The following is a 72,089-nucleotide window of genomic DNA, read 5'->3' as shown; positions in this document are numbered from 1 at the left end:
CCGTAGATCGATCTGGTATGTCCTGCTCTACTGTCAGGGTCCTGCCGAAGGTCGTATGTATATCCCCAAGCTGTTTTATCTCCGGCTTTACAGCGAGGTGGGCGGGCTGGTGTTCGGCTTTAGTTGCCGCTTTATCCCGACCGCGTGGTGGTCGGTCATCCACATTGCACGATGATGGTACGGGCTCCGGTGCCACATCATCGAATTGAGGTAGCAATTTGCGCTTCGGGTAACTTTTGGCTGGGCGCTTGAGGCCGTATTCTTCGGCAGCTAGGACATCAGTCCATCTATCGTTGAGCAGATCTTGGTTAGCTTGAAGCTATTGCTGCTTCTTTTTCAGGCTCCTTGCAGTGGCTATTAGTCGGCGCTTAAAGCGCTCCTGCTCGAGAGGCTCCTCAGGTACGATAAAATCCTCGTTCCCGAGGCTCACCTCATCCTTGGAGAGTGGAAGGTAATTACTGTCCTCCGTGTCCTTGTTTATGGCCTGTTCGTCAGGGCTAACTTGCCCGTTTTCCCGTTCCTCCTATTCGGTATCTCAACGGGGTCTTCATTGTCTTCGGCATCATCCGAAGTATTGTTTTCCCCGGTGCCGCTATTGCTATCTTTTGCACGACGTGACTTAGAGCGGCGCTGCTGACGCCGGCGTCTGGGCTGTGTCTCAGGGGGTTTATCCTCGACTGGATATTTTTTTTCATCGTCATTAGTTTCTTTAGGTGTATCTACCATGTACACGTCGTACGAAGAAGTGGCCGTCCAGCGTCCGATAAACGGCGGGTTTTGGCCCTGCTCCTCCTCGGCATCGTCGTCCGTACCGTCGATGTCTTCGGAGCCGTAGTCAAGCATGTCGGTTAAGTCCTCGATAGTGGCTATAAAGTGGGCGGTGGGTGGGAAGCGACATTCCCCGTCATCAGCCTCCAGTTCGAACCGGATACAGTTCGGCTGTGAGTCCCCCGCTAAGGACATATTTTTTAATGAGTTCAGCACGTCGCCTAAGGGCGAGTGCTGGAAGATGTCCGCGACGCTGAATTCGGTGATCGATGACCGATCCTGCTCGACATATGCGGACGCACATGGTTCGGAACTTATAGCCGGAAACGAGTCCGAGGTTCCGGTAACACAGACATCACCCGAGGGTAGGTCTGCGTGCGGCTCCAATGCCGCTGAATCTGCGACTTCCGTGGCGGGGACCCGTCCTCGGATGGCGCGATCTGCTCCGGATCTAAGGCCAGAGCGGTTATAGGTGCAATTTCCTGGGTATTGCCCGATGACAGATTTAAGTCATGTTCATCATGGTGACGGGGAGCGACTGCCGTGGTCTCGAATCCGTCGAAGATCAAGTCTCCGCAGATATCCGCGACATAACTCAAGCTCCCGAATCTGACCTGACGGCCAGGGGCGTAGCTATCGATCTGCTCCAGATGGCCAAGCGAGTTGGCCCGTAGTGCGAAGCCGCCGAACACGAAGATCTGTCCGGGGAGGAAGACTTCCCCTTGGACAACATTGTTTAGATGATTGAAGGAGCCATCAAACCTTTTGAGGACGGCACAGTGGAACTCTCAATGAAAGCACCAATGTCGGTGTCAAAACCGGCGGATCTCGGGTAGGGGGTCCCGAACTGTGCGTCTAAGGTCGATGGTAACAGGAGACAGGGGACACAATTTTTACCCAGGTTCGGGCCCTCTCTATGGAGGTAATACCCTACTTCCTGCTTGATTGATCTTGATGAATATGAGTATTACAAGAGTTGATCTACCATGAGATCGTGATGGCTAAAACCCTAGAAGTCTAGCCTATATGACTATAATTGTATATATCTATCCTCTACGGACTAAGCCCTTCGGTTTATATAGACACCGGAGGGGACTAGGGTTACACAAAGTCGGTTACAAAGAAGGGAGTCTTCATGTTTGATCGCCAAGCTTGGCTTCCACGCCAAGGAGAGTCCCATCCGGACACGGGTAAAGTCTTCGGTCTTTGTATCTTCACAGCCCATTAGTCCGGCCCATGTCCAACAGGCCCGACGCCCGAGGACCCCTTAGTCCAGGACTCCCTTGGCCGCCTTCTGGGCTCCGCCGCCTTCTAGCAGCCGGCCGCTCGGACCAGCCGGCCCAAAGAAGGCGACTCTTTGCCTTTGAGGCTTGAGGGGCGCAACTGGCCCCGATGTCTTGAAATACCATGGGGAGCTGATGAGGCTACCCGTGGTCATTTACTCCGACAGTAGTCCCCGAAGCAGGTGGGGCGCCACGGCTGAAAAGGCGAGAAGCCTCAGCAGCTTCCTACTCCGAGTGGTCTGGTTGATTTGCTTCTTCCGTCTTCTGAAACACCGACTGGTAGGAGTCGGACGTGACTAGGCAGACCGCCTGGTGGTTTTGGAACGTAGCGGCGGGAGCCAGGTGGCAAGCCAGCAGGGCGCCGGGCTTGCCGCCCGCAGCCCGCACGCCACACGGCGCCAGTCAGCTGGGCCGGCCTGCCAGCCCACGCGCGCGACGGGACATCACCGCAGGCCGTGGCCTGCCACTACCGGGCCTTGGCATGCGCGCGGTTCAGCTGTGGCCGAGGTGGACGGTTAAGATTCCGGGGCGCAGTAAATACGCGCCGTTACCGCACTGTAATCGTGGGGTCGTGGGGTCATGGGCGCAGTTAATCCCACGACCCCCACGTTCTCGCCCCCTCGGCATCGCCGCCTGGGGCTATAAGTAGGGGAGGAGGGGGGCGACAGACGCACACGCGCCCTCCTCTCCCTTTGCCATTTCCCTCCTTCTCTCCGCTGCCGCAACGCCCTTGCCTCTTGCCGAAACGCTGCCGCTGCCCATCATCGCCGAGCCCTTCCTCGCCGCGGCTCTCTTGCTCCACTGCAGCCTTGCCCATTCGCCAACGCGCCGCGCCTCCGTCGAGTTCCTTCGTCCATGGCGTGTCCATGGGCCGGCGACTGGGACGACTCCAACGTCCACGACGACCACCTTTCTTTTCTTCGTCAAACGCCGCGGCTGCCCCCGGAGACGCAGGTCAAGGCGCGTGTCCCCCCAAAGCGGAAATCTCGCCGGCGTCGGAGGAGGGAGAATACGTCATCTTCCGGTCTCATTTCCTTCGTGGCTTCGGCCTTCCGGCGAGCAACTTCATGCGTTCTTTTCTTAACTTCTACCGAGTCCAGCCACACCACCTCCCACCAAACACGGTGGTGCTGCTGTCGGCCTTCGTCACCTTCTACAAAGGATATCTTGGTACTCTGCCCACCCTCGAGCTCTGGCAGATGATACGTCTCCAACGTATCTATAATTTTTTATTGTTCCATGCTATTATATATTCTGTTTTGGATGTTTAATGGGCTTATTTATACACTTTTATATTATTTTTGGGACTAACCTATTAACCGGAGGCCCAGCCCAAATTGTTGTTTTTTTTGCCTATTTCAGTGTTTCGCTGAAAAAGAATATCAAACGGAGTCAAAACGGAATGAAACCTTCGGGAACGTGATTTTTGGAACAAACGTGATCCAGATGACGTGGAGTGGACGTCAAGCAACAGACGAGGCGGCCACGAGGTAGGGGGTCGCGCCCACCTCCCCCAGGCGCGCCCTCCACCCTCGTGGGCCCCTCGTGGCTCCACCGACCTACTTCTTCCTCCTATATATACCTACCTACCCCCAAACCATCAGAGGCATCCATGAAAACCTAATTCCACCGCCGCAACCTTCTGTACCCGTGAGATCCCATCTTGGGGCCTTTTCCGGCGTCCTGCCGGAGGGGGCATTGATCACGGAGTGCTTCTACATCAACACCATAGCCTCTCCAATGATGTGTGAGTAGTTTAGCTCAGACCTTCAGGTCCATAGTTATTAGCTAGATGGCTTCTTCTCTCTCTTTGGATCTCAATACAAAGTTCTCCTCGATTCTCTTGGAGATCTATTCGATGTAACTCTTCTTTTGCGGCGTGTTTCTCGAGACCGATGAATTGTGGGTTTATGATCAAGATTATCTATGAACAATATTTGAATTCTCTCTGAATTCTTTTATGTATGATTGGTTATCTTTGCAAGTCTCTTCGAATTATCAGTTTGGTTTGGCCTACTATATCGATCTTTCTTGCATTGGGAGAAGTGCTTAGCTTTGGGTTTAATCTTGCGGTGTCCTTTCCCAGTGACAGCAGGAGCAGCAAGGCACGTATTGTATTGTTGCCATCGAGGATAACAAGATGGGGTTTATATCATATTGCATTAGCTTATCCCTCTACATCATGTCATCTTGCTTAAAGCGTTACTCTGTTCTTATGAACTTAATACACTAGATGCATGCTGGATAGCGGTCGATGTGTCGAGTAACAGTAGTAGATGCAGGATTGTTTCGGTCTACTTGTCGCGGACGTGATGCCTATATACATGATCATACCTAGATATTATCATAACTATGCTCAATTCTATCAATCGGTTGACAGTAATTCGTTTACCCACCGTAATACTTATGCTATCTTGAGAGAAGCCACTAGTGAAACCTATGGTCCCCGGGTCTTTTTTCCATCATATTAATCTTCCAACACTTAGCTATTTCTATTGCCGTTTATTTTACTTTGCATCTTTATTTCTCTTTACCATAAAAATACCAAAAATATTATCTTATCATATCAATCAGATCTCACTCTCATAAGTGACCGTGAAGGGATTGACAACCCCTTTATCGCGTTGGTTGCGAGGTTCTTATTTGTTTGTGTAGGTGCGTGGGACTCGAGCCTGGTCTCCTACTGAATTGATACCTTGGTTCTCAAAAACTAAGGGAAATACTTACGCTACTTTACTGCATCACCCTTTCCTCTTCAAGGGAAAACCAACGCAATGCTCAAGAGGTAGCAAGAAGGATTTCTGGCGCCGTTGCCGAGGAGATCTACGCACAAGTCAAGACATACCAAGTACATATCACAAACTCTTATCCCTCGCATTACATTATTTGCCATTTGCCACTTGTTTTCCTCTCCCCACTTCACCCTTGCCGTTTTATTCGCCCTCTCTTTTCCGTTCGCCCTCTTTTTCGCTTGCTTCTTGTTTGCTCGTGTGTTGGATTGCTTGCTTGTCACGATGGCTCTACCTAGATCTGGTGATCTTCACCTTAAAAGGTTAGAAGAGATCGAAAGCAACGTCAGGAGTTTTATGACTTTACAATTTGAGCATAATAATTTCTTTAGAAACGAGCTTAAGGAAAAAAAGCTTTATGGGATATATGAATAAAGAGCTCGATGATATGTCTAAGGAATTTTATGGTTTGAAATCTCAGATTGCTCATCTCGAAAAATTAATAGCTGAAGTTTCGGATAAGCAGGCCACCTTAGTTAATAAGATGGCCGCTAAGCCGTATTTTTTTTGTGAGAATAAAGATGAAGATCTAAAAGTTATTGATGTGTCCCCTATTAAATCTTTGCTTTGCAATATGAATCTTGATAATGATGGGACTGGGACTGATCCACCTTTACCTAGAAGGCGTTCCAAAAATTCAGAGTTTTTAGATCTTGATGCAAAAATTGGTAAAAGTGGGATTGAATAGGTTAAAACTTTAGATAGCAATGAACCCATATTTTGGATTTCAAGGAATTTAACTATGATAATTGCTCTTTGATAGATTGTATTTCCTTGTTGCAATCTGTGCTAAATTCTCCGCATGCTTATAGTCAAAATAAACCTTTTACTAAACATATCGTTGATGCTTTGATGCAATCTTATGAAGAAAAGCTTGAGTTGGAAGTTTCTATCCCTAGAAAACTTTACGATGTGTGGGAACCTACTATTAAAATTAAAATTAAAGATCATGAATGCTATGCTTTGTGTGATTTGGGTGCTAGTGTTTCCATGATTCCAAAAACTTTATGTGATTTGTTAGGTTTCCGCGAATTTGATGATTGCTATTTAAACTTACACCTTGCGGATTCCACCATTAAGAAACCTATGGGAGGGATCAATGAGAACTTTGTGCCCATAGATTTTATTGTTCTTGATATAGATTGCAATCCTTCATGTCCTATTATTCTTGGTATACCTTTCCTTAGAACGATTGGTGCAATTATTGATATGAAGGAAGGGAATATTAGATTCCAATTTCCGTGAAGGAAAGGCATGGAACACTTCCCTAGAAAGAAAATTAAATTACCTTATGAATCTATTATGAGAGCCACTTATGGATTGCCTACCAAAGATGGCAATACCTAGATCTATCCGTGTTTTTATGCCTAGCTAGGGGCGTTAAACGATAGCGCTTGTTGGGAGGCAACCCAATTTTATTTTTAGTTTTTTGATTTTTGTTTCTGTTTAGGAATAAATCTTTGATCTAGCCTCTGGTTAGATTTGTTTTTATGTTTTAATTAGTGTTTGTGCCAAGTTAAACCTATAGGATCTTCTTGGATGATAGTTATTTGATCTTGCTGCAAATTCCAGAAACTTTCTGTTCACGAAAACAATTGTTAAAAATTACCAGAACGTGATATAATATTGATTCCAATTGCAGAAGATCAATAAACAAATTATTTAGTTCGTCCAACTTTGGCAGAATTTTTAGAGTTCCATAAGTTTGCGTTAGTTACAGATTACTACAGACTGTTCTATTTTTGACAGATTCTGTTTTTCGTGTGTTATTTGCTTATTTTGATGAATCTATGGCTAATAAAATAGTTTATAAACCATATAGAAGTTTGAATAAAGTAGGTTTAACACCAATATAAATAAATAATGAGTTCAATACAGTACCTTGAAGTGGTGTTTTGTTTTCTTTCGCTAACGGAGCTCACGAGATTTTCTGTGAAGTTTTGTGTTGTGAAGTTTTCAACTTTTAAGTAAAGATTTGATGGAGTATGGAACAAGGAGTGGCAAGAGCCTAAGCTTGGGGATTCCCAAGGTACCCCAAGTTAAATCCAAGGACACCAAAAAGCCAAATCTTAGGGATGCCCCGGAAGGCATCCCCTCTTTCGTCCCCATCCATCGGTAATTTACTTGGAGCTATATTTTTGTTCACCACATGATATGTGTTTTGCTTGGAGCGTCTTGTATGATTTGAGTCTTTTTTTGTTAGTTTGCCACAATCATCCTTATTGTACGCACCTTTTGAGAGAGACACACATGATTCGGAATTTGTTAGAATACTCTATGTGCTTCACTTATATCTTTTGAGTTATATAGTTTTTGCTCTAGTGCTTCACTTATATCTTTTAGAGCACGGCGGTGGTTATATTTTATAGAAATTATTGATCTCTCATGCTTCACTTATATTATTTTGAGAGTCTTAAACAGCATGGTTATTTGCTTTAATTGTGAAATTAATCTTCCTTATTTAGATCATTAAATATCATGAGAAGTTAGATACTTGATAAGTGTTTTGAGATATAAAGGTGGTAATATTAGAGTGTGCTAGTTGAGTAATTGTGAAATTGAGAAATACTTGTGTTAAAGTTGGCAAGTCCCATAGCATGCACGTATGGTAAAACTTGTGTAACAATTTTGACACATAGGTGTTCTTTTATTGCTTTCCTTATGAGTGGCGGTCGGGGACGAGCGATGGTCTTTTCCTACCAATCTATCGCTCTAGGGGCATGCGTAGTAGTACTTTGCTTCGAGGGCTAATAAACTTTTGCAATAAGTATATGAGTTCTTTATGACTAATGTGAGTCCATGGATTATACGCACTCTCAACCTTCCACAATTTTCTAGCCTCTACGGTACCGTGCATTGCCCTTTCTCACCTTGACAGTTGGTGCAAACTTCGCCGGTGCATCCAAACCCCGTGATATGGTACACTCTATCACACATAAGCCTCCTTATATCTTCCTCAAAACAGCCACCATACCTACCTATCATGGCATTTCCATAGCCATTCCGAGATATATTGCCATGCAACTTTCCACCGTTCCGTTTATTATGACACGCTTCATCATTGTCATATTGCTTTGCATGATCATGTAGTTGACATCGTATTTTGTGGCAAAGCCACTATTCATAATTTTTTCATACATGTCACTCTTGATTCATCGCATATTCCGGTATACCGCCAGAGGCATTCACATAGTCATATTTTGTTCTAAGTATTGAGTTGTAAATAATAAAAGTGTGATGATCATCATTATTAGAGCATTGTCCCATGTGAGGAAAGGATGATGGATACTATGATTCCCCCACAAGTCGGGATGAGATTCCGGACTAAAAAAAAAAGAGGCCAAGAAAAAGAAAAAAAAGGAGAAGGCCCAAAAAAATGAGAGAAAAAGAGAGAAGGGGCAATGTTACTATCCTTTTTCCACACTTGTGCTTCAAAATAGCACCGTGATCTTCATGATAGAGAGTCTCCTATGTTGTCACTTTCATATACTAGTGGGAATTTTTCATTATAAAACTTGGCTTGTATAATCCAATCATGGGCTTCCTCAAAATGCCCTAGGTCTTCGTGAGCAAGCGAGTTGGATGCACACCCACTTAGTTTCTTTTGTGTAGCTTTCATATATTTATAGCTCTAGTGCATCCGTTGCATGGCAATCCCTACTCCTCTCATTGACATCAATTGATGGGCATCTCCATAGCCTATTGATTAGCCGCGTCAATGTGAGACTTTCTACCTTTTTTGTCTTCTCTCATAACCCCCATCATTATACTTTACTCCACCCATAGTGCTATATCCATGGCTTGCGCTCATGTATTGCGTAAGAGTTGAAAAGGCTGAAGCGCGTTAAAAGTATGAACCAATTGCTCGGCTTGTCATCGGGGTTATGCATGATGAGGATGTTTATGTGACAATATTGAAACATAGCCTAACTATATGATTTTGTAGGGATAAGCTTTCTTTGGCTATGTTATTTTGATAAGACATAATTGCTTGGTTAGCATGTTTGAAGTATTATTGTTTTTATGTCAACATTAAACTTTTATCTTGAATCTTTCGGATCTAAATATTCATGCCACAATAAAAATATTTACATTGAAAATTATGCTAAGTAGCATTCCACATCAAAAATTCTGTTTTTATCATTTACCTACTCGAGGACGAGCAGGAATTAAGCTTGGGGATGCTTGATACGTCTCCAACGTATCTATAATTTTTGATTGTTCCATGCTATTATATATTCTGTTTTGGATGTTTAATGGGCTTATTTATACACTTTTATATTATTTTTGGGACTAACCTATTAACCGGAGGCCCATCCCAAATTGCTGTTTTTTTGCCTATTTCAGTGTTTCGCAGAAAAAGAATATCAAACGGAGTCCAAACGGAATGAAACCTTCGGGAACGTGATTTTTGGAACAAACATGACCCACAGGACTTGGACTGGACGTCAAGCAACAAACGAGGCGGCCACGAGGTAGGGGGCGCGCCCACCTCCCCCAGGCGCGCCCTCCAGCCTTGTGGGCCCCTCATGGCTCCACCGACCTACTTCTTCCTCCTGTATATACCTACCTACCCCAAACCATCAGAGGCATCCACGAAAACCTAATTCCACCGCCGCAACCTTTTGTACCGGTGAGATCCCATCTTGGGGCCTTTTCCGGCGTCCTGCCGGAGGGGGCATTGATCACGGAGGGTTTCTACATCAACACCATAGCCTCTCCGATGATGTGTGAGTAGTTTACCTCAGACCTTCGGGTCCATAGTTATTAGCTAGATGACTTCTTCTCTCTCTTTGGATCTCAATACAAAGTTCTCCTCGATTATCTTGGAGATCTATTCGATGTAACTCTTCTTTTGCGGTGTGTTTGTCGAGACCGATGAATTGTGGGTTTATGATCAAGATTATCTATGAACAATATTTGAATTTTCTCTGAATTCTTTTATGTATGATTGGTTATCTTTGCAAGTCTCTTCGAATTATCAGTTTGGTTTGGCCTATTAGATTTATCTTTCTTGCAATGGGAGAAGTGCTTAGCTTTGGGTTCAATCCTGCGGTGTCCTTTCCCAGTGATAGCAGGGGCAGCAAGGCACATATTGTATTGTTGCCATCGAGAATAACAAGATGGGGTTTATACCATATTGCATGAGTTTATCCCTCTACATCATGTCATCTTGCTTAAAGCGTTACTCTGTTCTTATGAACTTAATACACTAGATGCATGCTGGATAGCGGTCGATGTGTGGAGTAATAGTAGTAGATGAAGAATCGTTTCGGTCTACTTGTCGCGGACGTGATGCCTATATACATTATCATACCTAGATATTCTCATAACTATGCTCAATTCTATCAATTGCTTGACAGTAATTCGTTTACCCACCGTAATACTTATGCTATCTTGAGAGAAGCCACTAGTGAAACCTATGGCCCCGGGTCTATTTTCCATCATATTAATCTTCCAACACTTAGCTATTTCTATTTCCATTTATTTTACTTTGCACCTTTAGTTCTCTTTATCAAAAGAATACCAAACATATTATCTTATCATATCAATCAGATCTCACTCTCGTAAGTGACCGTGAAGGGATTGACAACCCCTTTATCGGGTTGGTTGCGAGGTTCTTATTTGTTTGTGTAGGTGCGTGGGACTTGAGCGTGGTCTCCTACTGGATTGATACCTTGTTTCTCAAAAACTGAGGGAAATACTTACGCTACTTTACTGCATCACCCTTTCCTCTTCAAGGAAAAACCAACGCAGTGCTCAAGAGGTAGCAGCAGAGTGCTTCTAACTCAAGCTCGGCACCGCCACCAAGGTCATGACAGCTCAGTGCGGAGCCTGCATAGCGGTGCGGCGGCCGGGTGCCGGGAACCGCTTCCCGCCGATCTCTCTACTGCAGTCGGCCAGGCTGTGGCAGAAGTCTTACTTCTACGTCAAGAACGTGCACCCGACGAGGGACTACATCAACCTGCCGGTTTATGTAGCCGGTCCTCCTGCTGAGCCGCACCCCAACTGGCATTCCAAGCCGGGTTCCCTATCGGCCGCCTCCAATGCCGCCCTTTGCCGACTTGAGGTGATGACAGAGTCGGAGGGCCTCCAGGGGTCGGATTTTCTGGCCGCCTACGTGGCGCGCCGAGTGCTTCCCCTCCAAGCCCGGCCGCACATCATCAACAGCATGAGCGGGCACCGGGACCCGTGCCGGATGTGCACGCGGGAGAAGCCGGACACAGAGGTGGTCCGGCTGGTCAACTACTTCTCCAACTGCAAGTTGTCGAAGAAGGACTGGCGGTTCGGCAAGCAGCCGTACGACCGCGCACACCCGCCGCCCGCGGTGAGTTTTGTAATTTCTTTTCTTATTTTCTTGTCCGAGTTCTTGCTTTGCCGCCTGATCAGACGGCAATGATACAGGTCCCCTCGATTTAGTCGGCCGCCGACGCCCCAGAGCCGGGTCGCCAATACGCGCCGGACCGCTCGAAGAGCGACATGGAGGACCCCGACTTGGGGGCGGCCGCCATGGAAGAAGACGACGCCACAGGAGGCAGCTCTGGAGGAGGAGACGTCGAGGACTGGCTGGATGACGACAAGGAACAGGCCGAGCCGCGCCACCCGCATGGTGCTGACAAGGCGGGCGCGAGCTCTTCAGCCGCGCCGACTGCACCAGGCGGCGCGCCGAAGCGCCGAGCCAGCTCGCTGCTGTTCGGCAGCCGGCCGAAGAAGCCCAAGAACATGGCCGTCGTGACTAGGCGTCAAGAGGCCGCCGCGAAGGCGGACAAGTTCCAGAGGATCCCAAAGCAGCCCCCGACGGTGTCTGCGTAAGCACTTGATTTCTCTTGTGTTTTCTTTTCTTCTTTCTTGTGAACTTTTTCTGAGTTTCCTCTTATCTTGCTTGAACAGGGCCCCGCTCTCTCTTGAGCGGTCTGCCTCTGCTTCCGTGATCAAGGCGGCGGAGTGCTCCGCCAACACCCGCCTCATGGATCCGCTCGCCGATCTCCAGGAGGCGACAGAGAGGAACGCGCGGGAGGCGCACGATTAGCGGGAGGAGGCGGAGCGTCAGAAGGCGGCGGCGACCAAGGCGGCGCAGGCGGACGCAGATGCGGTGGCCAAGGCCGAAGCCGACGTCGCTACCAAGGCCCAGGAGGATGCAGCCGCCAAGGCACAAACGGAAGAGGCCGCATGTGGCCCGACTCCGCAACTCATCAGGGGCGGAGCTAAAAAAGCTATTGGGTTCATTCACTAACTTATTGTGAGAATTTGATAATAATTATTTATGTGTAAAGTCTAATTTTACACAATCTTACAACAAGAGTGTAACATGCAATCAAAGATAACTTGACGAATAGATTTTTTGTATCACTTATCACATATTGTGTTATAGTAAACACTGAAGAGTGTTGTACATACCTGCTGAATGAGATCCTAAAACCTCCTTTTACATCTTGTAAATAGTGTGGTACAAAAATAACTTCAGGTCTTAGGTATAGTTTCTCATCTACCTGGAAACACTGAAGCAAATGAAAAAATTGTTTGACATGACAAGTTTATAAATAATACTATCAAGCAAAAGAAGCATGTTAAGTCGGTAGCATTCTAGAGTGCCCCATTTTGATTTTTCATCATCTTAAAAAGATCAAACAAAGCATCAATAATAATGGTAGAAGATAGTTTTCACCACATAGCAAATTAAAGAATCACTCATGAGCCGATTACTCATTTTCTTACTTGACTCTTTCTTCACCACATTCATAACTGAAAATCATTTCTTCTGGCAACAACTTTAGAAGGTGACACGCTAAGGAAAAGGTAATGTGCTTATTGATCAAACTGTTTTGTACTAAATTTTCATGAAACATCACCAATGGCCCTTTGTGGATGGTCAAAACAAGGAAGTGGCCTGTAAGGTCCCCCGTTTAAATATCATCGTCTAATATCATCGTGCTATGAAATTCTTTTCCAATTAGCCAGATCATATAAGGCAACACATGTAAAGTAATTTCTCTGGCTTTGAAGTCTGCTTGCAACAACAATAATTGATGCACTTTTCCTACGCCTAATGGGTTTAAGTGCCCGCATGATTATCTGGATATGGTGATCGACCTCCCTCGACCTCCATATGAGAAACTCCGTTCGCTAAGCTATATAAATCAAAGTGTGTGGAATAAGCTATTAGGAAACTAGGGCATGTGCAAAAGAAAGCAGATGTGAGATACGATCTCAATACCTTGATTTGAACTATAGTACTAGTTGACCTGCCGACGTCGACGTGCTGGTGTCGGCTCGTCGCTGGTGTCTTGAGTAGTGACCATTGATTGATGATAGCGAATTGGAGAGACCGGATCACAGAGTCGAGGAATCGAACAAGGGAAAAGAGTCTTGCGGCGGCCGTATTTTTTTTTCTTTTTTTGAGGGAAGATCGGATTACGAAGTAGAAGCCACGAACATGCCTATCACGGTGTCAATTCAATTGTGGGGTTTTGGGCTTCGCATCGAGCGTTGCATTATTAGTTGATGGGGTCAGCCCTTATTTTTTTATTAGGGTCAAAGCATGTACATACTTGTGTACTATACGCGGCGAGAAAAATTTGTTGGGTTCATCTGAACCCAACGACAATACGCTGGCTCGGCCCTGCAACTCATCATCCCTCTGCGCGCCGCGCCGCCGGCGCCAGAGGTCCAGGCGCCGACTGGTGGAGTCGGTGATGAACAACCGGTCATGGAGAGGGGAGGGGGCGACGTCATCATCTTGGGGGCAGAAGTGTCTCCTCGCGTGCCGACTGCTGACGCGCGGGGCAGTCGGCCTGAAGTGCCACCGGCGCCACCAGCTGGCAATGAGTTGGTGGTGGGCTCGACTCCGGTGGTCCGCACTCCAGGGCGCCGTCGGGTGGCGAAGGCGGCTTCAGCACCGCGGGCGGTGGAGATGGGGACCGCAAGCTCGTTGGCCCTTGACGCTGAGGCGAGCAGTGCCGCCCCACCGGAGTGGACTCCTGGGGGCGGAATGGGCGTCCTGAACAAGGCCGCGCAGGAAGTTCACGCCCAACTTCAGGCCCAAGGCGCCGCCCTCCAGCAGTACACGAAGGAGTTCTTGGCGACGCGAGCAGCCGTCCGGGTATGTTTCTTGTGCTTTGCTATTTGATTTTTGTAATCTTTCGTGGGGGCGCGCCAGCGCACCCACTGGGTGTAGCCCCCGAGTTCCGGGCCGGCTACTGAGCAGGCGGCTCAGAACTTAAAGGTAAGTTCCGAGTGCTAAACTTTTCTTTTTTCTTCTGTTGTCCTTGTTTCAAGACTACCACAACATCCGCGCGGCCGCCTTCAACTCCCATGTCCGGGAGCTGGCCAAGCGGCCCACCAATTTGGCCGAAAGCCGGAGTAGGCACTCCGTCCTTATTCTCGTGGGGGCGCCCTAGCGCACCCGCAGGGTGAAGGAAATATGCCCTAGAGGCAATAATAAAGTTGTTATTAGTATTTCCTTATATCATGATAAATGATTATTATTCATGCTAGAATTGTATTAACCGAAACCTTAGTACATGTGTGAATACATAGACAAATAGAGTGTCACTAGTATGCCTCTACTTGACTAGCTCGTTGAATCAAAGATGGTTAAGTTTTCTAGCCATAGACATGAGTTGTCATTTGATTAACGGGATCACATCATTAGAGAATGATGTGATTGACTTGACCCATCTGTTAGCTTAGCACGATGATCATTTAGTTTGTTGCTATTGCTTTCTTCATGACTTATACATGTTCCTATGACTATGAGATTATGCAACTCCCGAATACCGGAGGGACACTTTGTGTGCTATCAAACGTCACAACGTAACTGGGTGATTATAAAGATGCTCTACAGGTGTCTTCGATGGTGTTTCTTGAGTTGGCATAGATCGAGATTAGGATTTGTCACTCCGACTGTCGGAGAGGTATCTCTGGCCCTCTCAGTAATGCACATCACTATAAGCCTTGCAAGCAATGTGACTAATGAGTTAGTTGCGGGATGATGCATTACAGAACGAGTAAAGAGACTTGCCGGTAACGAGATTGAACTAGGTATTGAGATACCGACGATCGAATCTCAGGGGGCCGGCCCCCCTTTACTTCTCCCTCTCTCCTCCTTCCTTCTTCTCCTAATCCAACTAGGGAAGGGGGAATCCTACTCCCACCGGGAGTAGGACTCCCCCCTTGGGTGCACCATGGGAGGGTCGGCCCTCCCCTCCTCTACTCCTTTATATACAGGGGAGGGGGCACCCCATAGACACACAAGTTGATTGTTTGGCCGTATGCAGTGCCCCCTCCACAGATTTCCACCTCGGTCATACCGTTGTAGTGCTTAGGCGAAGCCCTGCGTTGGTAACTTCATCATCACCGTCATCACGCCGTCGTGCTGACGAAACTCTCCATCGACCTCAGCTGGATCTAGAGTTCGTGGGACGTCACCGAGCTGAACGTGTGCAGATGACGGAGGTGCCGTACTTTCCGAACTAGGATCGGTCGGATCGTGAACACGTACGACTACATCAACTGCGTTGTCATAATGCTTCCACTTTCGGTCTATGAGGGTACGTGGACAATACTCCCCCTCTCGTTGCTATGCATCACCTAGGTGGATCTTGCGTGTGTGTAGGGAATTTTTTGAATTACTGCGTTCACCAACAGTGGCATCCGAGCCAGGTCTATGCGTAGATGTTATATGCACGAGTAGAACACAAAGAGTTGTGGGCGATAATAGTCATACTTCTTACCAGCATGTCATACTTTGATTCAGCGGTATTGTTGGATGAAGCGGCCCGGACCGACATTACGCGTACGCTTACGCGAGACTGGTTCTACCGACGTGCTTTGCACACAGGTGGCCGGCGGGTGTCAGTTTCTCCAATTTTAGTTGAATCGAGTGTGACTACACCCGATCCTTGTTGAAGGTTAAAACATCACAGTTGACAAAAAATCGTTGTGGTTTTGATGCGTAGGTAAGAGCGGTTCTTGCTCAGCCCGTAGCAGCCACGTAAAACTTGCAACAACAAAGTAGAGGACGTCTAACTTGTTTTTGCAGGGCATGTTGTGATGTGATATGGTCAAGACATGATGCTAAATTTTATTGTATGAGATGATCATGTTTTGTAACAGAGTTATCGGCAACTGGCAGGAGCCATATGGTTGTCGCTTTATTGTATGCAATGCAATCACCCTGTAATTGTTTTTACTTTATCACTAAGCGATAGCGATAGTCGTAGAAGCAATAGTTGGCGAGACGACAACGATGCTACGATGGAGATCAAGGTGTCGCGCCGGTGATGATGGTGATCATGACGGTGCTTTAGAGACGGAGATCAAAGGCACAAGATGATGATGGCCATATCATATCACTTATATTGATTGCATGTGATGTTTATCCTTTATGCATCTTATTTTTCTTAGTTCGGCGGTAGCATTATAAGGTGATCTCTCACTAAATTTCAAGGTACAAGTGTTCTCCCTGAGTATGCACCGTTGCGAAAGTCCGTCGTGCCGAGACACCACGTGATGATCGGGTGTGATAAGCTCTACGTTCACATACAGCGGGTGCAAGCCAGTTTTGCACACGCAGAATACTCGGGTTAAACTTGACGAGCCTAGCATATGCAGATATGGCCTCGGAACACTGAGACCGAAAGGTCGAGCATGAATCATATAGTAGATATGATCAACATAGTGATGTTCACCATTGAAAACTACTCCATCTCACGTGATGATCGGACGTGGTTTAGTTGATTTGGATCATGTGATCACTTAGATGATTAGAGGGATGTCTATCTAAGTGGGAGTTCTTAAGTAATATGATTAATTGAACTTTAATTTATCATGAACTTAGTACCTGATAGTATTTTGCATGTCTATGTTGTTGTAGATCAATGGCCCGTGCTACTGTTCCTTTGAATTTTAATGCGTTCCTAGAGAAAGCTAAGTTGAAAGATGATGGTAGCAACTACACAGACTGGGTCCGTAACTTGATCATTATCCTCATTGTTGCACAAAAGAATTACGTCCTAGAAGCACCGCTAGGTGCCAGGCCTGCTGCAGATGCTGCTGATGACATTAAGAATGTCTGGCAAAGCGAAGTTGATGACTACTCGATAGTTCAGTGTGCCATGCTTTACGGCTTAGAACCGGGACTTCAACGTCATTTTGAACGTCATGGAGCATATGAGATGTTCCAGGAGTTGAAGTTAATATTTCAAGCAAATGCCCGGATTGAGAGATATGAAGTCTCCAATAAGTTCTACAGCTGCAAAATGGAGGAGAATAGTTCTGTCAGTGAACATATACTCAGAATGTCTGGGTACCACAACCACTTGACTCAGCTGGGAGTTAATCCTCCTGATGATAGTGTCATTGACAGAGTTCTTCAATCACTGCCACCAAGCTAAAAGAGCTTCGTGATGAACTATAATATGCAAGGGATGGATAAGACAATTCCCGAGCTCTTCGCAATGATAAAGGCTGCGGAGGTAGAAATCAAGAAGGAGCATCAAGTGTTGATGGTCAACAAGACCACCAGTTTCAAGAAAAAGGGTAAAGGGAAGAAGGGGAACTTCAAGAAGAACGGCAAGCAAGTTGCTGCTCAAGTGAAGAAGCCCAAGTCTGGACCTAAGCCTGAGACTGAGTGCTTCTACTGCAAAGGGGCTGGTCGCTGGAAGCGGAACTGCCCCAAGTATTTGGCGGATAAGAAGGATGGCAAGGTGAACAAAGGTATATGTGATATACATGTTATTGATGTGTACCTTACTAATGCTCGCAGTAGTGCGTGGGTATTTGATACTGGTTCTGTTGCTAATATTTGCAACACGAAACAGGGACTACAGATTAAGCGAAGATTGGCTAAGGACGAGGTGACGATGCGCGTGGGAAATGGTTCCAAAGTCGATGTGATCGCCGTCGGCACGCTACCTCTACATCTACCTTCGGGGTTAGTTTTAGACCTGAATAATAGTTATTTGCTGCCAGCGTTAAGCATGAACATTATATCCGGATCTTGTTTGATGCGAGAAGGTTATTCATTTAAATCTGAGAATAATGGTTGTTCTATTTATATGAGTAATATCTTTTATGGTCATGCACCCTTGAAGAGTGGTCTATTTTGTTGAATCTCGATAGTAGTGACACACATATTCAAAATATTGAAGCCAAAAGATGCAGAGTTGATAATGATAGTGCAACTTATTTGTGGCACTGCCATTTGGGTCATATTGGTATAAAGCGCACGAAGAAAGTCCATTCTGATGGAATTTTGGAATCACTTGATTATGAATCATTTGGTACTTGCGAACCATGCCTCATGGGCAAGATGACTAAAACTCCGTTCTCCGGAACAATGGAGCGAGCAACAGATTTATTGGAAATCATACATACTGATGTATGTGGTCCAATGAACATTGAGGCTCGCGGCGGGTATCGTTATTTTCTGACCTTCATATATGATTTAAGCAGATATGGGTATATCTACTTGATGAAACATAAGTCTGAAACATTTGAAAAGTTCAAAGAATTTCAGAGTGAAGTGGAAAATCATCGTAACAAGAAAATAAAGTTTCTACGATCTGATCGTGGATACGAGTGTGGTCTTCATTTGAAACAATGCGGAATAGTTTCGCAACTCACGCCACCCGGAACACCACATCGTAACGGTGTGTCCGAACGTCGTAATCGCAGTTTATTAGATATGGTACGATGTATGATGTCTCTTACTGATTTACCGCTATCGTTTTGGGGTTATGCTTTAGAGACGGCTGCATTCACGTTAAATAGGGCACCATCTAAATCTGTTGAGACGACACCTTATGAACTGTGGTTTGGCAAGAAACCCAAGTTATCGTTTCTTAAAGTTTGGGGCTGCGATGCTTATGTGAAAAAGCTTCAACCTGATAAGCTCGAACCCAAATCGGAGAAATGTGTCTTCATAGGATACCCAAAGGAGAATGTTGGGTACACCTTCTATCACAGACCCGAAGGCAATACATTCGTTGCTAAGAATGGATCCTTTCTAGAGGAGTTTCTCTCGAAAGAAGTGAGTGGGAGGAAAGTAGAACTTGATGAGGTAACTGTACCTGCTCCCTTATTGGAAAGTAGTTAATCACAGAAATCAGTTCCTGTGACTACTACACCAATTACTGAGGAAGCTAATCATGATGATCATGTAGCTTCAGATCAAGTTACTACTGAACCTTGTACGTCAACCAGAGTAAGATCCGCACCAGAGTGGTACGCTAATCCAGTTCTGGAGGTTATGTTACTTGACCATGACGAACCTATGAACTATGAGGAAGCGATGATGAGCCCAGATTCCGCGAAATGGCTTGAGGCCATGAAATCTGAGATGGGATCCATGTATGAGAACAAAGTGTGGACTTTGGTTGACTTGCCCGATGATCGGCAAACCATCGAGAGTAAATGGATCTTCAAGAAGAAGACTGACGCTGACGGTAATGTTACTGTCTACAAAGCTCGACTTGTTGCGAAAGGTTTTCGACAAGTTCAAGGAGTTGACTATGATGAGACCTACTCACCCGTAGCGATGCTTAAGTCCGTCTGAATCATGTTAGAAATTGCTGCATTTTATGATTATGAAATTTGGCAAATGGATGTAAAGACTGCATTCCTGAATGGATTTCTGGAATAAGAGTTGTATATGATGCAACCCGAAGGTTTTATCAATCCAAAGGATGCTAACAAATTGTGCAAGCTCCAGCGATCCATTTATGGACTGGTGCAAGCATCTCGGAGTTGGAATAAACGTTTTGATAGTGTGATCAAAGCATATGGTTTTATACAGACTTTTGGAGAAGCCTGTATTTACAAGAAAAGTGAGTGGGAGCTCTGTAGAATTTCTAATATTATATGTGGATGACATATTGTTGATTGGAAATAAAAGGATACTTGAATAAGAGTTTTTCAGTGAAAGATCTCGGTGAAGCTGCTTATATATTGGGCATCAAGATCTATAGAGATAGATCAAGACGCTTAATTGGACTTTCACAAAGCATATACCTGCTTGATAAAGTTTTGAACAAGTTCAAAATGGATAAAGCAAAGAAAGGGTTCTTGCCTGTGTTACAAGGTGTGAAGTTGAGTCAGACTCATTGCCCGACCACTGTAGAAGATAGAGAGAAAATGAAAGTCATTCCCTATGCTTCAGCCATAGGTTCTATCATGTATGCAATGCTGTGTACCAGACCTGATGTGTGCCTTGCTATTAGTTTAGCAGGGAGGTACCAAAGTAATCCAGGAGTGGATCACTGGACAGCGGTCAAGAACATCCTGAAATACCTGAAAAGGACTAAGGATATGTTTCTCGTTTATGGAGGTGACAAAGAACTCATCGTAAATGGTTACGTCGATGCAAGCTTTGACACTGATCCGGATGACTCTAAGTCACAAACCGGATACATATTTATATTGAACGGTGGAGTTGTAAGTTGGTGCAGTTCTAAGCAAAGCATCATGGCGGGATCTACGTGTGAAGCGGAGTACATAGCTGCTTCGGAAGCATCAAATGAAGGAGTCTGGATGAAGGAGTTCATATCCGATCTAGGTGTCATACCTAGTGCATCGGGTCCAATGAAAATGTTTTGTGACAATACTGGTGCAATTGCCTTGGCAAAGGAATCTGGATTTCACAAGAGAACCAAGCACATCAAGAGACGCTTCAATTCCATCCGCGATCAAGTCAAGGAGGGAGACATAGAGATTTGCAAGATACATACGGATCTGAATGTTGCAGACCCATTAACTAAACCTCTCTCACGAGCAAAACATGATCAATACCAAGACTCCATGGGTGTTAGAATCATTACTGTCTAATCTAGATTATTGACTCTAGTGCAAGTGGGAGACTGAAGGAAATATGCCCTAGAGGCAATAATAAAGTTGTTATTTATATTTCCTTATATCATGATAAATGTTTATTATTCATGCTAGAATTGTATTAACCGGAAACTTAGTACATGTGTGAATACATAGATAAACAGAGTGTCACTAGTATGCCTCTACTTGACTAGCTCGTTGAATCAAAGATGGTTAAGTTTCCTAGCCATAGACATGAGTTGTCATTTGATTAATGGGACCACATCATTAGAGAATGATGTGACTGACTTGACCCATCCGTTAGCTTAGCACGATGATCGTTTAGTTTGTTGCTATTGCTTTCTTCATGACTTATGCATGTTCCTATGACTATGAGATTATGCAACTCCCGAATACCAGAGGGACACTTTGTGTGCTGTCAAACATCACAACGTAACTGGGTGATTATAAAGATGCTCTACAGGTGTCTCCGATGGTGTTTGTTGAGTTGTCATAGATCGAGATTAGGATTTGTCACTTCGATTGTCGGAGAGGTATCTCTGGGCCCTCTCGGTAATGCACATCACTATAAGCCTTGCAAGCAATGTGACTAATGAGTTAGTTGCGGGATGATGCATTACATAACGAGTAAAGAGACTTGCCGGTAGGAAGATTGAACTAGGTATTGAGATACCGACGATTGAATCTCGTGCAAGTAACATACCGATGACAAAGGGAACAACGTATGCTGTTATGCGGTTTGACCGATAAAGATCTTCGTAGAATATGTAGGAACCAATATGAGCATCCAGGTTCTGCTATTGGTTATTGGCCAGAGACGAGTCTCGGTCATGTCTACATAGTTCTCGAACCCGTAGGGTCCACACGCTTAACGTTCGATGATGATCGTATTATGAGTTTATGTGTTTTGATGTACCGACGGTTGTTCGGAGTCCCAGATGTGACCACGTACATAACGAGGAGTCTCAAAATGGTCGAGACATAAAGATTGATATATTGGAAGGCTATGCTTGGACATCGGAAATGGTTCCGGGTGAGTTCGGGCATTTACCGGAGTACCGGGGGGAGGGGGGTTACCGGACCCCCCGGGGAGTCTATGGGCCTTATTGGGCCTTAGTGGGAGAGAGGAGGAGGCGGCGAAGGTGGGGGCGCCCCCCCAAGCCCAATCCGAATTGGGGTGGGGGCCCGGCCCCCCTTTCCTTCTCCCTCTCTCCTCCTTCCTTCTTCTCCTACTCCAACTAGGGAAGGGGGAATCCTACTCCCACCGGGAGTAGGACTCCCCCCTTGGGCGCGCCATGAGCGGGCCGGCCCTCCCCTCCTCCACTCCTTTATATACGGGGGAGGGGGGCACCCCATAGACACACAAGTTGATTGCTTAGCCGTATGCGGTGCCCCCTCCATAGATTTCCACCTCGGTCATACCGTTGTAGTGCTTAGGCGAAGTGCTGCATCGGTAACTTCATCATCACCGTCATCACGCCATCGTGCTAACGAAACTCTCCCTCGACCTCAGCTGGATCGAGAGTTTGTGGGACGTCACCGAGCTGAACGTGTCCAGATCGCGGAGGTGCCGTACTTTCGGTACTAGGATCGGTCGGATCGTGAAGACATACGACTACATCAACCGCGTTGTCATACGCTTCCGCTTTCGGTCTACGAGGGTACGTGGACAACACTCTCCCCTCTCGTTGGTATGCATCACCTAGATGGATCTTGCGCGTGCGTAGGATTTTTTTTGAAATTACTACGTACCCCAACACGGGGTGTAGCCCCCGAGGTTCGGGCCGACTGCTGAGCAGTCGGGCCGGATCTTCCGGCAACCACTTTTCCCTTTATTGATTTGTTGACTTGTCTTTTCTTCCTTGTCTTTTGCAGGAGCGGCCGCCGACCTGCAGCAGCGCCTGGGCGAAGCCCAAACTGCACTGCGCGCCAAGGAGGAGGAGTGCAGCAAGGCGGCCCAGGAGCGTGACCGCTTGGTCAAGGAGCTGGCTGACCAGGCGGACCGGCACAAGACGGGGCTCCAGAAGGTGAGGGACGGCGAGGCCACCCTCCAGGCCGAGTTTGAGACTGAACGCTCGGGCTGGGCCGAGAGGGACAAAGCTCTGTCCGACGGCTACGACGAGATCGAGGACATGCTCGATGGTCAGTTATCTCTTCCTTTTCTTCATCTGCCGACTGTCATATGAGCCAGCTTCCGACTTCATACTTCTTTTTCCTTCTTGCGCAGAGTACTTCCCTGGTCACGCTGTTGCCGACAACCAAGCTATCGAGGCTCGCCGTGACGAGAGCAGACAGGCTGGTGCAGAAATCGTGCCCAACGCCCCTCAGACCCTTGGCGAGCAGCTTCTCACCGTTCAAGCTCGTCTCCAGCCGGCTCATCGGGCGCTCCACCGTCTGTAGTGCGTCGAAGCCCAGGTGGTTTCCGCCCTCTGGCCAGGTGTTCCAGCTCCGCACACCCCCAGTCGGTCCGTCGACTGGTTAGAGGTGGCCGTCGGCCGCTTCGAAGCGTGGAAAGGCTCCGCAGCCCGGGCAAGCGCACGGCGGGCCTTGGAGTTCATCAAGGCATGGTATCCTGGGCTAAGACTAGCCCAGTTGGCCACGTTCCGGCTTGAAGCCAGTGAAGAGTTGGCGGCGGTGGCGCCTGCGCTCTATCAACGCATGACAACGATCGCTGAGTACACCGATACCGGTATCTTCCTCCCCGAGCTAGACAAAGAGGGTGCGAGGTGCCGCCCAACTGGTTCGGGCTGAACCCGGAAGATGGCAAAGACTCGGTGGAGGAGATCGCCTCCAGTGATGAGGGTGAGGACGAGGAGGGCAAGGACGGCGAGTATGATGCACCGAATGATGGAGCCAACAGCCGGCCTCAGCCCGACCAAGTCTCGACCAACGAGCTGTGTGCCGCCGAGCCGACTGCTGCTCGTGCTGACCAGGCCGAGACCAACCAGACGGCCGTTCCACCACCGGAGCCTCGACCTCCGCTAACCCCTCCGATCCGGCCGCTGCTCCTGTGGCCTAGGCGGCCAAGTTATCTTTCTTTCCTATTTTGTAATATCTCAAACAAGCTTGTTAAATGTGTGCAGTTCCACCCGCTGGGGGTGTATTCAAACTTTGTTGAATGCTGGCCGAGGGCCTTTAACTATGTAAATTAACTTTGCCGAGTTCTAACTTGTCTTGATTTTCTGCTCCTTTGGCCTTTTCCTTTGCCACCTTCCCTTGGCTGCCGCCTTGCCAGCTAGACAGCCGCTCTGCGGTCTGTGGCCGGGTCAAGTACTTGGCCATTTTTGGGAAGGCAAGTACTTTGGCTGTTTAGAACGTAGCAAGTTAAGTAGGAAGCCGGCCGGCCGGCCGCTCAGCAGCCGGTCAATGAGGCGAGAGCCAGCTTGGCTTATGTGAGTGCTTTGGTCCTTAGCCATTTTTCGTGTGGGCACCATTTCCTGCCCTTAACTCTTGCTAGCCGAACAGTCGCTCTACGAGATGCAACCTATGGCAAGAGGGGGCTTAGATGCCGGCACACTACTTGTCCGACTGCAGGTAGCACCGACATAATACAAGGCGGCAAGCCCCCGGGCCGACTGGTCGAACCTGGTGCCAGGCAGAATAATGAAGTAACACATTCATATGCATAAAAGTTATCATAAAGATAAAAAGGATAGCCCCCGAGTGCTCCTTGAGGGATTGGATGTCTTAGCGCTTAATACAAAAGGTAGCGTGGTACATAGTGCATCAACTGTAAAATCCTCGAAGGAGATTTGCATTCCATGGGCGCTCTGATTCCTTGCCAGAGTTGTCTCTCTTGTGTTCTCTTGGCTTCTGTGCATTGATGAGGTAGTAGGAGTCGTTGCCCAAAGCTTTGCTGATGATGAAGGGGCCTTCCCAAGGGGCCGAGAGCTTGTGCTGGCCGGCTGTTCGCTGGATCAGCTGGAGCACAAGGTCTCCCTCTTGGAAGGATCTTGGCTTGACCTTCCGACTGTGGTAGCGGTGCAGGCTCTGCTGGTAGATGGCGGACCGGCTGAGTGCCAATAGCCGGCCCTCTTCTAGCAGATCGACATTGTCTTCTCATGCTTCTTTTGCCTCCGCCTCTGTGTACATGGTGACGCGAGGTGAGTCGAACTCAATGTAAGTTGGGATGACGGCCTCGGCCCCATATACGAGGAAGAAGGGAGTGAAGCCGGTTGACTTGTTCGGAGTGGTGCGGAGGCTCTAGAGGACAGCCCACAGCTCGTTGATCCAGCAGTCGGCCGACCGCTCCAGCGGCTCGACCAGTCGGGGTTTAACGCCGGAGAGGATGAGGCCGTTTGCTCGCTTGACTTGGCCGTTTGACTGCGGATGGGCAATGGACGCTAAGTCTAGTCGGATGCCCTGCGTCGCCCAGAAACAGGCCAAGGCCCCTTTGGCAAAGTTTGTGCCATTGTCGGTTATGATGCTGTGTGGTACACCGTATAGGACGGTGATATCTGCGATGAAGGTCACAACAGTTGGACCGTTCAGTTTCTTGATTGGCTTCGCTTCAATCCACTTGGTGAATATGTCTATGGTGATAAGCAGATGGGTCATGCCGCCGCGTGCTGTCTTGAATGGTCCCACTATGTCCAACCCCCACACGGCAAAGGGCCAAGTGAAGGGATGGTCTTGAGTGCAGAAGCCGACAGATGTTGCTTGGAACTGAATTTCTGGCACCCCTTGCAATGCTTGACCAAATCCTTGGCGTCCTCCAAAGCAGTCGGCCAAAAGAAACCATGGCGGAAAGCTTTGGCGACAAGGGATCTGGAGGCCGCGTGGTGGCCGCACTCACCTTGGTGGATATCTTTGAGGATCGCTTTGCCTTTCTCTGGTTCTACGCAACGCTGGAAGACTCCAGTCATGCTGCGCCTGACAAGCTCTCTATTTACTATCGTGTAGGCTCCTGCCCGGCGCTGCACTTGCCGGGCCGAGACCTCATCAGTCGGCAGCTCTCTGTTCACCAGGAAGTTGAGGATGGGCTGCGCCCAGGATGGTGCTTGAACTTCATCTACTGTCATCACGACCACTTGTACTAGGGCGGTTGGGTTGGGAGGCGGAGGGTTGGAGTTGGCTGCCACTTGCTGCGCTGTTGAAGTCCCCGGGCCGACTGCTGCAGCCCCCGGGCTGGGTTGTGAAGTCCCCGGGCCTGGTGCGACCGCTGCAGTCCCCAAGCCGCTTGGTGAAGTCCCCGGGCCGGCTGCCACAGCCCCTGGGCCGGGTTGTGAAGTCCCTGGGCCAGGTGCGACTGCTGCAGTCCCCGTGCCGCCTGCCGAAGTCCCTGGGCCGGCTGCTGCAGCCCCCGAGTCGGATCCGACTGCTTCGGGAGCAGCCGACACGAAGATGGACTCAGATTCTGGAGAATGCTTGATTGACGGCTTGCGGAGGCACTGAAGGGAGACGCCGGCTGGTATCGCTTGACGGGTGGAGCCGATCCGTGCCAGGGTATCAACTGGCTCGTTTTCGTTCCGTGTCACATGAAGGAACTCGCACCCATCAAAGTATCCGCTGAGCTGCTGGACGAGGAAGCGGTAACTTGCCATATTTGCATCCTTGGCATCCCAGTCGCCACACGACTGTTGGACCACCAAGTTTGAGTCACCATAGCACAGGATCCGACAGATGCCGATCTCTTTGGCCAGCCGGAGGCCGTGTACTAGCGCCTCATACTTGGCCACGTTATTGGAGGCGGCAAAGTGAATTTGCAATGTGTATCTGAGCTTGTCGCCTTTGGGAGAGGTGAGGACAACGCCGGCTCCCAAGCCGGTGCGCATCTTTGAGCCATCAAAGTGCATCCGCCAATGAGTGGAGTCCGGAGCTGGCGGCAGGTACTGGGTCTCGGCCCAGTCGACGAGGAAGTCGGCCAGTGCTTGGGACTTGATGGCAGCGCGTGGCTAGTAGAAGATGCTGTAAGGGGCCAGCTCGATGGCCCATTTGGCCACCTGGCTTGATGCATCTCTGTTGCCTATGATCTTAGCAAGCGGGGCAGTGCAGACAACCGTGATTGGGTGCTCTTGAAAGTATGGCTTCAGCTTCTTGGTGGCAAAGTGCACACCGTATGATACGTCTCCGTCGTATCTACTTTTCCAAACACTTTTCCCCTTGTTTTGGACTCTAACTTGCATGATTTGAATGGAACTAACCCGGACTGACGCTGTTTTCAGCAGAATTGCCATGATGTTATTTTTGTGCAGAAATAAAAGTTCGCGGAATGACCTGAAAATCAACGGAGAATTATTTTGGAATTAATAAAAAATACCGGCGAAAGAATCAAGGCCAGGGGGCCCACACCCTGTCCATGAGGGTGGGGGGCGCGCCTACCCCCCTGGGCGTGCCCCCCTGCCTTGTGGGCCCCCTGGAGCTCCACCGACCTCAACTCCAACTCTATATATTCATGTTCGGGGAGAAAAAAATTAGAGAGAAGGATTCATCGCGTTTTACGATACGGAGCCACCGCCAAGCCCTAAACTCTCTCGGGAGGGCTGATCTGGAGTCCATTCGGGGCTCCAGAGAGGGGAATCCGTCGCCATCGTCATCATCAACCATCCTCCATCACTAATTTCATGATGCTCACCGCCATGCGTGAGTAATTCCATCGTAGGCTTGCTGGAGGGTGATGGGTTGGATGAGATTTATCATGTAATCGATTTAGTTTTGTTAGGGTTTGATCCCTAGTATCTACTATGTTCTGAGATTGATGTTGCTATGACTTTGCTATGCTTAATGCTTGTCACTAGGGCCCGAGTGCCATGATTTCAGATCTGAACCTATTATGTTTTCATGAATATATGTGAGTTCTTGATCCTATCTTGCAAGTCTATATTTACCTACTATGTGTTATGATCCGGCAACCCCGAAGTGACAATAATCGGGACCACTCCCGGTGATGACCATAGTTTGAGGAGTTCATGTATTCACTATGTGTTAATGCTTTGGTCCGGTACTCTATTAAAAGGAGGCCTTAATATCCCTTAGTTTCCATTAGGACCCCGCTGCCACGGGAGGGTAGGACAAAAGATGTCATGCAAGTTCTTTCCATAAGCACGTATGACTATATTCGGAATACATGCCTACATTACATTGATGAATTGGAGCTAGTTCTGTGTCACCCTATGTTATAACTGTTGCATGAATAATCGCATCCGGCATAATTCTCCATCATCGATCCAATGCCTACGAGCTTTTCACATATTGTTCTTCGCTTATTTACTTTTCCATTGCTGCTGTTACAATCACTACAATACTGCTCTGCTACCATTGCCACTGTTACCGTTACTATCATACTACTTTGCTACTAAATACTTTGCTGCAGATATTATGTTATCCAGGTGTGGTTGAATTGACAACTCAACTGCTAATACTTGAGAATATTCTTTGGCTCCCCTTGTGTCGAATCAATAAATTTGGGTTGAATACTCCACCCTCGGAAACTGTTGCGATCCCCTATACTTGTGGGTTATCACCATAGCACATCTTTTGGTAGTGGGGGTAGTTCTGCTTTGAGGTTGACAGCACCTCACTCAAATAGTACACAGGCCTCTGGACCGGCTATGCTCTGCCGTCTTCTGGGCGCTCTACTACCATGACAGTGCTGACCACCTGGCTGGTGGTGGCGATGTAGAGGTACATGGTTTCTTTAGTAGTCGGAGCCGCCAGGACAGGCTGCATGCTACCTCTTGAGCACTGCGTTGGTTTTCCCTTGAAGAGGAAAGGGTGATGCAGCAAAGTAGCGTAAGTATTTCCCTCAGTTTTTGAGAACCAAGGTAACAATCCAGTAGGAGGCTACGCGCGAGTCCCTCGCACCTACACAAAACAAATAAATCCTCGCAACCAACGCGATAAGGGGTTGTCAAGCCCTACACGGTCACTTACGAGAGTGAGATCTGATAGATATGACAGGATAATATTTTTGGTATTTTTATGATAAAGATGCAAAGTAAAATAAAAGCAACGGAAATAACTAAGTGTTGGAAGATAATATGATGGAAGATAGACCCGGGGGCCATAGGTTTCACTAGTGGCTTCTCTCAAGAGCATAAGTATTTTACGGTGGGTGAACAAATTACTGTTGAGCAATTGACAGAATTGAGCATAGTTATGAGAATATCTAGGTATGATCATGTATATAGGCATCACGTCCGAGACAAGTAGACCGACTCCTGCCTGCATCTACTACTATTACTCCACACATCGACCGCTATCCAGCATGCATCTAGAGTATTAAGTTCATAAGAACAGAGTAACGCTTTAAGCAAGATGACATGATGTAGAGGGATAAATTCATGCAATATGATAAAAACCCCATCTTGTTATCCTCGATGGCAACAATACAATACGTGCCTTGCTGCCCCTACTGTCACTGGGAAAGGGCACCGCAAGATTGAACCCAAAGCTAAGCACTTCTCCCATTGCAAGAAAGATCAATATAGTAGGCCAAACCAAACTGATAATTCGAAGAGACCTGCAAAGATAACCAATCATACATAAAAGAATTCAGAGAAGATTCAAATATTGTTCATAGATAAACGTGATCATAAACCCACAATTCATCGGTCTCAACAAACACACCGCAAAAAGAAGATTACATCGAGTAGATCTCCATGAGAGAGGGGGAGAACATTGTATTGAGATCCAAAAAGAGAGAAGAAGCCATCTAGCTAATAACTATGGACCCGAAGGTCTGAGGTAAACTACTCACACTTCATCGGAGGGGCTATGGTGTTGATGTAGAAGCCCTCCGTGATCGATGCCCCCTCCGGCGAAGCTCCGACAGGCCCCAAGATGGGATCTCGAGGGTACAGAAGGTTGCGGCAGTGGAATTAGGTTTTTGGCTCCGTATCTGATCATTTGGGGGTACGTAGGTATATATAGGAGGAAGGAGTACGTCGGTGGAGCAACGTGGGGCCCATGAGGGTGGAGGGCGCGCCCAGGGGGGTAGGCGCGCCCCCTACCTCGTGGCTTCCTGCTTTGTTTCTTGACGTAGGGTCCAAGTCTCCTGGATCATGTTCGTTCCAAAAATCACGTTCTCGAAGGTTTCATTCCGTTTGGCCTCCGTTTGATATTCTTTTTCTGCAAAACTCTGAAATAGGCAAAAAACAGCAATTCTGGGCTGGGCCTCCGGTTAATAGGTTAGTCCCAAAAATAATATAAAAGTGAATAATAAAGCCCAATAATGTCCAAAACAGAAGATAATATAGCATGGAGCAATAAAAATTATAGATACGTTGGAGACGTATCAAGCATGCCCAAGCTTAATTCCTGCTCGTCCTCGAGTAGGTAAATGATAAAAACAGAATTTTTGATGCGGAGTGCTACTTGGCATAATTCTTCTTAATTGTGGTATGAATATTCAGATCCGAAAGATTCAAGACAAAAGTTCAATGTTGACATAAAAATAATAATACTTCAAGCATACTAACTAAGCATTTATGTCTTCTCAAAATAACATGGCCAAAGAAAGTTATCCCTACAAAATCATATAGTCTGGCTAAGCTCTATCTTCACCACACAAAATATTTAAATCATGCACAACCCCGATGACAAGCCAAGCAATTGTTTCATACTTTTGACATTCTCAAACTTTTTCAATCTTCACGCAATACATGAGCGTGAGCCATGGACATAGCACTATATGTGGAATAGAATGGTGGTTGTGGAGAAGACAAAAAGGAGAAGATAGTCTCACATAAACTAGGCGTATCAACGGGCTATGGAGATGCCCATCAATAGATATCAATGTGAGTGAGTAGGGATTGCCATGCAACGGATGCACTGGAGCTATAAGTATATGAAAGCTCAACAAAAGAAACTAAGTGGGTGTGCATCCAACTCGCTTGCTCACGAAGACCTAGGGCATTTTGAGGAAGCCCATCATTGGAATATGCAAGCCAAGTTCTATAACGAAAAATTCCCACTAGTATATGAAAGTGAAAAAATGAGAGACTCTCTATCATGAAGATCACGGTGCTACTTTGAAGCACAAGTGTGGTAAAAGGATAGTAACATTGTCCCTTCTCTCTTTTTCTCTCATTTTTTTATTTGGGCCTTTTCTCTTTTTTTTATGGACTCTTTTTTTTAGTCCTGAGTCTCATCCCGACTTGTGGGGGAATCATAGTCTCCATCATCCTTTCCTCACTTGGGACAATGCTCTAAAAATGATGATCATCACACTTTTATTTTCTTACAACTCAACAATTACAACCCAATACTTAGAACAAAATATGACTCTATGTGAATGCCTCCGGCGGTGTACCGGGATATGCAATGAATCAAGAGTGACATGTATGAAAGAATTATGAACGGTGGCTTTGCCACAAATACAATGTCAACTACATGATCATGCAAAGCAATATGACAATGATGGAGCGTGTCATAATAAACGGAACGGTGGTAAGTTGCATGGCAATATATCTCGGAATGGCTATGGAAATGCCATGATAGGTAGGTATGGTGGCTGTTTTGAGGAAGGTATATGGTGGGTGTATGATACCGGCGAAAAGTGCGCGGTATTAGAGAGGCTTGCAATGGTGGAAGGAAGAAAGTGCGTATAATCCATGGACTCAACATTAGTCATAAAGAACTCTTGCAAAAATCTACAAGTTTTCAAAGCAAAGTATTACGCGCATGCTCCTAGGGGGATAGATTGGTAGGAAAAGACCATCGGTCGTCCCCGACCGCCACTCATAAGGAAGACAATAAATAAATAAATTATGCTCCGACTTCATCACATAACGGTTCACCATACGTGCATGCTACGGGAATCACAAACTTTAACACAAGTATTTCTCAAATTCACAACTACCCAACTAGCATGACTCTAATTACTACCTCTATATCTCAAAACAATTATCAAGCATCAAACTTCTCATAGTATTCAAGGCACTCATAAGAAAGTTTTTACTATTCTTGAGTACCTAGCATATTAGTATTATTTAAGCAATTACCATGCTATTTAAGACTCTCAAAATAATCTAAGTGAAGCATGAGAGATCAATAGTTTCTATAAAACAAATCCACCACCGTGCTCTAAAAGATATAAGTGAAGCACTAGAGCAAAAACTATATAGCTCAAAAGATATAAGTGAAGCACATAGAGTATTCTAATAATTTCCGGATCAAGTGTGACTCTCTCAAAAGGTGTGTACAGCAAGGATGATTGTGGTAAACTAACAAACAAAGACTCAAATCATACAAGACGCTCCAAGCAAAACACATATCATGTGGTGAATAAAAATATAGCTCCAAGTAAAGTTACCGATGGAAGTAGACAAAAGAGGGGATGCCTTCCGGGGCATCCCCAAGCTTTGGATTTTAGGTGTCCTTATATTATCTTCGGGGTGCCATGGGCATCCCCAATCTTAGGCTCTTTCCACTCCTTGTTCCATAATCCATCAAATCTTTCACCCAAAACTTGAAAACATCACAACACAAAACTTAGCAGAAAATCTCGTGAGCTCCGTTAGCGAAAGAAAACAAAAGACCACTTCAAGGTACTGTAATGAACTAATTCTTTATTTATATTGGTGTTAAAACTACTGTATTCCAACTTCTCTATGGTTTATAAACTATTTTACTAGCCATAGATTCATCAAAATAAGCAAACAACACACGAAAAACAGAATCTGTCAAAAACAGAAGAGTCTGTAGTAATCTGTAACTAACGCAAACTTCTGGAACTCCAAAAAATCATCCAAAATAGGAAGACCTAGACAATTTGTTTATTGATCAGCAGCAATTGGAATCAATATTTTATCACGTTCTTGTGATGTTTAACAATTATTTTCGTGAACAGAAAGTTTCTGGAATTTTCAGCAAGATCAAATAACTACCATCCAAGAAGATCCTATAGGTTTAACTTGGCACAAACACTAATTAAAACATAAAAACACATATAACCATAGGCTAGAACAAATATTTATTCCTAAACATAAGCAAAAAGCAAAAAACTAAAATAAAATTGGGTTGCCTCCCAACAAGCGCTATCGTTTAACGCCCCTAGTTAGGCATAGAGATTTCAATGATGCTCACATGAAAGACAAGAATTGAAGCACAAAGAGAGCATCAGAAAATACGCGAAAAACACATATAAGTCTAACATACTTCCTATGCATAGGCATCTTATAGGCAAACAAATTATCAAGGCAAGCAAAAACTAGCATATGCAAGGAAGCGGAAAGAAACAATAGCAATCTCAACATAACGAGAGGTAATTTAGTAACATGAAAATTTCTACAACCATATTTTCCTCTCTCAAAATAATTACATGTAGGATCATAATAAAATTCTACAATATAGCTATCACAAAACATATCCTTAACACGATCCACATGTATGCAAAGTTGACACTCTTCCAAAATAGTGGGATTAACATTAACTAAAGTCATGACCTCTCCAAACCCACTTTTATCAAAAATTTCATAAGATTGAATATTCTCCAAATATGTGGGATCTAAAGTTGACACTCTTCCAAACCCACTTTCAATATTATTGCAAACAATATTATCAATCTCATATTCATCATGGGGATTAAATAAATTTTCAAGATCATAAGAAGAATCACCCCAATCATGATCATTGCAACAAGTAGTAGACATAACAAAACTAGCATCCCCAAGCTTAGGGTTTTGCATATTATTAGCACAATAGACATCAAGAGAATTTATAGTAAAATCACTGAAATCATGCTTTTCATCGAGGGAACTATCAAGCATGGGTGCAATAGCAACAATCTCATTTTTAACATAAGGAACTATAGCAAATTCGTCTTCATAAATATTGGCATCATGGCCACAAGAATAGCAAGCATCATGTTCATCAAGGGATATTTCAACCAAATCATCGAAATCATCATTATCTATAGATTCATGCATATCATTATTTTCTTCCAAAGCAACGGTCATTCTTTCAATAAATTCTTGGACATAGACATTATGAGCAAAGTTTTCATTGCAATATTTAAGTATGACGGAATTTTCAGATTTGTTGAGAGTAAAATCATACTTTTCAATCAAAGAAGCAACTTCATGAGCACCCTTAAAAATGACAAATTCTTCAATTTGTTCAATATCATAGTAACTATAAACACCCTTTGCATAAGAAGATAAGATTTCATTATCATTGAACTCACATAGGTAGGGAAGGTGTTTTTTAGGGTTCTTAGAGCAACAAGTAAAATCACACATTTCACAAAGATTCCAAGCATAGCATAGCAATTTGTTTATTTGATTCCATAAGAGTCTCCCTTTTTCAGACAAACGGTGACGCACAAAATGAGCATGCTCATCTAAAGATTTCCCATCAACTAGGCTAGTTGGGGTTTCAGCACGAGCGCATAAGGATCGAAGATGATCCAAGTAGAACACTTTAAGTGGATCCATATCAATAGATTTTTAGCAAGCGAAGATGCAAGCAAATAGAAGGCATGTGGAAACACAAAAAAAGGCATACGGGAAGAAGGCGAATAAAACGGCAAGGGTGAAGTGGGGGAGAGGAAAACGAGAGGCAAATGGCAAATAATGTAAGGCGGGAGATAAGGGTTTGTGATGGGTACTTGGTATGTTGACTTTTGCGTAGACTCCCCGGCAACGGTGCCAGAAATCCTTCTTGCTACCTCTTGAGCACTGCGTTGGTTTTCCCTTGAAGAGGAAAGGGTGATGCAGCAAAGTAGCGTAAGTATTTCCCTTAGTTTTTGAGAACCAAGGTATCAATCCAGTAGGAGGCTACGCGCGAGTCCCTCGCACCTACACTACAAAAAAAAGACACATCCGTGACATTTTGGGCCGAACGAATTTTTTTTGTCATACATATGACACTTCTATGACGATAATTGTGACAAAACCCGGTATCAACATAGATGTGGTGGGCTCCTACTTCTATGACAAAAAATCATGACAGAAAATGGGCTTTTCGTCCTGGGCGGGCGGAGACGCAACTGCATGACATTCTTTGGGCCGTCCATGACGGAAAACACCATGGTAGAAGCGAGGGGGAGGAAAATTTCGGGGAGTTCCCGGTTACGGTGGGAGGTCGGGGGCCGAGCGATGTGCGTTTCTCTCGTACACGTACGCGCGTGTGTGTGAGGCGTTGGCTCTAACTGAACCCGAGCGAGGCGTTGGGCTCTAACTGAACCCGAGCGATTGCACTGCAGGCTACGCGTTACTGAACCCGAGCGATCGATCGATGGCTGTTAACTGAACCCGATCAAGCGATTCCTTCGCTACTGCTGCTAACAGAAGCCGATCGATTGGATGATCAGTGAGCGTTGCGGGGGGGGGGGGGGGGTTGGATGAACAGTGAGTGGTGGCGTTGCCTCTGGATGAACAGGACCCCGTGGTGTGGTGGAGGGCTGGATGAACAGTAGACGGTGGAGGGATGCCCGTGGAGGGGTGGTTGAACAGGACCCCATGGTGTGGAGGGCTGGATGAACAGTAGACGGTGGAGGGGTGCCCGTGGAGGGGTGGTTGAACAGGACCCCGTGGTGTGGAGGGCTGGATGAATAGTAGACGGTGGAGGGGTGCCCGTGGAGGGGTGGTTGAACAATAGCCGGTGGAGTAGCGCGCGGTGGAGGCTGGATGAACAGGAGCCCGTGGAGGCTGGAGGAGGTCGACGGTGCAGATGAACAGTACTCGTGGAGTCCCGTTTTGCGGTACGCCACACCCCTCCCGAGGAACAGGACCCCCGTTTCGACCATAGGAGGTCCGTTTCGTCCGTTTTGCGGTACGCCACACCCCTCCCGATCAACAGGACCCCCGTTTCGACCGTAGGAGGTCCGTTTCGTCTGTTTTGCGGTACGCCACACCCCTCCCGATCAACAGGATCCCTGTTTCGACCGTAGGAGGTCCATTTCCTCCGTTTTGTGGTACGCCAGACCCCTCCCAATCAACAGGACCCTGTTCCGAACGTAGGAGGTCTGTTTCCTCCGTTGTGCGGTACGCCAGGCCTCGTTTCCATCGCCTATTCCGTCCAAGCCCTCCCGATGAACACGACCACGCATTCCGTTCCGACCCAGCCAGTTGGCTCCCACGCGTTCCGTTGCCTCCCGATGAACACGACGCATTCCGTTGCCTCCCCATGAACACGACACATTCCGTTGCCTCCCCATGAACACGACGACGATGCTGTTTCTCCGTTCCGACCCAGCCATGTACACGAGCCCTGGCCGTACATATGCGCGAGTAGGCGTTCGAGACCCCGCCCGTATGTACACATACGTGGCCGTATTTTCTTTCTTGCACCCTGGCCGCTGTACGTACGTGTACATGCTACGTGCGCGCCTCTATTACGACACGTACGCGCCTCTACTACGACACGTGCGCGCCTCTACATCCACCAGTATATATGTACGTACACGTTCGCGACCAGAATGACAATGCTACATACGCTTCGACCAGGTGGGTCCCGACTGTCAGGCACTTCCTTGCCTGCGAAGATGTAGCTGGTGGGTCCCAGCAGTCAGGGGGCGAATCGTTTTTTTTTTGCCCGGACGCACTTCCTTGCGTGCGAAGATGTAGCTGGTGGGTCCCAGCAGTCAGGGGGAAATGTTTTTTCATGAAATACAGTGGCCCGTCCGGTGGGTCCCAGCTGTCAGGTGGAGGAATCATTATTTTCCGCGTAATAAGGAGGCACTTCCTTGCTGCGGCCGTGGACCCAGCTGTCAGCATCTCCACGTACAGTCCACGTCCGATGGAAGTCGTTCCTTGACCATGTTGACAATGCCGCGCCGAGAGCACCAGGGCGGTGGACGACGACGAGGGCTAGGAAGGGGACGACGGGGAGCCGGGGAAGACGCGGCAGTGGAAGCCCGCACGGAGAGGAGTACGGGGGTTCACTGGTTCGGCTGCGGTGTGAGGCTGCCGTCGCCGCAGGGCCTGACCAGCGGTGGGAATAGTAGGGGGCGGTGAGGCCTCCGCGGCAGCACAGGCGGCCACGGGAGGCAGGAGCATGCAACACGACCGGCGCTGCTTTGGGCGGCTGGAGAAAGAAAACGAGAGGTTGAAGAAGCACTACGGCCGTTGGATGGACATCGTACGGTCACTGGAGCTAGAATCGTTCATATTGACTAAAGTTGACAAAGGCCCCCATCCCAGTCAACTTAGTAGGCCCACAAGTCAGCCTCCCACCATGGTGGGTCACAGCTAGCAGGGGGAGTATTCATTTTTTTGCGTAATAAGGAGGCACTTCCGTGGGTCCGAGCTGACAGCGGGGGGAACGTTTTTTTCGCGAAATATGCTGGCCCGTCCGGTGGGTCCCAGCAGTCAGGGGGCAAACTTTTTTTTCGCGAAATAAGGTTGCCCGTCCGATGGGTCCCTGCTGTCAGGTGGAGGAATAATTATTTTGCGCGTAATAAGGAGGCACTTCCTTGCGGCCGCCTGGACCCAGCTGTCAGCCTCTCCACGTACAATACTCTTCCGATGGAAGTCGGTCATTGACCACGTTGACCACGCCGCGCCGAGAGCACCAGGGCGGTGGTCTGGATGACGGCGAGGCCTAGGAAGGGGACGACGCGGAGCCGGGGAAGACGCAATAGTGGAAGCCCGCGCGGAGAGGAGTACGAGGGTTCACTGGTTCGGCTGCGGTGTGAGGCTGCTGTCGCCGCAGAATAACAAGGGGTGTGGGTGAGTAGAGGGATGGCCTGGCCAGCGGTGGGAGTAGTACGGGGCGGTGAGGCCTCCGCGGCATCACAGCCGGCCACGGGAGGCAGGAGCACGCAACATGACCGGCGCTGCTTTGGGCGGCTGGAGCAAGAAGACCAGAGGTTGAAGAAGCACTACGGCCGTTGGATGGACATCGTACGATCACTACAGCTGGAATCGTTTATATTGACTAAGTTGACAAAGCCCTTGGTACGCGTCAACTTAGTAGGCCCACAGCTCGGATTTGGCAGAGAACATATAGCCCATTTGCGATTTGTAAGAATGTACATCCCATTTTTTAATTCTAATGGAATTTACTACAACCCATTTACACTTTGTTAAAAGTACAGCCCAACTTCTAGCTAGGACAACGATTAATAATTTCAAACAACCGCTCAAAACAGAATTCAAAAAAAAATTCCCACATTTTGATGGGATCCGAAATATTTTTATCCGAAATTTCTAGTCAGGTTAAATATAATTTCAAAATAAAGTTGTATTACGTTAAAATCCAACGAAATATTGCGCGCGCAACAAGTAATGAAATTAAAAATTTCAAATTCCAAAAATAATATATTTTTCAAACTAATTACGTGTTTGGTGCATAGTAACTGTCCAGTTATTATAATTACATCCCATTTATTATTTCTTAAAGTTCATTTTATTGTTAAGCCTAATGCATACCTCCTAGGAAAGTTTGCAGCCCAGTGGGGCGGAGAATAACAAGTTGACCCGGATATTGTGTGCAACTGTCGGCCCAGTTGCATTGCTGATGTTGAAAAAAAGGCCTGTGTAGTACAGTACAACCTAACATGGTTACTCAGCCCACATTCAGCGACGCCGGAAAGGCCCAAACAAGGCTTCTGTACAACTTTTTGAAGTCACTGAGCTCAATTAATAACTTAAGAAAAAAGTTAGATTACAGTGGAACCTAATTAAAAGTTGTCACAAGATAATAAATAATTCAACGGGTCCCACTTGTGCGTGTGCGTGTGTGTGTGTGTGAGAGAGAGAGAGAGGGAGAGATAGAGAGAGACCCATCGGTCGATGCTCGTAAATACATCTTTCAGCCATATGCATTGCTGATGCTCAGTAAAAACTTATATAGTTGACACAATCATATAGAACATCATAGCACACTGAACTTGCATACAAAAATTTCACGCAGGCGGCACAATCAGGATGGAAGCAGTGGATCGCTACGGGAAGGGCTATGTTGAAACCAACGAAGTCGTATATAACGGTTCATCGTCTTTATCAATGACGGGGAAATATCTTGAATGTTGTGCAAAGAAAATAGACAGACAACACAATAAGTTCTGCTAGCACATTAAGTTGACGTACAACCCTTTCTAAAAAAAGTTCAGGTACAAAATTAGAACAGGTCACAATCAAATGTACTGGCATATCAGTGCTTCACACCCATAGCTCGGATTTAACTAGTATCTGACAAGATTCAGTTGTTACCTCAAATTAGAGCACATTCAGGCAGCCAGCCCTGCCTCTTCTCCCAAAGAAGCAGTGGCCTCCGCCGCGCGATGGAGTAGGCCTTGTGCCATCCATCGTTCCGAGCAACACGGGGAAAGTCTGACGTTGACTCCTGTAATGGACGTCGTCGACGGACCCTGGCACCAGCGGCGGCGGCAGGACTTCGATTGATGGATTGACCACTTCTTCGACATGCACGAACACTCGATACAGGTACATCCCTAACGTGGTCTGCGGCGGCCTTGGTGGCGACGAATAGTACAACCCCGGTTCCTGCACCGGTATCTCAACACCAATCACCTTCAGTATGGTGGACGGCTTCTTCATCCATGCCATAACCGTTAGAGCCCAGCTGTCTGGAGGAACAAAGATACTTACGAGCTCACCTCCAAGGTCGTTGATAAGCTCGTTCATGGACTCGCTGTTCCAAGCACGTCGACGCATGCCGTGGAAGGTAAGCTTTGTTAAAAACTCAAGCTCAGAGGGCACCGAGCCCCATCCTGGGTGCCACCGATCAAAGCTCACCAGCGCGCCATCGCAGAACAAACGCCGGGAAGATTCGAACACACGACTGCAGTTGAAAGTTGTCCGGAACCTGACGAAGAAATCAGCCGGTGGCGGACAGATTTCGACGAGCAAGTCACTTATTTGGATGCCGTGCACAATGCCAAGAGCTTTGACAAGGTCGTCCGGCGAGATGGGAGGCTGGTTGCCGTTGATGGTTACCATCAGCACTTTGCCGGCAAACTGGTCGTCAAGCGCCGCCATGCCACTGTTGAGCGACAACACGCAGCGACCGAAGGCAGGACGGACCTCAGGATCTCCGGCTCAGAGATCCGCGTTGACCGGCGACATGATAGTGCGCTTGAGTACAGGGAGTACATGAGGGGGATTTGGGGGAACTGGAGTAGGAATCGAGATTCCAGAGGTGGGGGAGGGGCGGGAGACTGGGGATGAAAAGGTAGCATGAATTTCGAGCACGCGCCAATATGGTCTCGGCGCGCAAGCACACGAAAACACCGGTGGCGCCCACATGTCGGCCTAAGAGTCCTTATTCTTTCTTTTTTGGAGAGCCCGGCCTTTTTTCCAGGATCTTTTGAGAGCCCGGCCTGAGAGTCATAATTGACCTGTTTGGCATTGCGTTACTACTCGGCCCATATTCAACGACACCTCACTGGCCCAAACAAGTGTACATCATCGAAAAGACACTGAGCTCAAATTATATAACTTGAAAAAAGGAGATATACTCTGAACACTGGAGAATGGTGATGCCCTCATTTAGCCCACCAGTAGTTCGAGACAATAAACAGTTCGAAACAACGATATATACAACATTCAAACACTGACTAGTGACTACTACTGACATAAACAGCAAGACATGAAGAAGTCTTGCTACACCAAGAAAACACACCCATCTGCAGCGCTCAGACTCTCGTGATCCAGACAAGAATGACATTCTAAACAGAAGCAACTATTACATAGTAAGAGTGACATAGACGAGGATGACCAAATGACAAGGAATATGCATAACAAAAGAAAGAACTACCCATCCAGAACCAGCAGCAAAGACAACAAAGTCATTCGAAGAGATGATCCAACACCATCATAATTTGCAGCCCCGCTTCAGCGACCAGTGATCCGGAGACACCAGTACTCCACCCTTTCGATGCAACAACCCAATTACCTATCAACCTAAAGGCTTGAACCACATCACTGCCTGTCGTAATTGAGACATCCAAGGATCAAAGTTAATCCAGATGCCTTTGTCATTCTCACCTTCTTTTGGCTGCAGGCTGTATCGTTGACAATTAGGGGAGTTTGCTCCCGAACTCCTAGGGCTCACCGTGTAGACACGGTTTTCCATAGCAAATAGAGCCTCTCTACCATCAAGGTCCTTGCCAACGGTGATCTCCTGGTTAATCGGATAATTGAGTCCGAGAAACAGAGAGTGTGAACCAAGGCTGTTTACCCGCCTCCAACTAAAAAATCCTAAAGGCCCCAACAAGCTGGTATCATGCTCATAGACGTAATAGCCACTGTCCGGATACTCACGTATTACACGGTGCTTGTATACAATGGGTTTTTTGCAATATAACTTTTCCGGCTCATGTGTCCAAATGATCATCAGTCTTTTGCCGTCGTCTGATCGAGCGAGGAACTAATTGTTCTTCCCTGTTTTTGGCAAAGGTGGTGTGATTACAAAGGGCAGTAATTGTAGGGACACTGCATCATATCAAAAAGGACAGGCATTGTTAATGTAAGATCAGCATTGTTCAGAGTATGAGTAGGATAATGCAAGAAACAGCATTGATATGTCCCTGTTGGAACTGGGAGGAAAATACAGGGAAATGTATACTAGGTTCGAAAATATAGAAGTGCCATGCATGGTTATACTCATGTTATCTCGCAATCGATTCTTCACAGGAAACTACCATGTCATGCATGTTATGTACTCCCTCCGTTCCCAAATATTTGTCTTTCTAGGCATTTCAAACAGACACAACATACGGATGTATGTAGACATATTTTAGAGTGTAGATTCACTCATTTTGCTCCGTATGTAGTCACTTGTTAAAATCTCTAGAAAGACAAATATTTGGGAACGGAGGGAGTAATCATGTTCTGTCCTCACAAACAAATTCTTCAAGGTAACTAACAGACCATGCATTGTTATATACTCGTGTTATGTGGGCAAAATTTTTGTGAGGATATTATTCCAGCCATTGATTGCTGAAGGGCGAATATAGGTATGTACACATGGTAAGCATTGCAGGATTTCACTACTTCCAAATATAGAGTTCTCCATATGCACATTTACTTCCCTAATGTATGGTTAGATGAAACCAACAGTGTGGTGCATGTTTCTACATCATGAAAATGGGGAAACTAACATGGTTATTGATACACACTCATATTTAGTAGTAGTATATTGATTCATGAAAATGAGGAAACTAACACGGCCATTTACTTCCCTAATGTATGTTACTGCAAGAAGTTTCGGGCGATGGTGATCGGATCGAAGTCGAGGGAAATGATGTACCGCGACCCACTACATACCTGCAAAGAAGTTTCGGCTAATGGTGGTCGGATCGAAGTCGAGGGGCATCATGCAGGCCTCTGTATCATGGTGAGCTAATCTCGCAAGACCAGATAGCAGCAAGCAGGGTGTCTTGAAAAGCTTAGGCCTTGCCATCGATGATGGCCGTGTGCATGTCCCTCGAGCATGCAGCCAGCCGCAGGGCGCTCAACATATCCATACACGAACAACAGAGGTCGAGGATGTCACTGGGGAGATTGCTCCAATCATGGCTCATATGGATGATGCGCGGTTCGCGTTTGGCCATGGTGGAGTTTGGAAGGGGGCTTGATTTACGGGGGAGAAGGATGTCGGTGCTGGAGCGGCTAGCGAGGGAATAGTGGTACTGGGGGAGGCGAGTGAGGCGACGGTACACGGGGGCACAGTGAGATGGAGACGGAGACAGAGACGGAGAAGGAGATGGAGATGGAGTGGTGCTATGTGAGCGGAAAGGGAGATGAGGCGAGGCGCCAATGTGCTGTAAAGCGGCGGTGACAGACTGCACAGTGCACAGGGTGAGGCTGACTTTGGTAACCCGAACACGCCGCCTGGACTAGTGTCAGGCGCAGGGTGTTGTCACTTCACTGTGAGGACCGGATGAATAGTATTTTGACCATCAAGTGTACCACAGTTGTACTACTACTACTACTACTACTACTACTACTACTAGTAGTAGTAGGAATATGAGTACTCCAGTATTGTATAGCGGAAATAGGTCTCCCGTGCTAGCATGCCTGCTCACTTCATCGTTCAGGTATCATCCATATTGCGAGCAGAACCAAATTCTCGTGCATGCCCAATCAACGCCCTGCCGCGATGCATGCAGTGGTCGTTCTGGTGCATCAAGGACGGCATGCAGATCGTTCCACACTTGAGAAAAGGAAACATGGAAAGGTAGAATGCGGCAGCAGAGGAAGAGAATGCTGGCTAACGAGGCTGGGAGGGGATCGAGGAGGAAGTTAATGCTCCACGCCTAAAGGTTTTGGGAAAACCTGATTTTCATAAGGTGACTTATACTCACCTAAACGGAGGGAGTATTCCTTAACCAGAGAATGTTGTGTCTCCCACTCACGCGCTCAAAAAAAAAACTATGACACATTTTTTATCTGTTTGCATAGGTCCCACCTATCAGGAAGGATGGGCACGTACACGAACAGGTACGACTCATCAGTCTACCCGCATAGTCTTTTCGTTTAGTCTACCTAGCCGTCTAATCAACTGCCTGCACGCCACTTCTCCCATTTACTTCTCCATCGGGAACCGATTCTCCTAGGCTTCTTCACCTCCCCTTCGTCTTCATTTGCATCCAAACCCCACTGCGTTCACATTGTTTTAACCTCTTTAAATAATCATCTACTACTTCAGTTAGACTAGCCATCTAATCCTAATTCTCCAAACCATAGCCCTCCGTTCCAACGGTTCCAAATGGCGAAAGAGATCGAGATGCAGGTTTTTAGCGTCCAACATGTCCTCGTCGAAGGCTCGATGCACATAGTTGCCACCGTCACCGTCCACCCAAGGGTTGTTCGGCAGTGGATCAACAATGTATCCAACTCCCTCGAAAAGGTAGAGACGAGGGTCATCGGTCTCGACACAGAGTACACGGAGCGTGCCCCTGGGAAGATCCAGCGCGCCGCCGTCCTTCAGTTGTGCCTCGAAGATGATGTTTTGGTGTACCACATCATACACTCGCCCTCCATACTAGGTGAGCTTCACGATTTCTTGTCTCGGGAGGACGTATACTTCTGTGGGGCAGCCATCGAAGGGGACAAACAGAAGCTGGAGCCGTACAACCTTGATTTGAAAAGCATTGCCGACCTACAAACCAAAATCAAAATTCCTGTAGAAGATTGTGATAAACATACACCATCCCTATTCGACGTAGCAAATTTTGTGCTCAGTACAAATCTTCAGAAGGGTGACGAGACGGTGGCATTAAGGTCATCTGGATGTGGGAATTATCCCTTGATGTACGAGCGGATAAAATATGCTGCCCTCGATGCCCGTGTGAGTTTCGAGATAGCTGCAAGGTCCAAAGAGCTTGTTGCGAAGCCGTCTCCCACAGAGAATGAGAACAAGAAGAAGAAGAAGAAGAAGAAGAAGAAGAAGAAGAAGAAGAAGAAGAAGAAGAAGAAGAAGAAGAAAAGGCTGCACCAGCAGGAGGGCATTATGGATGGATGAACTAGTTCCTCTCTTGTAAAAAAAATTATTCCCTCTCGGTGTATATTGATATAGATGGACTATTTCGATGGTGTGCATGTCTTTGGAACAGAGTAGTAGCGTGGGTCCGCTTGACTATAAGGAAGTATTTATCCGCATATATAGCTTTCTCTGCTACTCCTTCCAGTGATCGGTATGCAGTGCATGTGTCCGTAGACATGACAGCTTGTCCATGGAAGTTCAACTACGGCGACCATCACGTTTCATCTCGCGATTCCCATGACGCCTCTCCAACCCACGGCACCACGCCCCCCGACGTGCGCCTCACCCCTCTCGGCCGCACCGCCCCTCTGCCTTTGTGTGCATGACATGTGGGCCACCTAAAATGCGGCGAGCATCAAGTTTCTACCATAGCCACCCGCGATTCCCACGACGCCGCTCGAACCCATGAAACCACACGTCCCCCGACCTGCGGCTCACCCCTCTTGGCCCCACTGCCCCTCTGCCTATAGGAGCATTACATGTGGACCAGTCACCTATCGGGTCCAGATGTTATTGACTCAAAGGTAGGTGTAGTAAGGCGTTGAAGCTCAGTCCTGACGGCCCTGAGAGGGAAATGTAACTCCTGCGCCAGGGCTTGTGGTGCTCCCGCAGCACGAACTCGTGCCAAACTCGAGATTTGGTTCTTTACTATACATGCACACAACGATTTAATGGACATTGTAATCTCAACATGTGATGGGGAGCTCTAAATTTGAATTTGAAACTTATAAAACAAAAAGATTCAAAACAAATAAACTGGGAGAGAGGGAGTATATCGTAGGATGTGTCCCATACAAAATAAGTCCCCTGGTTTGTCACCGCGAAGATGCGGTTAGAAAGGAGCACGACGTCTTCCTACTCGTACGGCAACAAATCGGCCACAGACAGCATAGTCCGCCTTTGACCGCCATGTGCAAGGTTCGTGCTATCTTATTCAATCTCACCGTGGTTCCATCGTACCAATTCATGCGGTGGCCCGTTGCATGGCTGATCCCAATGTTGGACAAAGGTTCTACGGGAACGGTGTCACCATTGTAAATGTTGTGCAAATTGATGTTGGTACCCTCCCGTACATATGCAAGCCAATCTCCACTCGCACCGAGCCTAACATGTGAAACAGTGGGCAGGGGGAGAATTAGGAAATGGACACGGAAATAGTCTTTAGAATGCATTTACTACGTGATCAAACTCATCTTACCTACTCATCGGAGGAAATCTGAGTAAATCTGAGTGCCCCTCAACGTCGGCATCTCAAGGGGCGTTAACTTGCAATTACGGCCACGCCGCGCTGGAGAGACCCCCAAGGAAACATCCTCGTGCGTTCCACGGAACATCAAGATGCATTTGTATGAGTAGTTTATCTTGTGAGAGAAAAGGATGAACGAGGGAAGGCATCTAGAGATAGAGATGGACACTACTACTACCAATGTGGTGGCCCATGCGTTGCAATGGATCCAAAGTAGTAGAATAATACTTGTTCACGTGCTTGAAATATAAACACTCTAGTTTTGATATACATGTGTCAGCAGACATGACAGCTTTTCCATGGAAGTTGAACCACGGCGACCATCACGTTTCTTGTTTCTACCACTGCCACACCCACACGCGATTCCCACGACGCCGCTCCAACCCACGGCACGACGTCCCCCGACGTGGACATGGATCCTCTGACGTGGCTATCACTGCCTTGCCCTGCCTTTCCTTCGCTAACAGGTGGGACCCACGCTTATGGGTCCCACATGTCAGTGACAAAATGGTAGGATTGTTCGTGTCAGGGGATCCTCATCCCCCCGACGTGCCCCTCATCCCTCTCGGCCCCACCGCTCCTCTGCCTTTGTGTGCATGACATGCGGGCCAGCTAAACTACGACGACCATCAACTTTCTACCATAGACACACCCGATTGGACGCGGTTTGCCTGCTCCGCTGCTGTGCTCCGATCCGTACTCCCGCACCATCGAATTTTCATCCAGCGGCTGTGACACATTTCGTCCCGGGCATCAATCCTCAGCTGGAGTACTTATGTACTACAGGTAGTACCCGCCGGTGTGGCCATCTACGCCTCGTAACGCCCCGACGCCCAGCTGTGGCACCCTCGCCATGGTCATGCCATCACCGGCCGATTCATCTCGAACGAGTGAGTCGCGAACCCCGCCACCACCATGAGAATGACATGTGGGCCAGCCGCATTTAAGGTCCGCATGTCATTGACTCATAGGCCGGGCACTAAGCCACTGAAGTTCGGTCCCGTGGGCCTCGAGAGGGAAATGTAACTCCTGCGGCAGGCCTTGTGGTGCTCCCGTGGTACGAGCTCGTGCCAAAACTGGAAATGTGTTTCTTACTACTACCAACTAGTACTAGTAAGGTACACGTCCATTGCACACATGAGATTCTGGTGGTTTGTGCATTATGCTTCTACATGTGGAGCTTTCTGGATTCTAACATGTGGCAAAATCTGGTGGAATGTAAGGTTAGGCAAGTTTGATTAACTTAGGTGAGTGTTTGGTTCAAGCCACACCTTAGGCAAGCCACACTAAGGCCCCACATGACATACACACAAAAAATGTGGCAAGATTCCCTTAGGCTTGCCAACTTGTGGCTCTCATTTTGAAGAACTAATAACTTTGCCTAAGCTTAGTTGTGGCAAAGTTAGTCATGAATTAAGTTCAACCATGGAGTCTTCTAGATTATACATGTGGCAGAATCTGGTGGATGATATCGAACGGCCAGTAGTGCTCGGATTTGCCATCTTTGTACCGTCGGATTGGCTTCATCCAGCGACCAACTTTCAAAGTTTTTCACACACTATATAGGGGGTATAGATATAGATGTGCCGGTCCGTTGCAATGGATCCAAAGTATATCTATTTAGTGGAGTGCACTCTAAACACATTATCTATTTATTTTTCTCTAACCTTCCGTAGCCATGCAACCAAGCCACATAAGCTTCATGGGTGCCCCCACATCATATTATTCATACTACGTTGATTGAAAAAAAGATAAATCACCCAAAACAAGATCTTCCCTTTTTTGTTCCTACGATGTTGTGCCGTGCACGTACCTACTAGTTGTATAGTGGTAGTACTAGTAATATAGTATTAGGAGTACAAACTTGGTACTAGTAGGAGTAGTACTAGTACGGAATGCTCCTACTCTATCAACGAGCCCCGTCTGACACCAAATTTCTTGGCTTCCGTGCTACAGCTAGATCTTCCCCTCGTTTCTGTTTTCCAACCCGGCGGCGGGCGGGGTGTCGGTTTGCTCAACAGCGGTCCCACATGAAAGTGAAAATGCTAGGCAACACGCCTTCCCTAAGCTATGTGTCGTGCCGGACGGGCTGTGTTGTACTCCCGATTCCTGGGCATGTGGGGGTGTGACGCGAACGCGGCAGGACTTTTCCTTTTACCAGCAATGTGCCCGTGCGTTGCGACGGATCCAAAGTAGTAGAATAGTAGTATTTGTTCACAAACTTGAAAGAAATCACTATTGTTTTGATATACTCCTAATATATTACTCCCTCTGTACCTAAATATTTGTCTTTTTTGAGATTTCAAATGGACTATCACATACGGATTATATAGACATATTCTAGTGTTTCTAGCAAGATGCCCGCGCGTTGCACGAAGTTGATGGAAAAGGTAAGCACAACTTATAAATTAACGGATGGAGTACTAGTTACAGTGATGCATATAATTAAGCAAAGGGATCGCACATGTCGGTATTGACTGGAACAAGAATGCAACAGCACAATAAGAATTAAGGCCACGATGATGCGATCGCAGTGGTGGTTACAGAAGGCAAGAAGAAAGATGGATCCACGAACGTACGACCACCTACTCCTCAACTTAGTGCGCCGGGCCACCGACCGGTGGCTAAGGAGCGGCGGCTTTTGTGGCGAGGTCGAGGTGCTTCTCAGCAAAGGCATCCAAGGCTTCCAGCCGGTTGAGGAAGGCCAACGTCGTAGCGTCCTCACTGGCCTTGTAGATACCTATGTACACGATTTGCTCGTACACGTGGATGTGCAGGTCAACGAATTCTTGCAGGGCGAGGCGCCTCGCGGCGAGCGCGACCTCCAGGTGGACATTCTTCGTGGCGTCGACGGGCAGTCGCAGGGCCACCAGTGCTTGAAAGAGGTTCCGGCCATGGAGGCCGATTAGGGTGGCAGGCAATGAGGAGCCCGGGCGCGCGGGCTGCAGGAGTACGGCGATGTCATCCGCGAGCTTCTTGAGGACGGTGAACTTGTTGCTGGTGGCAATGATCATCTGGTCCAACTGAGAGTCGTAGTTGGCGCCGACGGCGGCCATCCACCAGCCGGTCTCCAACACCGTCTGGAGACGATCCTCGGCGCCATGCCACAGGCCGGCGTCGTGGACCATCTGGCGCAGCCGCTGGCCGCTCACGCGCATCGCCGCCATGGGTCTGGAGTGAGCTCTTTTGCGCTTAGTGTAGGTGCTTAGGCAAATGCTTAGGTGCATACAATGTGGTAGATGCATTGGATTGGAGGGGCGCCTTTATATGAGGGCAATGAGGGCAAACTGCGTTGCATTCACATCGTGCAGCCTCTTTTCCCGGACCTCCTCCCATTACTTCCCTCATGCATTAATTGAAGGAGGATGCATTGCCCGTTCAACATATCGGGAACCGCTACTCCCTCCCTCGTCTGCATTAAAGCCGTATCGGGAACTGCGCCGCCCGCTGTCAAATCGAATACTCCCTCCGTCTAGGTGAGTATTAAGTCATCTTACGAAAACCAAATAGTAAACACATAGGCGTGTGCATTAACTCTCACGTTGTTTCTTATTTTTTGACATAAATAGAGGAATCAACCAAGAAGAGATGTGGGGCTTGTATGCTTTTAATGACTTGAGACTATCAAACATGACATGCAGTGGTCAGTTCGTTGCACAAGAACAAATACAACCCACGTCAGCACACACGCATCTTATATAGCATCACATCCAATGGCTATAAAAGATGAATGAGACCAAATTATATCTCATCTAGATTAGTTCTAGCAAACTGTATTAATAATACTTAGTACTCCTGCGCCATGTATCATATATTAGTATCATGTAGTACTTTATTTATTGCCATGTATGACACATAGTACTCAACTCTCTCTCTTTCTTCATTTAATTCTATGACACCTCATCAAAATTGCTAAGGCTAGTACCATTACAACCAGCCTTAGCAAATACTAAACATTAAGTTCTCTCATTTTCCTCTCCACCTTGGTCACCTAGACGGAGGGAGTATACTGCGCGGGCTTTTCCTGCGCGGTAGGCGGGCCAGTTCTGCCTAGTCGGTTCGACAGAGACGCGAGAAGATGAGGGAGTAGGCTGCTGCAAACGTAGGGCTATGTGATTTGACAGCGAGTTACTGCTGGACAGGTGGGGCCCCTTGATTTGACTTGCCATTATCATTTTAACTGCGGCGCTACGACCGGCGTGAGTCTCCCGATTCCTGACCACCTCCATACAGGTGCCTCTCCCAATGCTCCACCATGTAGTAGAGGCTGGCTCTTGCATGAGAGTCCACTTCTCCACTTTTTCCTTGCCTCTCTTTCCTCCAGATATGCAAAAATGCCATGTAAAGCGCACTATTGTACTTACTTGCTCCTACAGGTGCTTAAGCTTGCCACATAGGCATAAAGTCTGATGTGGCAAGTTAATCAAGAAGAGAGAGACTAGTTTGGTGACCCAAGGAAGAAACGGTTCTAAGCGCGTGTACCTAGGTGAAAATACAATTTTGAGTCTATAGCTAATTAAATGAAGCAAACTTAGCAACACCATTTCATTGGAAGAGGTCACTCCTTGGCAAATGCAATAAATACTAGTACTCCCTGTGTCCCATAATATAAGAACGTTTTTGGCACTACACTAGTGTCAAAAACGTTCTTATATTATGGGACGGATGGAGTACGAAGAAAGAGATAAAGAGATAGAGAAAACGTTTTTGGCACTACACTAGTGTCAGAATAACCCTCCAGGATAGGATATTCACCCATAGGTCTAGAATCACGCCATCCAATCGTGCGATCTCAGATCCAAGGGCTCTCGGAAGCCCGTATCATGGGAGAATGGAAAGCCACTACCCTGCCGTTCGCACGCTGGCAGTTCGCTCCTACTCGTCCCCGCACGTCCTTCAATACTACGGCGGTTCGCTCCTAGTCGTCCCGTCCATTCACATTACGGCAGTTCCACTAATCCTAACCCTCCTCCCAAATCCATGGCGTCCCAAATCTCCCCGATCGGCGGTGGGTACAAGGTTAGAACCATCACCGGTGATGAGTTCGACGTCATGTACACCCGTTCTTCCGCGACGGTGAAAGGATGCCTTTCTCTCTTCAGACGCATGTTCGAAGACTCAGATGATGAGTGGGTCGCTGGGCTAGATGTTGAGTACACCACAGTCCTGGGATGAGAGAAGGATCTAAAGGACAAAGAGAGGAAGAAGCCCGCCGTGATCCAGGTTTGCGTGCATGACTTATGCTTGGTCTACCACATATGCCATGCCGACGTTGAGTGCCAGGATTTTAAGGACTTCCTCGAGAGCAACCTAGTCAAATTCGTTACTGTAGACTTTGGTAACGACAAAGAAGTCATGCGTCGGATAGGCCTCGTTGTAGGCAACACCTTCGACCTCCAGAAGAATCGGCTAGTGTCCTCTCGTCAGCCTTCAATGCTGACCCTGGCAGGAGCCATGGTTCATCCTTCGTACGGTAAACTGGAGAAACCTCCATCCACATTTCATCGTCATGCATGGCAGCGAAATGTACTAGATATAGACCACATCCACTACGCTGCAATGGATGGCTACCTTTGCTTCAATATCTACAAGGGTTGGATGAAGAGCTACAACCAAGTGTGCGGTTCAAGCAAAGAAGTATCGGCCAAGAGGAAGAGGGACAAGGACAAAGTCGAGGACGTGGACGAGGACTCCGAGTAAGGTGGAAGTGTTGTTGCTCATGGTGGTTCTAATGCAGTGTCTACCGGAATAGTTGCAAATTTTAATTTCAGGTGTCCTTAATTTAATTTGAGGGGTGTGTTGTGCTGAGCCCCCAGCAGAACTATGTTATGTTTCTTCTTGTTACTTTAACTCTTCAGTACGTACATACTAGTATTTCTTACATTTCATCTTTTAGTTGGTATAGTACTACCACTCGTTTCTTCACATTATATACGTACAATATATATGGCCAACATCATATAGCCAGCAGTTTAGTTGTCAAAGAATTTCAGGATGCTTAGTTTTGTCAAAGAATTCCAGGGTGCTTAGTTTTATTTGAGGGGTGGGTTGTGCACTTGTGCTGGACACCATTATTGTGACAAGCCTTTTTAATAGTACTATATGCATAATTTGGCGACGAGCGCTCTCTATATGTACCACCTTTTTTCTTTCTAATTTCAAGTTTTGCTCCATGGCGCAATCCATCGATACTACTACTGTACAAAAGTGGAGTATATACATTTTTAAAAGGCTAGAGGGCGGGGCAGTCTAGCTCGATCGGTTTCACGAGAGGCGAGGGCCTTTGTGATTTGACGGCTCATTACTGCTGTCAAATCGAATAGTACTGCGCCGCCCGCTGCACGCCCGATGCCTCCATTAAACCCCTTCGTTAAACCCGCATGCAAACCGAGAATCCTACTCCTGCCACACGTCCGTTCATGAGCGGGCCGGAATTAAACGCAACACTGGCCGAGCTCTTCCCGTCCGCCCTCAGTTTAAACGAGGCCAGACGCCGGCCAAGCTCCTACCGTCCGCCCTCTATTTAAACGAGGCCAGACAGACAGCGGGCAAGAATCGCACCCCTCCGCCGCTCCCCCATCTCCTCCTTCACCATTTTCTCCACTCTTCCGATGGCTTCCGATGAGCCGTTCTCCGGCATATTCCCGGCTGGTTGGCCCGCCGAGCCCTCCGGATATGGGCGAGGCCGCTAGGTGCTTCACCAACCTCGCTTGGCCCGACGGAGCCAGTTGCCGCCCCAAGCAGGCGCGTGGTTCAGCAACTCGCCACTGCAGTTCAGCTCGATGAGGAGTGGCGAGTTGCTCCACGCCGGCACGGCGGCTAGCACGCCAGTACGGGCGCCGTGCTGCCGCGTCACCGCGCCACCAGTGTCTGTGGTGGCCGCGCTTCCCGTGTCTGTGGGCACGCCTCCCGTGCCTGCGGCAGCGCCATGCAGGCAGAGACAGAAGCCGGGTGCGTGGAGAGCCACGAGTCGGTGGCCAGCTTCTCCGTGTCCGCCGCCATCATCGAGGAGAAGTAGAACACGGCAGGCCACCGCCACTTGGGACCCATGAAGGCCACCGCCGAGGCGACGACCGCGGATTCAGGTGGTTTCTTTGTTGCTTCGTCTCTTCTGAGGACCTTCGTCGACCCCGCAAGTGTCTGACGGACATGAGGAAGACAAAGGGATCCGCGGGCGGCCATTTTGAACTAAAATAAGTCTAGATACATCCATTTTTAGGACAAGTATTTCCGGACGGAGGGAGTATTAATTATACAAGAGAGCCGGATTGGCACCTCTTAGTTCATGTAAATGTAATGAAATCCATCATGTTTATATGAAGATCCGGCTTTTTATACAAAATCCTTCATGCTTATATGAAATCAGTCCGTGTTTGCAGGAATTTCATGTGGTTGGTTAGAGTTGTAAAAATGTATGCCGCTGGCGTTTGATGTCGTCCTCCGCTTAAGGAAGCGGGAGGAAATTTGCCGGCTGCCGTTGGAGATGCTCTTTATGCTGGAAATAATAGAGTGACATCCAATCCATTTGAGTTAATTGCCTGTATGATTGTCCCTGTATAAAAAGTTAATTGCATGTACAGTGTACACGTGACTTGCAGGGTGGCTACAGCTTTGTACAGAAAGTTAAAAAGAAACAAGTCCATCCTTAATCTTGTATTCTAAGTACTCTGTGGGTTCCACTGTCAGTACAGTAGCGAAAGAAGTATATATTAAATAAGTAGAGTAATATATAATATAAAAATATAAAGTTAAAAGAGAGAATTCGAACTCATGTCATCACGTTGCGAGCATCCGGCGCCAACCAGCCCAGCACATTTTTGTTGTAGACCATGCTGGAGATATATCTCCATGTCTACTCTTATATATACTCCATTCGTTCCTAAATATTTGTCTTTTTCAGATTTCAAATGGACTAACACATACGGATGTGTATGTAGACATATTTTAGAGTGTAGATTAACTCATTTTGCTCCGTATGTCTTTTCAGGAAGGGGTCAGATTTGTCCTTGATTTATTTATGAGGTATCCAGATGGCACTGCACCGCCAAGAAAAGAGGGTAACATCAAAATTATGGACTACTTTTTTGAGTATGTTGGTAAGGTCCGGTCATAGTCACTTGTTGAAATCTCTAAAAAGACAAATACTCCCTCCGTCCGGAAATACTTGTCATCAAAATGGATAAAAGGAAATGTATCTAGACGTATTTTAGTTTTAGATACATCTCTTTTTATCCATTTTGATGACAAGTATTTTCGGACGGAGGGAGTAGAAAACAGAGTTGGTGATGATGGTGTGCGTGCCATCCTGCAATATAGGCCGTCGGATTTATATCTAACGGATAGGAAAGAAACTATGGCAATTTTGCAAAAATATACCCACACGTCTCTCCACGTTTGCAAATAAGGCCTTCCCTCATTCAACCTTTTCTCTCACAAGATAAACTACTCATACAAATGCATCTGGATGTTCCGTGCAACGCACGGGCAACTAGCTAATTTCTTTTAAAATAGTTGCTGCGATAATTGGGTTGAAGTGATATATTTTATGTTTGCCCCGAATGATTTCAGATTCACTAGTAGTAACAAAGAAAAGTTAGCCATGTTAATTAACGGAAAACAGGGTGAAAACTATCACATGAGGCCGGTAAAAACAAGGCACACTGGGTTCAGCGTCATCGTCACTACAGCTGTGCGCGCGCGAGAAGTCTACATATCGAGGGGGCTACCGAGCAAGGCACCGAGACAGAATGTTTGAGAGAGAAACCAATTGACAGATTATGATCAGATCGAGTTGTCACCCTTCTGCTATTATTGTTGGGGGGGGGGAGGGAGAGAAAGACGTATCGAGAGTGTGCGCGGTAGGCACAGAGGCACAACTAGCGAGTGTGTGTGTGTGTGTGTTTGAAAGAGGAGTAGATAGATTATTATCAAGATCGATGTGCCACCCTACTCCTTCGGTGCCAGGTAGTGTGTGTGTGTATGTTTGAGAGAGAATCCAGTCGATAGATTAGTATCAAGATCGAGGTGTCACCCTACTCCTTCAGTGTTGGGAAGTGTGGGTGTGTGTGTGTGGGGGGGGCAGTGACACTCACATATCTCTACTCTTATAAAAAAACAGAGTTGGTGATGATGGTGTTCCTGCCATCCTGCAATATAGGCCATCCGATTTATATCCGACGGATAGGAAGGAAACTATGGCAATTTTGCAAAAAGATACCCACACCCCTCTCCGCATTTGCAAATAAGGCATTCCCTCGTTCATCCTTTTCTCCCACAAGATAAACTTCTCATACAAATGCATCTTGATGTTCCGTGCAACGCATGGGCATCTTGCTAGTAGGGAGAAGGAGTTTGTGTGACACATATCTAGCTATATTAAGGGATAGGTAGATAGCATGTGTGTGAGAGACATTATTATACTTTGAGACATTAGTGGCTGTGGGTGGGCGGAATTAAAGGGGTGGGCGTGTTAGACATAGAGAGCGTGTGTGTTTCTGTGTGAGAGACTTGTAGGATGGGGTAGAAAGATGAATTTAACCCTGACGGAGGGAGAGAAATACACGAAGTGCGCGTGTGTGATTCCGATGCCCATAGGGAAATGAGATATGTATGCGTGTGAGAGATTGCACAATTCATTCACGTATCACTATCTAGCGATCGTGGACGTGCATCGCTTGAACATAAGTCAATATCTACTTCGTATCGTGGCCAAAGGTACAATATCGATTCAATGCTATAAAGATTGGACACTCACATATCACATTTTTTTCTATTTAAATAAACCTTTTCAGTTGTGCATGCCAAAGTTACAGTGATGTTTCTTCAAACAACCAATGTAGCTATCATGTATATGCACCATTGTTACTCTTGCATTCAAATTCATTAGTCTTGGATGATTTAAGTTTCTATTTTGAAGTAATATATGTAATATTCATATATGAATTCAACGGGTACGCAATTTATGAAATGGAGGCTATGTAATCATATGAGGTAACACTTTTAAGTAGCCGACTACAATATCCATTTCTTTTTGTGCGCCTCTACACTAACACGTCAATGCATTATGTTTAAAGTAAATAACTAATGGCACTAAATTATCTATTTACACGAGAAATACATAGGCTGAGCGTTTGATCCCTTTTTTGTGAACGCGCCACTACACCCGTACGATTGGCCGTGCCCGTGTGAACGTCCAAGTTATCGGCGCATCATCCCGAGTTATTGACTTTTTTTCTGGGGTGGACTTCACACCAGTTATTAACTGCTGACGCGTGCCCCGTGTACACAGTCTAGCATGAGCTTCCCGCTAGCACAGTCCAAAATTAGTTGAAACTGGATACGAGCGATCCCGCGGGTGGCAAAATCTCCCGCCTCCTTCTAAAATTTCCGCCACCTTAGTCTTTAGCATGCGAAATCCCCCTTTTGTCCTTGGTGCACGGAGACCAACAGTTACAATACCGCCCTCATCTACATGATAGGCCGGGGCTGCTTTGGTAACTTCCGGTTCCCCCATTACACAGCACCCCCATTTCCTCTCCCCTCCCGCAAAAACGACTAACTCCACAGCACCAGAGCATTTTACATCACGCTGTCCGTACTTCATCGCCCTTTCTCCCCTCCCCTCTCGAAACCCTAGACTGCTTATCCACCGGCGTACCATAGCCCATTCACTGCCAGCGGCGTCCACCTTGCCGGATCTGCTTCTGCGGCCGCATCTACCCCTCCCACATCCCCTAGAAACAAGTAGACTGCTCATCCACCACAGTACCACAACCCATTCAGTGCCGGCCTTGTCCACGGCGCCGGATCTGCTTCGCCGGTACTCTCGTCAACCTCCGCGCATCTGCAGCGGCTCATTCGTACTCCCCACCGGAGACGCTTCGTCCACACCCCCCGGAGCCGCCCCACCGACGCCCTTGTCGACGGCCTCTGATCCTCTTCACCGACACCTTCCTCAACCCTACCGGAGCCGCTTCGCCGACACCTTCCTCAACCCTACCGGAGCCGCTTCGCCGACACCATCGTCAACCCTACCGGAGTTGCTTCGCCTATACCATTCTCAACCCTATCGGGGCCGCTTTGCCAACTCACAAGTCCACGGCCTCAGATCCGCTTCCTCGCACCCTCATCCAACCTACCGGAGCAGCCTCTGACGCCCCGTCCACGGCCGCAGATCCGCATCGTCGACACCACCCTTAACCCAACCACCGGAGCAGCTTCTGACGCCCCGTCCACGGCCGCAGATCCGCATCGTCGACACCATCCTTAACCCAACCACCGGAGCAGCTTCTGACGCCCCGTCCACGGCCGCAGATCCGCATCATCGACACCATCCTTAACCCAACCACCGAAGTAGCTTCTGACGCCCCGTCCATGGCCGCAGATCCGCGTTGTCGACACCATCCTTAACCCAACCACCGGAGCAGCTTCACCTACGCCCTCGTCCATGGCCACAGATCTGCTTCGCCCACTCCGTAGTCCACCCTACCGGAGCCGCTCCACAAACACCCTACTCGACGGTTCTAGATCTCCTTACCGGACCCCGACAGCCAGCGCAACGTCATCACCCTCGACGTTTCTAACCTGATTCCCACCGTCTGGAGAGATGCCAAGCACCCGCCACAGCCTAGGTACTTGTCACCTTTAAACCCGTCCAGCATCACCTGCCCGATGTACTTCAAATATACTAACCGGTCGCTGTTACCTGTTATGCAGCTGGCAAAAACTACAGGGACGATGTTTCTTCTGGATCTAACAGCTTGGCCAACCAAGATCCTGGACTGAGGCATTGCTATGATCTTGTAAGCGCGTCTCTCTCTCTTGTATTGTTCTGTGCCTGCCAGCGTGCTTTGCTAGGATTTTCGACCAGTAATCCCTTTGTGCAGACAATGATTTCTACTACTGGCTGCTAAATTAGATATGTAGATGTCATACATGATACTACCTCGTACCTCCGTTCCTAAATATAAGTCTTTCTAGAGATTCCACTATAGGCTACATACGGAGCAAAATGAGTGAATCTACACTCGAAAATGCATCTATATACATCTGTATGTGGTCCATACTGGAATCTCTACAAAGACATATATTTAGGAACAGGGGCAGTACATTACACAAAATCGTAGGTGGCATGTAGGAATTCCAGTGCACTACATTAGGCTCCCTTAGAGTGCCTGCTAGTCCAGCATACAAAGTCATGGCTAGTTTATGGTACGCACACAATCGTTAATTGGTGGTTTAAATATGTGCAAGGGATATGAAATGTAGTATCATGTAGAGATATCTGAAATTAGCCGTGTCAACTTGCAGATAGGGTTACACAATGAAAAAAATACAAGATGTATGTGGCAATTTCATGGAACATCGCAAAAAAAGGAGAGGCAGCGGTGAGCCTATACAATGTGCTATGGTACGTCACTCCTCCATTGCAATCATCGTGACATGTTATTTGTATGCCAGTTCTATTAGCCAAGTTTCTTAGGGACAGTTATTACGAGTTATCCTAAGAAAATAAGCACCTGTGAATATAAACTCCATGTAATAAGCCAACCATTTCTTTTCATTGCGTTTTCAGCTTATCTTTGGTATGATCAGTGGAAAGCCTAGATTGCATTATATTTTTTTCATTTTGCTGCCCATATGGAAATTAATTTGACTTGCAAACATCACAAATTGAACCCAGTGCAGTAATTAATATGATAGGAAAACAGACCATCACTATTTGCTCAAAATGCAAATACAAAGATACCATCTACTTGGCACAATCTACTTTGGTCAATGTTTTCCATAGAGATCCCATTGCCTAATTTAAACGAAGAACGCATGACCCACATTTAAATGAAGAACAATTATTTATTGAAATTCAATGGTCCAAGTGGCTGGTTATTATCGTATAGCAGCACCACCTGAAAGCATCATATAGCAGTAGCAGCAGCTCATAGCAACTCATCATACAGCAGCAGCAGTCTGCAATTCAACATATACCAGCAGCAGCTCATAGCAATTCATCATATAGCAGCAGCAGGAGCAGCTCATAGCAATTCATCATATAGCAGCAGCAGGAGCAGCTCATGGCAATTCATCATATAGCAGCAGCAGGAGCAGCTTGTAGCAACTCATCATATAGTAGCAGCAGCAGCTCATAGCAATTCATCATATAGCATCAGCAGCTCATAGCAACTCATCATACAGCAGCAGTAGCTCATAGCAATTCATCATATAGCAGCAGCAGGAGCAGCTCATAGCAATGCATCATATAGCAGCAGCAGAAGCAGCTCATAGCAATTCATCGTATAGTGGATCAGAATGAAAATTTGGCAAAAAATCAGAGGAGATCCTCACCTTGTTGGATGAGCTCATCCTTCAACAGCACCTCAAGGCCATGGCCTGGGAGGAGGGGAGGGGGAATAAGGTGCCTTCTGCCGTAGTGTGGCATCAGCCGTAGTTGTGCAGCGCCCGCCGGAATAGTGCGTTGGACGAACCACAGTGGAGCAGCTGCTGGAGACCATGAGAATGAGGGGCGGCGCCAGAGGGAGGAGCAGCCAGGGAGATTTGCCCCTACCCGCCGGCCATGTAGCCTAGCTGGACATAGCATCGTCGAGGACCAGGCCAGATGGGACCAGTGGCGACGGCTCGCTGGAGGAACCCTAGTGCTGCAGGCAGGGGATCGAGGTAGAGGGAAAGGGGAGAGGAGATGCAAGCGGGCAGGGCAATGAATGCTTGCGTGTTTGTTTTTACTTGAGGGTTAGGTGTGACACGGGAGTCAGTAGTTGCATTTTGAGTGTAATATAGGCAGACAACAGAGTCATTTCACTATTCCTCTTCCCTTCAATTTTTAGTGAGGTTCTACCCGAAACACCCCCCTCCAAAGAGAAATTAGTTAAGCCCAAGCCCATAACTCAAAAATGACTTCTTTACATCTTTTATGGCTTATTTTTACAATATGCCTTGAAAAGGCGGAATCGAACTGGCCCTTAACCTGCAATTCAATTGTGCGTGCAATGATGAATCGCTCCTGCCTGCTATCTGTACATTTAGGCATCATCATACATGGCATAACCTAATACATGTGCATTCCATTGTAGAATCTGGAATATGCAATGTTTATGTTAGTTCATACGTTGCACATGATGTTTAAATGCCCCTTAAATCTGGTCAGTCAAGTGATGGTCTTTAAGCCTCCTTCTTTGCTTCTTTTCTTGATATGTAAGATTTGCTCACACATCTGTTCAATTGCTTGTTTGCATCAGCCAGCCATACTAGGACTGTTTGCTTTGATTACTTGCTGCTCTTGACCTAACACTCTAACAGAGCTTGTCAATGATTTAAACACCAAGGGCTGCTGTAGTGGGGCGTTGTCTAACTCATAGGTGACATAAAGGTTTGGCTGTACACTACAGTAGGCTCTCCAAGAGTACCTGGAGATCCAGTTCAAAGGTATGCCTAGTTTTTACATAGTGCAGACATAGTAAATGCTCATTTCATTGTGTGCAAGTGCAAGAGATGCGGCATGTTTCATTATGTGGTGTTGTTTTGTTATAATCTCATCCTTTTGTGTTCACAGACTGGAAAGTATGCATATTTATCTTCCAAGGAGACGAGTAACTAGTTTGTTTCACCTTGCAGAGGGGGTGCAATGAAGATAAGATTGAGGATTTCCAAGTACAAGATGTTAGGAAGGAGCCTTGCAAGAGAAGTAGGAGCTGCGCTGAGCCTCTTCAACCTGCTAAGGTAAGTCACTGTATGCAACTCAACAGTTCAATTCCTTGTTTGTTTCAGGCATAGTTAATTTTCTCTTTTCAATTGCTTTATTTGTCCTCAGTTAATGAGATGCCCAAATAATCATGCCTGATGTTCGGTACTTGTATCACTATTAGTTGACATAATTAAAGGCCTTACCATTTAATTACTCTGCCGAAGTGTGCCTGAAGCTTTGAAGTCTATTAACCAACTATTATTGCATGAGGCTCACAATCTAGTTTATACTACGTTAATGATTGCATAGTTTTTCCTGCTGTAGTATGTTTGTATGAAACCCTCTGCTGTTCATTATGCTCCCTAAGAATTTAATTGAGGCACAGAATGGCCAACTGCTTGCTTACTTATACGCAACGTGTTGTCTAAATTTGTAACTTGTCTATGTTTTCGATTGGGCCCCAACATCATGCTCCTCTGGTGAGCTAAGAGGGATTTTTGTATGCAGGCTACACAGACTATCTTTTTTATAATTTTTAAAATATCACCTGCTTATGCTTCATGACGTGTAACATTTGTTTTTGAAAGTGACGTGTAACATTATTGTTAGTCCTGTTTTGCCATGTAGTACAAAATATTGTCTTGTTCGCTTCACTGTTGTAACTATATTTTTGCCCTAGTCATGTGTACTTACAGAAACATTTCAGGATCAAGTGACATCAACACAAAAATCTGCGAGCAGTGCGGCATGGCCGTTACCGAATGATTATGGATTGGAATTGGAATGTGCTGATGTTCTCGAGCATCAACTAGAGGTGGCAAGACAACGTGTACATGATTGTCAACGTATAATCAACAAGTTGAGACTGGACATGCAGGTATTAGATGCAGGAGTCAAAAAAATGAAACAAGACACTGAGGTAACCATGAAGGAATTGGAGATTTTGCAGACTGAAATTTGTGCTATCTGAATCCGGCCAATCCTATTTTCTGAAGAGATTATAGTTCAAATGGAGTTAAGTTGATGCGCGTCCATGATGTATGAGCTGTATTTGCCCAGTGTATGTAATTTTCTGTTTGTGTATGCTTTATTATCACCTGTGCCGAACCATAATGCCCAGTGGGTATAATCGGCTGTAATTTCTTTATTGTATAGTGTAGGATTATTCTACCTTTCTATGCCTTGATCTCTTTGTTGTATAGTGTATGCTTTTTAGAGGTGATAGTATTGAGTAGGATAATTCTTTGAATATGCTATATCGTTCAAACGGGGGCCAACTCGCCCGACCATGGCCCTTCATGGGCCGTCGGATCCATGGGCCTTCTTTGTCTCGTAGGATCCATGGGCCTTCTACGTCTCGTAGGATCCATGGGCCTTGTACGTCTCGTAGGATCCATGGGCCTTCTACGTCTCGTAGGATCCATGGGCCTTCTACGTCTCGTAGGATCCATGGGCCGCCGACTCATTTATGGGTCTTGTACGGGCCTTTAATGGGTCGTAGACGGGCCTTTAATGGAAATCGTACGTTTTATGGGCTGACCATAACGGGCCGTTAATAGGCTGTATTTGGTGATGCTATGAAAATGGCCCAACAGACTAACGGTCCACAAACAGGCCGACCGTAACGACGGGCTGAATTTGGCCCACAAGCAGAAAATGACAGTAACGGGACGTAAGTAACCGAATGCTGCAAATGAGCCCAAGAATAAATGGGCCCTCAGAAGGCCGAAAGTTAACTTCGGCTGGAAACGGCCCAACGGAATAACGGGCCGTTAATGGGTATAAAGTGACACGCTGTTCATTACGGGCCAGTTTCACCACGGGCCGTTAATGGGTGTAAAGTAATACACTGTTCATTACGGGCCAGCTTCAGCACGGGCCGCTAATGGGGCAAAGAGTTACAAAGGGCCTCATATGGGCCGAAAGACGTCATGGGCTATACATGGGCCAGAAGTGAAAACGGGCTGGAATCATATTGGATGGCCCAGATGACGCTACTGGGCCTAATTCGGATAGGCGTAACAGGCCTTGGGTTAGCGGGCTGTAAATGGGCTATATGCGAACAGGCCGTTAACAGGCTTTCCATGGGCCGGCCCGCCAGCTTTTGACCAAGTCAAACGGGCCGGCCTTTTCACAGGAATGGGCCACTGTTGGGCCGTGGCGCGTGTCGACGTATCATAGGCGCCTTCTGTCCAGTGAGTGGATGACATCTATCCCAACGATGAGCCGACACGTGTTTCCTCTAGCCAATGATGATTTTACACGTGGAAAATCCCCATTGGTCGGGGCTGTTAACGGGTTATCGGATCCAAAACCCGACCCGATAGCTTAACGGCATTCCGTTACGGTGGATGCCACGTGTCGCTCACCCTTGACGAAAGCACTTCTGTGACGCGCGATTTATCGTCATGGAAGTGGACACTTCTGTGATGATAATTTTGGTAATGTCATGGAACACTTCTACGACAGCACAGGTATGACAATCTTGATTCTGTCATAAATTTGTCATGGATGTACATGCATGACAAAAAACGCGACCTACTGTGACAAACACGTATCATCATGGAAGTGTATTTTTTTGTAGTGCTACACAAAACAAATAAATCCTCGCAACCAACGCGATAAGGGGTTGTCAATCCCTACATGGTCACTTACGAGAGTGAGATCTGATAGATATGATAGGATAATATTTTTGGTATTTTTATGATAAAGATGCAAAGTAAAATAAAAGCAACGGAAATAACTAAGTGTTGGAAGATAGACCCGGGGGCCATAGTTTCACTAGTGGCTTCTCTCAAGAGCACAAGTATTTTACGGTGGGTGAACAAATTACTGTTGAGCAATTGACAGAATTGAGCATAGTTATGAGAATATCTAGGTATGATCATGTATATAGGCGTCATGTCCGAGACAAGTAGACCGACTCCTGCCTGCATCTACTACTATTACTCCACACATCGACCGCTATCCGGCATGCATCTAGAGTATTAAGTTCATAAGAACAGAGTAACACTTTAAGCAAGATGACATGATGTAGAGGGATAAATTCATGCAATATGATAAAACCCCATCTTGTTATCCTCGATGGCAACAATACAATACGTGCCTTGCTGCCGCTACTGTCACTGGGAAAGGACACTGCAAGATTGAACCCAAAGCTAAGCACTTCTCCCATTGCAAGAAAGATCAATCTAGTAGGCCAAACCAAACAGATAATTCGAAGAGACTTGCAAAGATAACCAATCATACATAAAAGAATTCAGAGACGATTCAAATATTGTTCATAGATAAACTTGATCATAAACCCACAATTCATCGGTCTCAACAAACACACCGCAAAAAGAAGATTACAACGAATAGATCTCCACGAGAGAGGGGGAGAACATTGTATTGAGATCCAAAAAGAGAGAAGAAGCCATCTAGCTAATAACTATGGACCCGAAGGTCTGAGGTAAACTACTCACACTTCATCGGAGGGGCTATGGTGTTGATGTAGAAGCCCTCCATGATCGATGCCCCCTCCGGCGAAGCTCCAAAACAGGCCCCGAGATGGGATCTCATGGGTACAGAAGGTTGCGGTGGTGGAATTAGTTTTTTGGCTTCGTATCTGATCGTTTGGGGGTACGTAGGCATATATAGGAGGAAGGAGTACGTCGGTGGAGCAACATGGGGCCCACGAGGGTGGAGGGCGCGCCCAGGGGTAGGCGCGCCCCCTACCTCGTGGCTTCCTGCTTTGTTTCTTGACGTAGGGTCCAAGTCTCCTGGATCATGTTCGTTCCGAAAATCACGTCCCCGAAGGTTTCATTCCGTTTGGACTCCGTTTGATATTCTTTTTCTGCGAAACTCTAAAATATGCAAAAAACAGCAATTCTGGGCTGGGCCTCCGGTTAATAGGTTAGTCCCAAAAATAATATAAAAGTGAATAATAAAGCCCAATAATGTCCAAAACAGAAGATAATATAGCATGGAGCAATCAAAAATTATAGATACGTTGGAGACGTATCACTACATGGTCAACATCTTCTTCAGCTGGAGAAAGGCCTCGTCCGCCTTGTCATTCCACTCAAAGTGAGTGGTTTTCTTCATGAGTTGGTACAAGGGAAGAGCCTTCTCGCCCAGCCGACTGATGAAACGGCTAATGGATGCCAAGCAGCCGGTGAACTTCTGGACGTCTCGCAGTCGGGTGGGTGTCTCCATCCTTTCAATGGCCCTGATCTTCACAGGGTTGCACTCAATGCCGCGTTCTGAGACTAGGAAGCCAAGGAGCTGGCCGACTGGTACTCCAAAAACACACTTCTCCGGGTTGAGCTTGATTTGAAAACGGCGCAGATTATCAAAAGTTTCCTTGAGATCTTCCAAGAGGGTACCGCGCTTCTCCATCTTCACCACAATATCGTCTACATAGACGTGGGTATTTCTGCCGAGTTGCTTGAGGAGGCACTTCTGCATGCAACGTTGAACCGTGCCACCGACATTTCTCAAGCCGAATGTCATGGTCAGGTAGCAGAAGGCTCCGAATGGTGTGATGAAGGCGGTCTTCAGGCGGTCGACCGGGTTCAACTTGATCTGGTGGTACCCTGAGTGGGCATCCAAAAAACTTAGCAGCTCGCATCCGGCTGTGGAGTCTATCACTTGGTCAATCCGAGGCAAAGCAAATGGATCTTTGGGGCAGGCTTTGTTGAGGCTAGTATAGTCAATACACATGCGCCATTTGTTGTTCTTCTTCAGTACAAGGACTGGGTTGGCAAGCCACTCTGGAAAAAACACTTCCATAATGAAGCCGGCTGCTAGGAGCCGGGCTATCTCTTCACCAACAATTCTTCTCTTCTCTTCCGACAGGCGGCGGAGGGGCTGTTTGACTAGTTTTGCATCCGGCCTGACATCTAGCTTGTGCTCGGCGAAATCCGCCGGAACACCTAGCATGTCCTTGGGAGACCATGCGAAGATGTCCCGATTCTCACGGAGGAAATCGACAAGCTCGCTTTCCTATTTCCTATCGAGGTTGGTACCTACGATAGCATGCCTCTCCGGGTGCTCTGGGTCCAAGGGGATCTTCTTAGTTTCCTTGGACGGCTGGAAGGAGCCCTGGGTCTCCAACTCTTTGGGATCTGGTGACAGGTCCGGCTGCTTGCTAGACATGGCCACCACTCGGTCCAGGAGCTTCTTCTCAGTAGCAATCACAAGGGACTCGGCCAGCCGGCCGTTGGCTGCGGCACAGGCGGCCGACTTTTCGTAGTCTCCGGCTATTGTGATGATGCCCTTGGTTCCCGGCATCTTCATCTTGAGGTAAGCATAATGTGGCACCGCCATGAACTTGGCTAGAGCTGGCCGGCCTAGGAGTGCATGGTAAGGGCTCTCCAGGCCAACCACCTCGAACCAAATTGCCTCGCGGCGGAAGTGACTTTGTCTCTGAAGAGGACATCTATCTTGATCTTGCCGATTGGTGAGCAGGAAAGGCCGGGCACAATGCCATGAAAGATAGTCCGACTGGGCTGGAGCTGCTTCTCTTTGATGCAAAACTTCTCCATGGTGTCGCGGTAAAGGATGTTGATGCTGCTATCACTGTCTATCAGAATCCTAGAGAGACGAGCAGCTCGCCTCTCTGTTGGAAGGGTGGCATCCAACACCAGGGCATAGGAACCCGGAGAAGGCATTACTTTCGGGTGGTCAGCTCGGCTCCAGCTGATGGGCTTCTCGGACCAGTGCATGAACTCTGGGGCACTTGAGGCAACGGCGTTCAGTTCACGGTGCTGCTGACGTCGGTTGTGCCTGTCTCCAGCCATGCTGGTGAAGACAATGTAAGCTCCGTGCTCTTCAGGGAATTCATCTTGGATGGAGCCGACTACTGGACGGGCCGCTGGCTGCTGAGGAGGCGGAGCCGGCTGGCCAGCAGGCGGGGGAGGCAGCAGTCCTTCGCCCTTGGAGATTCGGGTGAGCCAATGGCACTTCCAGGTGGTGTGGTTGGACGGCTTCGCGCCGCTGTGGAACTTGCAGGGAGCATCGAGGGTCTGCTCATAGGAGAAGGTGGGTAGCCAAGCTGGCTTGCCGCCCTTCTGACGTTTGGGGCCGGGTTGTCCTTCCGGCTGCTGGTCCTAAACTGTTGCCACCTGCCGGATGGTGGAGGCCGGCTACGGGGCCTTGCGCTTGTTGTCGTTCTGCTGCTGGCGCCGACTATTGTCACCAGCCGGCATCCGAGGAGCCGGAGGGAGTACCTACCCGGACGCGTCCACTTGGAGCTCTGACTTCATAGAGGAGTCGGTTGTGGCGTACTTGTCTGCTATGATCAGCAGCTCGTCGAGTGTGGCCGGCTCATCGCAGAGGAGTCGGTGCTTGAGAATGGTGCCCTCTCAGCACCCGACAGTGAAGTACTCAATGGATTGCACTTCGTGCACCCCTTCGTAGGAGTTGCGCAGCTTGGCCCACCGCGTTAAGTAGTCGCGGGTGGACTCGGTCGGGCCTTGAACACACAGCAAGAGCTGACGGGGCTTGGGCGGCCGCTTGTAGGTGCTGGTGAAGTTGCAGATGAAGACTTCGGCAAAATCTACCCATCTGTTGATGCTGCGGGGCTTCAGGCTGTTCAGCCCTGTCCGGGCCGTGCCCTGGAGCATGAGCGGAACGTACTTCACGACAACACGCTTGTTGCTGTTCGCTATGTTGACCGCTGTGGAGTAGTCGACCAGCCAATCCTCTGGCTTCACGGAGCCATTGTACTTGGGCGTGTCTCATGGGAGCGAGAACCCTTTGGGGAAGGGCTCGTCGCGGATGCGGGGGCCGAAACAAGGCAGGCCCATCGCATCTTCTTCTTCTAACGCCAGGGATCGAGTGAGGCGGTCGATCCGGTGGCGGGCATCGTTCTCTCTGACTCCTTCTCGGCGGCCCAGCCGGTCTTCGAGAGTCTGGTGCTCAACGTGCGGCGGGGAGGCACGCCTCTCCCTGCGAGGAGGAGGAGGAGGCGGATAATCGTCGTGTCGTTCTACGTCTCGTGGGCGGCCGTCTTGGTCACGCTCGATGGTGAGGCGCGTGCGGCTACGGCTAGCAGCCGGCTCTCGGTCTTGTCTGTCATGGACGCCGCCTGTCGGTGTCCGGGAGGTTGCGCCTTGCTCTCGACGAGGGGGGAGGTTATCGGCATGTTGGCTGGGTTCTCCCATGCGGCAGCCGGCTTCTTGCTGCGCGGCAGCTGCGTCGATGAGCTGCTGAACACGCTCCGTCATGCAGCGACGCTCGTCACCCTCCAGGTGATCCAGCTCGTCTGCTGCCGCCTGGGCAGCACGTATGTTCTCCATGGGCGTGGCATAGACATGGCAGTCTAGCCCAAACATGCTGGCGACGGCTGCGCCGCGCTGCCGTACCATACCCACACGGCTGGGTCCGCCAGCAGCCGGCGTGCCGCCGACGGCGCGGTCGATCTCACGTTGGTAGGACTCGGAGAGGCGTCTCATGGTGACCAACTTCTTGGGGTTCTCAATGAGCGAGATGTGGCAGGCTTCTAGCGTCTCGGCGTTGACGTCTGCCGCGATGGGTGCGGACAGGTCCCGCATTGCCTCCTGCAGCGGATCCTGGGCAGCTCCGCCAGAGGCTCCGTCGTGGCTGATGACCAGCACCTCCGTGACGGTGCTGCCGCCGCTGTCCGCGCAAGGGAGCGGGTCGTCGATGACCACCACGTTGGTGGGGAAGGCGTCGAGGGATGCTGCGTCGGAGTCGACGAGCATCGGGCCGGTGGAGCCAATTGACTCTAGGTCAGAGGCTGGATCATTGAGCTTGCCAAGGAGGTCAATGAGGCAGCTCTCGGACCTGGCTGCTCCCGTGTCGGGTGCGGGCTGGTCGGAGAGGCAGACCTCGCCGATGAGATTAGCGAGGCAGCTCGCCACGCAAGCAACTTCCGCGCCATGCAGCGCGTCAGCGCAAACGCCATCGGGCGTGCCTGGCTGGCTGCGCTCGCTAGGGAGGAAAAGGGTTCCCGTCAAGAATAGATCTCCGGACGACGGTGCACCTAGCCCCACGGTGGGCGCCAAATGTCGGGGGTGTCGTGCGACATCTGCCAAAGGATGGCTTATCATGGTGGGGGAGAGTAATACGTCGCCGGTGCCTGGAAACGGGATAAGGCGTAGACATGTACGCCGACGCATCTTACCCAGGTTTGGGGCTCTCCTAGGAGATAACACCCCTAGTCCTGCTCGGCGGGGTCTCCGCATGATCACTATCTCAACAAGTGGCTACAAGCTTGCTCCTTGAGCTGTTTGGCTAGAGGAGGAAGAAGGGCAGGGCTAGCTCTACTCCTCTCTATGTGTGTGTGTTATCTAAGAAGCTGAACCCTTTGCATGGGTGCCCTGGGGGGTTTATATAGGCCTACCCCCAGGGGTACAATGGTAATCTGGCCGGGTGTAGGACCCGGCTGTCAGTGTCTCTAGATGCCGAGTTATCCGCCGGCTGCTGGGGCCCGCCGCCTGGTGGGTCCCGCCGGCTGTCTCGTACTTGGCCGACAGGCCGCGCCCGCTGCTTGCGGGTCCGGCCGGCTGCTAAGTACTATGGCCGCGCCACTGATGATGCATGCTTTGTCGGGGAGAGCATGGCTACAGTGTCGGCGCCTGGTGGGCGTTCATGGTAGCCACTCCCAGTCTCTTCTGATTAATGGCGCACATACTCCAAGGGAGGGGGAGGGCCGCCTGCTGGGAGTCGGTCTCCCCTGGGCCGACTGGTCAGGGCTTGCCGCCTTCTGGCGTCTCACGGACAGGTAGGGCCCGCCGCCTGTGGGCCGTACCGACTGAGGGAGTCCTGGACTAAGGGGTCCTCGGGCGTCCGGCCTGTTATCCATGGGTCGGACTGATGAGCTGTGAAGACATGAAGGCCGAAGACTGTATCCGTGTCCGGATTGGACTCTACTTGGCGTGGAGGGAAAGCTTGGCGACCGAAGATTCCTTCTTTTGTAACTGACTCTATGTAAACCCTATATCCCCCCGGTGTCTATATAAACCGGAGGGGTTAGTCCGGAAAGGATACACACATTACCATAGTCATATAGCCTAGACTTCTAGGGTTCAGCCATTACGATCTCGTGGTAGATCAACTCTTGTAATACTCATATTCATCAAGATCAATCAAGCAGGAAGTAGGGTATTACCTCCATAGAGAGGGCCCGAACCTGGGTAAACATCGTGTCCCCGTTCTCCTGTTACCATCGATGCTAGACGCACAGTTCGGGACCCCTACCCGAGATCCACCGGTTTTGACACCGACATTGGTGCTTTCATTGAGAGTTCCACAGTGCCGTCGACAAAAGGTTCGATGGCCCCTTCAATCGTCGATAACGACGCTATCCAAGGAGGAACCTTCCTCCCCGGACAGATTGTTGTGTTTGGCGGCTTCGTACTGCGGGCCAACTCGCTTGGCCATCTGGAGCAGGTTGATGGCTACGCCCCTGGCCATCAGGTTAGATTTGGAAGCCTGAACTACATCACGGGTATCCGTGGTGACTTGATCTTCAAGGGATTCGAGACCGCGGCGATCGCTCCCCTTCGCTCCGATGAACATGACTTAAATCAGTCATCGGATCACAACCAGGAGATGGTTCCTGTTGCTGCAACGGCCTTAGAACCAGAGCAGATCGTGCCATCCAAAGCCATAGAGTCCGCGGCGTTGGAGCCGCACACCGACTCAACACTCTGCAATATTTGCTTCAACGGAACTTCGGACTCGTCTCCGTCTATAAGTTCCGGACCGTGTACGCCTGCGGACACCGAGCTAGATCGGTTATCGACCTTCGAATTCAGCGCCGCTGACGTTTTCCAGCACTCACCTTTGGGCGATGTGCTGAACTCTCTAAAGAATTTGTCCTTGGAAAAGGACTCGCAGCCGAACTATGTTCGGATCGAGTTAGAGGCCAATGATGGGGAATTTTGCTTCCCACCCGCCACCCACTTCATAGCTACCATCGAGGACTTAACCGACGAGCTTGACTATGGCTCCGAAGACATCGACTGTATGGACGACGATGCCGACAAGGAGCAAGGTCAAGACCCGCCATTCACTGGACGTTGGATGGCCACCTCTTCGTACGACGTGTACATGGTTGATACACCTAAAGGATCTGGCGACGACAAAGAAGAGCCAGATGCGAATAAACCCTCTGAGACACAGTCCAAGCGACGACGCCCTAAATGCCGCTCTAAGCCTCGTCGCTCAAAAGATGGCAACACTGGCACCAGAGAAAACAGTACTCCGGGCGACCCCGAAAACAATAAAGACCCTGTTGGAGCCACATTCGAACAGGAGGAGCAAGACAACAAGCAAGTTAACCCTGATAAACATGCCACACCCAATGACCCGGATGATGATAGTTATCGTCCACCCTCCGAGGATGATGAGAGCCTTGGCAATGAGGACTTCATCGTGCCTGAGGCACCCCTCGAGCAGGAGCACTTTAAGCGCCAGCTCATAGCTACAGCTAGAAGCCTAAAGAAAAAGCAGCAGCAGCTCCAAGCAGATCAAGACCTACTCATCGATAGATGGACCGATGTCCTGGAAGCCGAAGAATACGGCCTCAAACGCCCAGCCAAGAGTTACCCAAAACGCAGACTGCTACCTCAGTTTGATGAGGAGGCACCAGATCCCATAACTCCCTCACGCAATGCGGACCGACCACCACGCGGTCGGGATAGTACGGCAGATCGACCACCCCGCGGTCGGGATAAAATGGCAACTCAGGCCGAACAACAGCCCGCCCCACCGCCTCACAAACACAGGGACAGACCAGCTCGGGACCATACATACGACCTTCGGCAGGAATTGGACAGTAGAGCAGGACACACCAGATCAAATACGGATCACGAGGACGCTTCCCTACTCGGGATAACAACTACCTATTTAGATGTGACAAACTTAATCACACCCGGGCCGATAACCACAGACGGACTTCGTCGGAGGTGCGCCGTGACGCGGCCCGCTATAGAGGCGCCGCACACCCTCTCTGCTTCTCAGACGAGGTGCTGGATCACGAATTCCCCGAGGGGTTCAAGCCTGTCAATATTGAATCATACGATGGAACAACCGATCCCGCAGTGTGGATCGAAGATTTTATTCTCCACATCCACGTGGTCCGAGGAGATGACCTCCATGCTATCAAATACCTCCCATTAAAGCTCAAAGGACCAGCTTGACACTGGCTAAATAGTCTGCCTGAGAACTCCATCGGCAGCTGGGAGGACTTGGAAGAAGCCTTCCTCGACAACTTCCAAGGTACATATGTCCGGCCACCCGATGCTGATGACTTAAGCCACATAGTTCAACAATCTGGAGAATCAGCCAGAAAATTCTGCACTAGGTTCCTAACCAAAAAGAACCAGATCGTTGATTGTCCGGATGCTGAAGCCCTAGCGTCCTTTAAACACAACATCCGTGACGAATGGCTAGCATGCCACCTCGGCCAAGAAAAGCCGAGGTCCATGGCAGCCCTCACGGCACTTATGACCCGCTTTTGCGCGGGAGAGGATAGTTGGCTGGCTCGCAGTACAAACACAACCAACGAAGCAGGCCCCTCCGAGGCCAGAAATAGCACCGGCAAGCTCCGGCGCAACAGACACAAGCGCTGAAGTAATGGCGATAACACCGATGACACTACAGTTCACGCCAGATTCAGTGGCTCCAAGTCCGGCCAGCAAAAGAAGCCCTATAAAAGGAACGGCGGAGGACCATCCAGCTTGGACCGCATACTCGATCGTCCGTGCCAGATACATGGCACCCCAGACAAACCGTCCAACCATACTAACAGAGATTGCCGGGTCTTTAAGCAAGCCAGCAGGGTAAATAGCAGAAACAAGGAAGAGGAATCACAGAGCAAGGACGATGACGAGGAGCCCCGGCAGCCGAACACGGGGGGGGGGGGGGGGCAGAAGAAGTTCCCGCCTCAAGTCAAAACAGTGAACATGATATATGCGACACACATCCCCAAAAGGGAGCGCAAGCGCGCACTCAGGGACGTCTACGCGGTAGAGCCAGTCGCCCAAAAATTCAACCCATGGTCCTCATTCCCGATCACTGTTGATCGTCGAGATCATCCAACTAGTATTCGACAGGGCGGTCCGGCCGCA

The 72,089-nt window shown here is 48.0% G+C and overlaps 1 pseudogene; it reads right to left on the bottom strand.

Moving 5' to 3' along the window:
- Positions 1–21,265: 21,265 nt before the first annotated feature.
- On the bottom strand, positions 21,266–65,280 carry LOC120974133 (uncharacterized; annotated as a pseudogene).
- Positions 65,281–72,089: the final 6,809 nt, after the last annotated feature.

This window comes from Aegilops tauschii, chromosome 2 (assembly GCF_002575655.3).
Source record: "Aegilops tauschii subsp. strangulata cultivar AL8/78 chromosome 2, Aet v6.0, whole genome shotgun sequence".
Classification (NCBI taxonomy): domain Eukaryota; kingdom Viridiplantae; phylum Streptophyta; class Magnoliopsida; order Poales; family Poaceae; genus Aegilops; species Aegilops tauschii.
Note: the sequence above shows the minus strand (reverse complement) of the source record. Positions and strands in the feature narration are given on the sequence as shown.